Source organism: Anomaloglossus baeobatrachus, chromosome 3 (assembly GCF_048569485.1).
Source record: "Anomaloglossus baeobatrachus isolate aAnoBae1 chromosome 3, aAnoBae1.hap1, whole genome shotgun sequence".
In the NCBI taxonomy this organism is placed as follows: Eukaryota; Metazoa; Chordata; class Amphibia; order Anura; family Aromobatidae; genus Anomaloglossus; species Anomaloglossus baeobatrachus.
Genome location: NC_134355.1, coordinates 483,836,263 through 483,908,351, shown reverse-complemented (window position 1 = coordinate 483,908,351; position 72,089 = coordinate 483,836,263). Strand labels below are relative to the sequence as shown.

Below are 72,089 nucleotides of genomic sequence, written 5' to 3'. Positions count from 1 at the left end.
CATGCCAAACCTGGATCAGGTCCATCTACATCTATGAAGAAGGGCAATACGAATGAGTTGGAGGTGATTTATCTCTCAAAAGTAGAGTTAACTAATGATCAGGTTGAAGTATTGAAATTGGGCTTAAGTTTTGTACTTGACTCTAACCTCAATCTTTTTACAGTTTCAAAGGCTCTGAACCTCTACCTCAGGAAGCTTGTCCTTCATAAATTGCACTCCAAAAATTCAAAGCCAAGTCTTCTTCTCGACCTCATCCGGATGGAGGCCATACGCACTCTTGAGGAATTGGAGGGTCAGGCGCCGGGTGAGGTTTCTGTAATTATCCTTATACATTTGTATCCACGCTCCACCACGTTCCCCCCTTTTTCGCTGTGCCCACAGGTCCAGATCTTCCACGACTTAGTCATGGGAGATCTTAAGGCACTCTCTAAAAGACATCCGATTAACAATCTCTCTGTGAGACATCAAAAGGCCCTTGAAGAATTAAGAACCTTAGATGGGGTAGTGATCAAACCAGCGGATAAGCGGGGGTAACGTGGTGTTATGGCCTACCGCCATGTATGAGCGCGAAATTTATGAACAACTGAAGAATGCTGATTTCTAACAGGCACTTCCTTCCAATCCAACCAATACCTTCCTGACATAATTAACATCAATACTCGAGAATGCTCTTGCCTCCGGCACTATTAACAAGAAGGTCTATGACTGTCTCCTTCCAAGGATGCCGGTGACACCCACCTTATATCTATTACCAAAAATACACAAGAACCCTCGGGTTCCCCAGGGATGTCCGATTGTCTCTGGCATGGGAGGGCTGTGTGATGCGGCCTGCAAATGTATTGATTTTTACCTTCAACCATTGGTTGAGACGCTGCCCTCCCATGTTAGAAACACCTTGGACGTGCATAGGAGGCTAAATGGTATAACGGTAGATGGTGGAGTGTCACTGGTGACACTGGATGTTGAGACATTATATACCAACATCTGTCATGAACATGGCCTTCAGGCAGTAGAGTATTTCTTGAGCATGAGTAACTGGGAATCTATCTTGCAATCCCTCATTTTGGAATTATTGGAGTTCATACTGACGCACAATGTCTTCACCGTTCTTCCTCCAGCGGCGCGACACTGCAATGGGAGCGGCTTGCGTGCCATCGTACGCAAACCTCTTGCTGGGTTTCTGGGAGAGGGAGGTGTGTGGCGGCGGTGTGCCTGCTAGCTCCCATGTACAGTGTTTGCTCCGCTTTATTGATGACATTTTCGTCATTTGGGGGGAACCTCCCCAGTGCTTGAGGACTTTGTGCGTCACTTGAACTCCAACTCCCACAATATTTATCTTACTTACCGGGCTGATCCAGACAAAGTTGACTTTTTGGACCTCACAAAATCTATTGGTGACAAGGGGGTCTAAACCACTGATATCTATCGTAAACCCTCCTCAGTGAATGCACTGTTACACGCATCCTCTGGCCATCCCAAATCTACCATTAATGCCGTGCCAACAGGACAATTTGTTCGATTGAAGCAAATTTGTTCTGATGGGCTTCTGTTTGAGGATCGGGCCAGTGAGACGCGTGACAGATTCACTGAGAGAGTCTATAGTGGAAGATCCATTAAGAAGGCATATAGTATAGACGTGCTAAATTGGCACCACAATATCAACTTTTGCTGAAATTCAACCTGGTGAAGACACGATCTGTCGAACCTAAGGTCCATTTCATTTTGTCCTTTAACCATCAGTGGGACCATATCAGACGAATTCTTACTAAACACTGGTCGGTTTTACAAACCGAACCAGTGTTGAAAGAGATGTTGCCTGAGCGACCTCTCATGATGGCTCATCGTGGCCGGAGCTTGCATGACATACTGGTTCATAGCCACTATGTCACGCGAACCGAGCTACCATTTCCTACAGGATGCCCTAGATGGGGGTCTTACCCCTGCGGTTCATGCCTCGCATGCCGCCATGGCAATATCATCAGGGCTACATCCTTTGCCTCCTCTAACGGAACCAAGACCTTTGAAATCCGACATTATATTTCCTGCAGTAGCACGGGCGTAATCTATTATGCCACGTGTGGATGTACGGTAGTTTAATATATGTCGGGCTTACGAGTCGTTAATTGAGGGTCCGGACAAGGGAGCATATTAGGGATATAGCTGCTGCCAAACAAGTTAAGCTCGAGGATATCGGAACTCTTAAGACTATCCCACGTCATTTTAGGATGCATCACGGGTCGGATCCCTCTGGCCTAAAGGTCAGGGGGATCGATCGTGTGCACCTTGGATTAAGGGGTGGAGATATCCATAAGGCGCTGGCACATGTCGAGTGTCGTTGGATTTTTCTCCTCGGGACGGTGGCGCCTGATGGTTTAAATGAGACAGACTTTTGTAATTAGCATGTCTTTCTTGCTGTTAAATCCATCAATTATTTTTAGAGGGGTCTATTTGACTCTTAGTTTGCGGGGCTCCTGTGTGATTTTCTATTTGAGTCTTTTAAACTTATTTTTTAATGCTTTATTTGTAATGCGATACCCTTTTGTGTCTTTTTTTTACAGTTCACTTTGTCCTGTGTCTTTATATGCCCCTGCCGGATTTCCTCATGTTGAATCTGGAGTCGATGTCCCACTGCTCAGAAACACACTTGTCTGTGACCATTACATCATGCCTCTTATCTGATCACCATATAATGAATGCCGTTATTGTGTTGATAGCTTATAATTAGATATTCAAATGTATTATGCTCTACTTAATCTCTGATAATAGGCCCCTGCTGTGGTGATCTTTAGACTACATCCTGTTATTTACTTGTGTGTGTGTTAATATGTTGTTGTGGGACGTTTTTTACATCTTTGATTTGCCCTTACTACTGCCAGCACCTAATATGGCATTTGCTGTCGCACTTCCAGGGTTCGAGGACAGCGTGTGTGCGGCGGGCGCGGCTCTCCATCTAGCGTCCTCTGGGTAATTTGACGTCATGAGGGGGTTTCCCCAACCCAGTGGACGCCGGATTAGCCGCCCTCGCCAATGCAATGCATCTCTGAATCTCCTAATTGCGACAGGTGTTGCAGATTCCATCAGGTCACGGCATGCATATATACTCACCCATTTTGTCTGTTGTCCACGGTCCCCTGAGGAAGCCACACGAAACACGTGTTGGGACTTGTCCCCATGTGCATCCAAATGTGATTTTTACAATTCTGGAAAGCTCCCTTATACCAGTGCTATGGGCTGCTCTGACAACCCTTGTTTACTGGATGTTTAGCATCCAGGCTCCTGACTCTGTTCATATTAACCGGTACTGGGGTGTCTTGCTGCTAATCCCCCCCACCTATTTATGAGATTATTATACAGCATATTTTTTTTCTGGGAGCTGTTTGTATTTTTGCATGTGGCTCTACATGGGGATTTTTTCACCCTTGTTTGTCAATCTCCTGCCTTTAATGCTTTAATCTATTGTATCTATATCCCGTGCAATTTTTGTACAATAAATATTAATGTTTATTATAGTGCTTTTTAGTGTCAATTCTTGACCCTGGGATGTATGTATTTACTTAGGCAAATTTAAAGACTTCTGTCTTTCCTTGTCTGTGTCATATGCTATTTGAAGTTGTTGCCTCTTAATTTTTCAATGAGGTCCATTTTTACTGCTCTGGTTTATTTTTTTTTATGTTAGTAGCATTAAACTAGTATTAAAGGGGTAATGGAAGTTTGTGATGAAAGTCTGCAGTCACTCTACATGACTGCAGACTACTTCTGAATTCTCGCAGCATATGCACTGCATGCTGTCTGGATTCTCGTGAGCCAGCGGTGAGAATAATAGGTCATTAAACTGCAAGAATTTGATTTGCAAACATGCAGTCATGTGCCAACTAAACATGCACTGCCTCACTCAACAAGCGTGAAGTGATGCTGGAAATGTCTAGTTGTGATGTGACCAGAAGAATGCAAATCACATTCTTGCACTCACATGAAAGTTCACTATTGCCACTTGGAAGGTAAAATCCTGCAAAAATGTGCAAAACGCAAGCTAAGATTATTCAGAAGACTGAAGTCTGCAGACATTCATCACAAACCTGGACAAACCCTTTAAATAGAACATTAAGCACTGTAGCATGCCCAATAGTAAACTGTCATTCACAACTAGTCTCAACTTTCAATGAATTGGTGAGGGCCTCATTGGCTCAGGTGCATAGCTACAACTCCCCATTAGTGATGTGCGAACACGTGGATATTCAAGTTCGTTGAATCAGCACAAACTAAATGAAAATTCGAGATTGATGTCCAAACTTGATCCCCGAACAACAAACCCCATACAAGTCAATGGGGACGAGAAGTTCTGGGCTGTGAAATGGCTGTAGTAAGTGCTAGAGTGCTGCAAATAGAAGATAAATGGTAGTAAGAGCAGGGTAGTTATACATACCTTGTTTCCTGGAGAATCACGCTGCAGTCAGACTTTGTTATGCCTGCTTACTAAGGTTCATCAATATTCACTGCATTCCAGGCCCACTGTCTGTGCCAGTATCTGTGATTGGCTGCAGACTGCTATACATGCCTCCCACCCTGTGTCCACATCTGTGATTGGTTGCAGTCAGTTGGCTGTATAGTAGTGTAAAAACAAATAGTTTTAAAAAACTGACACAGGTTCCCACCCTATTTTGGTAGACAGTGTAGGTAAAACAACAGCTGCCAGCTTCAGCCCCCACCTATGAGCTTTTCTGTGGGTGGATATCAAAATAGAGGGGGAAAAAAGACAGAGGTCTCCCCAAAGACAGAAAAAAGAGGTCCCCTCATTTTTAATATCCAGCCATGGTAAAGCAGACTGATGGGAGCTGGTATTATCAGGTTGGGAGGAGCCATCAATATAGCTCCCCCCTGCCTAAAAATACCAGCCCACAGCTGCCCAGAATTGTCTCATTGATTAGATGTGACAATTCCAGCGCATTACCAGGCTCATTTCCCTGGTGCAGTGGCAATTACAGTAATATAAGGGGTTAATGACAGCTGTGATTTGGCAGCTGCCATAAAGCCCTGTATTAGTAATGGGGAGGGGTCTATTAGCCCCTGCCCATTACTAATCCTGTAACTGAAAAGAAATAAAACACAAACACAAAAAATCCTTTATTTGAAGTAAAATACAACCTATTTCACCCCTTTATTAACCCCAAGAACACCCTTGCAGATCCGATGTAATCCATATGAAGTCCCACGACAATCCCAACTCTGTTACATACTTTCACAGCGTGCGGATATATTTCAGAATATGATGCCAGCTGCGGCTTCAGGCAGACACTGAGTTTACCTATAGTGACAGCTGGAGGATCCCATGGTCCCCCACCGGTGACCACTGGTAAACTCACCTCAGGTGAACTAATTGAACTCTGTGACCTCACCTCTTGTGAACTCATTGAGTTCAATGAGACCTGCATCTCCTTTCACAAAACTACATTATCTTTTGCCATGACATGCAGATCTGGCGCAGGAATTTATACACCAAATTCCTGCACCAAATGTGCATCTTCTGGCAAAAAAACGCATCTTTTTTGCAAGGAGATGCAGATTTGGTGCAGAAATTTGGTATATAAATTACAGGGAGAATACGAAAAAAGTCCAGCTCACGCCACAATTAACATCTTTAGCTCTGATGTCTGGAAGCACAGGATCCTGCTGCTGTCTCAGCGTAATACCAAGGGAAAAAAAAATGAGTGAATAATTCAGCTTCCAGTGAACTTGATTAAATAAAATCCAAAATTTTAATGGGATTCTTTAAAAATACAATCACTTAAAAAGTACTCACAGAGTTTAAGATCAGTTCTGATCGAAACGCGTCTGGGATTCCAGTTCCATCAATGGGGATTTCTTCTAAATATATACAGTATATGAGAACTAGTGATTGTATTGTTAAAGAAATCCATTACATTTTTGGATTTTATTAGATCAAGTTTACTGGAAGCTGGACCATTCACTTTTTTTCTTCCTTGGTATAAATTACAGCACCAAAGCTGTATCTCCTGGCAGAAAATTGCACAAAAATTGCAATTTTGACACCTTTTCCATGCGATTTTCTGCCTGGATAAGCAAATTTGGTGCAGAAATCTGGTGCGGACATTTTTGCACCAACTCTGTATCTCCTGGCAGAATACCACACGTAAACCGCGTTTTTTGCCATGAGATGCAGATTTGGGGCTGATATTTATACACCAAATACACCAAATTCATGCACTAAATCTGTATCCTCTGGCAAAAAAAACCACATCTAAACTCGATGCGTTTTTGATGCATTTGTTTCCAGAAGATGCAGATTTGGTGTGGAAGTTTGGTGCATAAATTCCAGTACCGAATCTGCATTTGTTGGCAGAAAATTGCACAAAAACCCACATTTTTTACGCCATTTCGGTAAGGTATTTCTGCAAAAAGATGCAACTTTGCTGCAGACATACAGTCATATGAAAAAGTTTGGGCACCCCTATTAATGTTAACCTTTTTTCTTTATAACAATTTGGGTTTTTGCAACAGCTATTTCAGTTTCATATATCTAATAACTGATGGACTGAGTAATATTTCTGGATTGAAATTAGGTTTATTGTACTAACAGAAAATGTGCAATCCGCATTTAAACAAAATTTGACCGGTTCAAAAGTATGGGCACCCTTATCAATTTCTTGATTTGAACACTCCTAACTACTTGTTACTGACATACTAAAGCACTAAATTGGTTTTGTATCCTCATTGAGCTTGGAACTTCATAGGCAGGTGTATCCAATCATGAGAAAAGGTATTTAAGGTGGCCACTTGCAAGTTGTTCTCCTATTTGAATCTCCTATGAAGAGTGGCATCATGGGCTCCTCAAAACAACTCTCAAATGATCTGAAAACAAAGATTATTCAACATAGTTGTTCAGGGGAAGGATACAAAAAGTTGTCTCAGAGATTTAAACTGTCAGTTTCCACTGTGAGGAACATAGTAAGGGAATGGAAGAACACAGGTACAGTTCTTGTTAAGCCAAGAAGTGGCAGGCCAAGAAAAATATCAGAAAGGCAGAGAAGAAGAATGGTGAGAACAGTCAAGGACAATCCACAGACCACCTCCAAAGACCTGCAGCTTCATCTTGCTGCAGATGGTGTCAATGTGCATCGGTCAACAATACAGCGCACGTTGCACAAGGAGAAGCTGTATGGGAGAGTGATGCGAAAGAAGCCGTTTCTGCAAGCACTCCACAAACAGTGGCCTAAGGTATGCAAAAGCACATTTGGACAAGCCAGTTACATTTTGGAAGAAGATCCTGTGGACTGATGAAACAAAGATTGAGTTGTTTGGTCATATAAAAAGGCATTATGCATGGAGGCAAAAAAACACACCATTCCAAGAAAAGCACTTGATACCCACAGTAAAATTTGGTGGAGGTTCCATCATGCTTTGGGGCTGTGTGGCCAATGCCGGCACCGGGAATCTTATTAAAGTTGAGGGTCGCATGGATTCAACTCGGTATCAGCAGATTCTTGACAATAATGTGCAAGAATCAGTGACAAAGTTGAAGTTACGCAGGGGATGGATATTTCAGCAAGACAATGATCCAAAACACTGCTCCAAATCTACTCAGGCATTCATGCAGAGGAACAATTACAATGTTCTGGAATGGCTATCCCAGTCCCCAGACCTGAATATCATTGAAAATCTGGGGGAGGATTTGAAGCGTGATGTCCATGCTCGGAGACCATCAAACTTAACTGAACGCTTTAAATCATCCCACAGATGTTCAATGATATTCAGGTCTGGGGACTGGGATGACCATTCCAGAACATTGTAATTGTTCCTCTGCATGAATGCCTGAGTAGATTTGGAGAAGTGTTTTGGATCATTGTCTTGCTGAAATATCCATCCCCTGCGTAACTTCAACTTTGTCACTGATTCTTGCACATTATTGTCAAGAATCTGCTGATACCGAGTTGAATCCATGCGACCCTCAACTTTAATAAGATTCCCGGTGCCGGCATTGGCCACACAGCCCCAAAGCATGATGGAACCTCCACCAAATTTTACTGTGGGTAGCAAGTGCTTTGGAATGCCGTGTTTTTTTGCCTCCATGCATAACGCCTTTTTGTATGACCAAACAACTCAATCTTTGTTTCATCAGTCCACATAACCTTCTTCCAAAATGTAACTGGCTTGTCCAAATGTGCTTTTGCATACCTCAGGCGACTCTGTTTGTGGCGTGCTTGCAGAAACGGCTTCTTTCGCATCACTCTCCCATACAGCTTCTCCTTGTGCAACGTGCGCTGTATTGTTGACCGATGCACATTGACACCATCTGCAGAAAGATGAAGCTGCAGGTCTTTGGAGGTGGTCTGTGGATTGTCCTTGACTGTTCTCACCATTCTTCTTCTCTGCCTTTCTGATATTTTTCTTGGCCTGACACTTCTGGGCTTAACAAGAACTGTACCTGTGTTCTTCCATTTCCTTACTATGTTCCTCACAGTGGAAACTGACAGTTTAAATCTCTGAGACAACTTTTTGTATTCTTCCCCTGAACAACTATGTTGAATATTCTTTGTTTTCAGATCATTTGAGAGTTGTTTTGAGGAGCCAATGATGCCACTCTTCATAGGAGATTCAAATAGGAGAACAACTTGCAAGTGGCCACCTTAAATACCTTTTCTCATGATTGGATACACCTGCCTATGAAGTTCAAAGCTCAATGAGGTTACAAAACCAATTTAGTGCTTTAGTAAGTCAGTAAAAAGTAGTTAGGAGTGTTCAAATCAAGAAATTGATAAGGGTGCCCATACTTTTGCACCGGTCAAATTTTGTTTAAATGTGGATTTCACATTTTCTGTTAGTATAATAAACCTCATTTCAATCCAGAAATATTACTCAGTCCATCAGTTATTAGATATATGAAACTGAAATAGCTGTTGCAAAAACCCAATTTGTTATAAAGAAAAAAGGTTAACATTAATAGGGGTGCCCAAACATTTTCATATGACTGTATCTACACCAAGTATGAATCTCCTGGCAGAAAACCACACCTAAACTGTGTTTTTTTGCCTGCATATATAGATTTGGTGCTGACATTTATAAACCAAATTCCTACAACAAATCTGCATCTTCTGGCAAAAAAAGCATCTAAACATGATGCAGTTTTCACGCGATTTCATGCTTTTTTGCCAGAAGATACCGTTTTGGTGCAGGTATTTGGTGTATAAATTCCAGCACTAAATCTGCATGTCCTGGCCAAAGAAAACCACGGTTTCGATGCGGTTTTCTGCCATGAGATGCAGATTTATTGCAGAAATGTCTTCCAATTTGCATCTCCTGGCAGAAAACCACACCAAAATCACATTTTTTGTGCCAAATCTGCATCTCCTGGCAAAAAAACCACATCAAAACCGCATATCGTTTTGAAACTTCTTTTACCAGGAGATGCAGAATTGGTGCATAAATTTGGTATATAAATTCCAGCACCAAATCTGCAGCTATTGACAAAAAAGTATGGTTTTCTACCAGGAGATGCAGGACTCATTCAACTCAATGAGCTCACCTAAGGTAAGGAGGTCACTGAGTTCAATGAGTTCACGTGAGGTGAGTTTATCTGCGGTCATAATTGAGGTACCTTGGGAACCTCCAGCTGTGACCTTAGGTAAACTCAGTGACGTCACTGCTCACAGCTACAGCTCAGTCAGTGTCTGCCTGAAGCCGCAGTGGGCGGTCATGTTCTCTAATATGCCTGAACACTAAGACTTCAGGATGAAGCAGAGTCAGGATAGTTGTGGGACCTTGTGTGGATTACGTTGAAACTGAGTGTTTTGGGGGTTAATAAATTTGAAAAAGAGTGTGTTTTTTTGTATTTTATTTCAAATAAAGGATTTTTTCAGTGTGTTTGCAAAAATCCCTATTTTTTTCTTAAGCTCTAATTCTCATGATATGGTTTGTTATATATATACCTGAAATATATGTGTATATGTATATATGTATGAGTGTATTCTGATTCGTATATTTATGCGTATAATTATTGTACCTCACTCCAGATGAATAGACCTGAGAATTCAGAGCAGGGCAAAAAACAGCTGACTTTGCTGAAATCGTATTTGTCTTTTGCTATGTAATTTACCAGATATTCCAAACTGAACTATGGGTTTTTGTAAAACAAAGGAATTTAAGTGTATTTATCGGTAATGACACCATATCTTCCCATTATGTTTTGTTGCAGCTTTGTATAAGTGATTTGTCATATAGCAGTTTTCTGCTTTTTTAACCTCACTACGTCAGCATATGGAGAGATTGTTTTAGTCCACATAAGAAAAAAAATGTACATGGAATTAATAAATTAGAATTTTTTTTAAAGACATGGTGCTGCATATGTTTCCCTCCCCTCCTCCTTTCCAATGATTGTGACAGCTGTGGACGCCAACCACGGATACCGTGCACCGACCCAAGTGGAACCTAGACACAGACACTGGTGATCTGGATATATTGTATTTTTTAGTCCCTTCAGTGGACTTCAACCTGCTATCATTTCCTCATTTATAAAGTAGCAGTGGCGTAACTAGAGTGCGATGGGCCCTGATACAAAATTTGGACCTGGGCCCCATTTTGGACGTTGGTCAGATGTATGGGCACCTGTAGCATTCTAAATCCTATAAAGACATATTACTTGCCCCTCCCCCTTCATTATGCAGTAATGTCCCCAATCCTGGTACATATGTCCCCCATACTGGTATATATGTCCCCATCCTAGTATATATGTCCCCTATTCTGGTATACATGGCATATAATGTCGCCATCCTGGTATATATTTATCCAATCCTGGACCCATCCTAGTAAAAATGACGCTCATCCTGGGCCCATCATAGTATATATGTCTCCCATCCTCTTATATATGTTCCTCATCCTGGTATATACGTCCCTCATACTGGTATATATGTTCCCCATCCTGGTATATATGGTCCGGAACTGTCTCTAACGCATAACTGAAAAAATAACAATAATTTATTTAAAATTCTACTCATCTTCGCTCTGTTACCACATCTCCCAGTGTCCTCTGTAGCAAGCGTGGAGTGGCCTGCAGCTGGTATCAGAGTGCATGCCATAACGGACGACAACACTGTCATGCTTCCCCCAGTCACAGTATGTACGTCAGCTGCCAGCCACTGTTTGGCTGGCAGCGTGTAGCGCAGTACAGGGACCCGGCGTGTCTATGTGCTATGATGCATTTCAGCTGGATGTGCGCCCTCAGACACACCTCCAGCTGAAGTAGGAGCTGGGATTGGCATGTTACCTGTACCTTTGGGCCTGGAAACGATCTCTACGTTGGTGATAGTTACGCCCCTACCTGCTCTCCTCATCTCAAAAAATCTGCACATAAAAATGCATGTTTGGAGGAAAAGAGCAACTGAAAAAAAAGTGCATTTTTTTATTGTATTTGTGCGTTTTTTCACCTGCTTGTTTTTAAGCGTTTTTTTTAGTCATGGCGATCACGAGGGTTCAAGCGCTGTACCCCCGCTGGTGCCTGATCATACATCCAGGACCACGCCGCTCCTGGTAGTTTACCCATCTAAATGCTGCAGTCAGTGCGATCTCTGAATTCAGGAGGCAGGGAGAGACATCGCTTACCTCTCCTGGTGATTGGGTCCCTGTAATGCGATTACAGGGACCCGATCGCTGCCATGGTAATCCTGAGTCATCACCATGATGACTCCGGGTTACTGAGGTACGGATCACTTCACATACCAGGGCATCTACGTCACCAGAGTTCCCTGCAACAAGGTCCCGCGGTAAAGACCACGAGATGAGGAAATGGCTGCATTGAACTCCAGTGATGTAAAAATAAAAAAAAGCATATAACGCACAAAAAAATCAACGTGGGCATTACACATGCGTTTTTTCCTGCGTTTTTTACTGACTCCATTGAAGTCAATTGGTGAAAAAAATGCAGAAACAATTGACACGCTGCTTCATAGATTGTAAGCTTTCGAGCAGGGCCCTCATTCCTACTGTAGCTGTTGAATTATGTAATATTTTGTTTTGTTTTTGTCTATACAACCCCCCACCGGATTGTAAAGTGCTGCGGAATATGTTGGCGCTATATAAATAAACTTTATTATTATTATTATTATTATTTTTTCAGCAACAAAATCTACAAGCATAAAAGAAGCGTGTGCACAGCAAGTCGGGATTCTCATAGACTTTGCTGGTATGAAATTTCCTTGCTTTTATTAATTAAAAAAGTGAGGAAAAACAGATGAAAAAAGCCACGTGGGCACAAGATCTTCTGTGTATGTAGCTGAGCAGTGCACAGTAATTTACCTGTAGTTGGAGACAGGACCTGGCTGCCTTCACAAACTGCTGCAAATACTTCCCCCAGTGCTCACATTATGACTGATTCTGTGGGCTGGTGACCCCAATCACCTTATCAGCCTCATCTTCCTCATCCCCCCCTCCCCACCACCAAATCCCAAAGTGTCTAAAGGTGGTGTCACACACAGCGACGACGACAACGACGTTGCTGCTACGTCACCATTTTCTGTGACGTTGCAGCAACGTCCCGTCGCTGTCGCTGTGTGTGACATCCAGCAACGAGCTGGCCCCTGCTCTGAGGTCGTTGCTGAATGTCCTGCTTCATTTTTTCGTCGTCTCTCTCCCGCTGTGAAGCATACATCGCTGTGTGTGACAGCGAGAGAGCGACGAAATGAAGCGAGCAGGGAGCAGGAGCCGGCATCTGGCAGCTGCGGAAAGCTGTAACCACTGTAAACATCGAGTAACCAAGGGAAGACCTTTCCCTGGTTACCCGATATTTACCTTCGTTACCAGCCTCCGCCGCTCTTGCTGCCAGTGCCGGCTCCTTCTCTGTGCACATGTAGCTGCAGTACGCATCGGTTAATTAACCCTATGTGTACTGTAGCTAGGAGAGCAAGGAGCCAGCGCTAAGCAGTTTGCGCGGCTCCCTGCTCTCTGCACTGTGACATGTAGCTGCAGTACACATCGGGTTAATTAACCCGATGTGTACTGTAGCTAGGAGAGCAAGGAGCCAGCGCTAAGCAGTGTGCGCGGCTCCCTGCTCTCTGCACATGTAGCGACGTTATGATCGCTGCTGCGTCGCTATGTTTGACAGCTAAGCAGCGATCATAACAGCGACTTACAAGGTCGCTGTTACGTCACAGAAAATGGTGATGTAACAGCGATGTCGTTGTCACTGTCGCTGTGTGAACCCAGCTTTAGGTAGCACCCTGAACGGTTTACATTAAGATAACATAGAACGTAAAAAAGGTCAGGTACACTTTCCTGCTGTACAGCCTTACCCTCCACATGGTCGCACATAAATAAAGTAACAGACGCTGTCGGTGACTGCACAGAGCGAGGGGGAGGGAGGCAGAGTTAGGCTGGAAACACATTTGTGCGTGTAAAATCGGTCCGAATCTCATGCTAGAAAGTAGCATGAGCTCTGTTCACATTATGATCAGTGTGCAATGCAACTGCAATGCAATCCTGGGATTTTTCTCATGATTGCAGTCCGTGTGCAATGCGTGTTTGATGCGTATGGGATCCATTTTTACTATGTCATCTGCCATTCAACTCTTCAACAGACAGAGCCGCGGGATCAGAATGAAGTCGGATGAACTTCACCCGACTTCATTGTCATCCCGCGGCTCTGTCTATGTGTCATTGCTTGATTTTCGGTCACCGGGGAAGGTCTCACCGGTGACTGCAAATCCCCTGAGTTACTTAAGTGATCTGCGCTATCAGCACTGCCGTCACTGAGGTTACCCGCAACCACAGCTGCAGTCCTCCCGCTGAGATCTGTGGCCGCGTGTAACCTGAGTGACGTCATCGCTGATAGCGTGACTGACTTCAGTTGCTGCGGGGAGCTCACAGAGAGTGGTCATGGTCTGTGACTGCTCTCTGTCAGCTTCCAATGTAGCAGAGCTGAAAGCGTCGTGGGACCTCTGCGGATTACGTCAGATATGGAAGGGTATTTGGGGACTTGAATAAAGTGGTGAAAGAGGGTGGGGTTTTTTTGTTATTCATTTCAAATAAAGAATTTTTGGGTATATGTCTCCTTAAGGAGACTTTGCAAGCCAGTCTGGCTGCCAGTAAGGGGTCTTATAGCTGCAATGCCCCTCTGAGAAATATTCAAATTGTCTCTCCAGGAAAGGAGAGACAATTTGAATATTTCTCAGAGGTGCATTGCAGCTATAAGTCCCCTTACTGGTAGCCAGACTGGCTTGCAAAGTCTCCTTAATGAGAATAGTGTTCCCCCGTTGTCCCCACATAGCTTCTCATGAGCCAGATCAGACACCCCATACTTTGCACTGACGAGGGGCAAGCACCCCGAAACACCGTGTATGCAAATTGGGATTCTGATCTGGCATAAATCCTAAGTCATATGCAAAGGATTGTTAAAAATCCACTTTTGACTTTTAGGATCGCTACTTCCAATAGGTGGCGCTGCGCTAGACTTTGTCTCCTTTCCTGGAGAGACAATTTGGGTATATGTCTTCATTTTCTTTATCTTACAGGTTAATCATGGAAGGTATCTCGGGGAGACGCCTGTCATGATTAATCTAGGACTTAGTGGCAGCTATGGGCTGCTGCCATTAACTCTTTATTACCTCGATTGCCACCGCACCAGGGCAAATCGGGATGGCCGGGTACAGTCCCGGGACTGTCGCATCTAATGGATGCGGCAATTCCGGGCGGCTGCTGGCTGATATTGTTAGGGTGGGGGCCTCCCCATAACGTGGGGCTCCACATCCTGACAATACCAGCCTCCTGCCATATGGCTTTACCCTGGCTGGTATCAAAATTGGGGGGAACCGCACGCCATTTTTTTTTAATTATTTATTTAATTTACTGCATGATATAGACACGCTCACCGGCGGCTGAGATTGGTTGCAGTGAGACAGATGTCACTCAACGTGGGGGCATGTCTGGCTGCAACAAATCATAGGCGCCAGTGGACGGGGAAAGCAGTGAATACTAGACAAAATAATGAGCGGCCAGCTTTTTCAAAAGAGGTAAAGCCGCCGGAGCAGTGTGAATGCCGTGCAGCGCCGCGCCGGTGATCGAGGATCGGTGAGTATGAGAGAGGGGGGGAGAGGGATAGACCGACAGAGAGAGAGAGACCGACAGACAGGGAGACAGAGAGACCGACAGAGAGAGAGACCAACTGACAGAGAGACTGACATCGACAGACCTCACTCATTTGCAGTGTTTTCTGCAACATGCGATAAATATATTTTTAAAAACGCATGTCACTAGGATGGTGTGTGTGCCGTCCGTGTGACATCCGTTTATTTACCCGCTCCCATTGACTTTCATTGGAGAGACTCGCGCGAGAAACTCACCAAAACGCAGCATGCTGCGATTTTATTCTCAGTCCTCATTGGTTAACATTGGTCCGAGTGCAATGCGAGAATTTCTCACATTGCACTCGTGTGAGTTAATCGCAACTGAGAAGACGGTCTAACTATGCAGCCATGCCTGTGCTGCTGGGACGGAGAGGCACGGTGCCGCTTCACAAACATGTGCCGGTCAGACTGCACTACTGCCCCTCACCTGATCTATCTCCTGCAGACCCCGGCAGCACACTGTACAGTAATCAAAGGCAGAGGCTGGAGGGAGGCGGCGCTCACCCTGCCCGGCCGCTTCTACTGAAAGTGCAGGAACAGCGCAGCTCCTCACTCACTGACAGGAGGCGGCTGCTGATCTGCAGAGTGGGCCCCTAACCCTGCGGGTCCGGTGGCAATGGCGACCCCTGCGACCATGGTAGTTACGCCCCTGTATAGTAGTATATACTGCAATAGTGAGTTTCACTGCAGAACCGGAATAACTGCGTCAAAAGTTTTCAGCAGGCTCCTTACTGTCAGTAACGCATCAGTCCCTGTGATCACTTCACGGGGGTCCATGGGAGGCAGTGCACAATTTCCATTTAAATGCCGCAGTTAGATTATTGACAGTGCAATTTAAATGGTTATGAACCGAGACCGGAGCTTGGCTGTTAGGATAGATTGGTGCCGGCTATATAATATAGCCGGTATTTGCCACTTCATTGAGCCCCCTGCACAATTGATGACGCTTTTCCTAGATGTGAATGCAATATACAACATCCTTTCTCAAGATAGGGTTAACCTTATTTGTACATATTGTTGGATTGAGAATTACTACTTTTAGTAAAGCATTTTTTGCATTTGGCTTTGTAAGCCAAAACCTAGACTACGTCCAAAAAACATAGAAGATAAAATCTTTTCATAATACTGTTTGATTGCTCTACTCCCGGTTTTGGCATTGTAATACTCCTGCAAAATACCGACCAGAATATTGCTGTGTGAAAGAGGCACCAAATACATTATTGATATCTTCATAAGAGAAATTTAATTACCCCGACCTGTAATTTCTCTGCTTTTCTATACTAGTATATAAATAGACTGCAGCCCACCGCAGCAATGGAATAGTATATGCTGACATGTCATTGTAAAGAGCATCCAGTTCAATTAGTCATATTGGTCATGCTAACAAAGTAGGTTGCAGAAATGTAAAATTATCATAAATGTGTGACCTGAAGTCTTCATACAGGTTTGGCAACATGATTACATTACCAGAAACTCAAGGCTACATAAAAATGCTTAAACAACGCGAGTACTTCTGGTATTATTAGTAAACCGATTCACCTCATTCATTGCCTGCACAGATTAATATCAAAGATGAAATGACAAATAAAAGATTGAAGGGTGTTGTACATAAATGCCATTTTAAAGAAACTCATGTACAGTCTCTGAAATGCTGGATTTCTATCTCTGAACTCTTATCTGAGCTCCAAAACTAAAGACAAATCAACCATAAAACTTTTATTTACGTTTTTGGTTAACGCTGCATTGATGTCTTCACTCTAGAATATACTGTACATGCCATGCCTAGACACAAACATGCTAGAACATACCATTACTTTATGATCAGTAGAGGTCTGATCTCTAGGACCCTCACCAATCCTAAATATGAAGATACTCAGGACTGTCATAGTGTTCTATTCACAGTTTTTCAATGGACTGCACCACACTATCAGATGCAGTGCATGGAAGTGCAGTATTTAAAGGGTTATTACCAAAAAATAAGTTATCTCCTAAGCAGAAGGTTGTGGATAAGTCGCTCATTACTATGGGTATGGCACCTCCCAAATATAGACTTGTAGCCTTGAGATTGTTGATATTTATCAACAATTTTGGTTCTCAAGTCCTGAGACAGTTCTTCTCCTCTTTCTGTTCTCCATAGTTTGGTTTCATTCACATTTCCTGTAATAATCCATTAGAACAGATGCTGCAAGGATCCATGGGCAGAATGATGTTTGCCGGATCAGTTTCTAACATTGGAGTCTATGGAGAACAGATCCGTAAACGGATTGCCATTGATCTTCCATTTGAAACGGAGCCTTTAAGAAAAAAAACGTATCTGTTACAAGTGTAAGAAAAACGGATGGCTTAATAGCAATTTGTTAACGGATCTGTTTTCCATAGACTCTAATGTTAAAAAAACAACATATCACTCCGACATCAGTTATTTAACAAATGATAAAAAGTTGTGTTTGCTCAACTTTTTTCCCAACGGATCTCTGCAGGATGATTACTGGACATTTGAACTCAGCCTTAGTATGGCCCACACAGACTCACAATGCAAAGATTGAGTCAACTTCTCCCCTTTTTATCTGGTTTCAGGCATGATTTTCATATTGCCCACACTTGTTACTTGCTACAGGTAAGTTTGAAGAAGAATCACATGCTTGAAACAAAGTTGTTTACCCACAATTTTGGAAATATGATAATGCAAAAAACTTGTTTTCGCTCACCGGTCTCAAAGATTGTTGCCCGGAGCCATGGACGTGCTGACCACTTTAATATGTAGAAAAAAATAGTCCTCCAGTACTAACCTTCTAAAAGCTTGTATTTATTTGAAAAAAAAATGTAAAAATAAAATCACAGCATTCAATGCGCAGAAAAAGCCCCGATGGCCACCTGGTCAGTAGACATGTCATGTCAGTTGGTGCTGGAGGATCGTTTTTTTTTGTACACACAATTTTGGAAAGGTGCCAACAATTTTGACTGGACCATTTTTGGGGTTTTGCATGAAATGATGTCCACTTTCCCTTTTTTTCCTCTGTTTTTCTGTGTGTTGTTCCACTACACACAAAGGAAATAAATGTGTATAACAAAATATGTACAATAGTAATAATTTTCTACGAGAAATACCTTTTTTTGTGGAACAATTTAAAGGGTGCTAACACTTCGGACGTTACTGTACATGCCATGCTTACATACAAACATGCCAGAACATACCATCACTTTATGATCAGTGGAGGTTTGATCTCTAGGACCCTCAGCAATCCTAAAATTGAAGATACTCAGCACTGTCATGGTGTTCTTTTTCCATGTACTGGTACCACCCTAGCCGCATACAGAAGTGAAGTTGATCCTATTTAAAGGTTTATGAGAATGGGTCTCTACAGCTCTATCTTGCATGAAACAGAAGTACACATGCTCTGCCTCCGCTCCACTGATTATCAATGGGACTGCTACAAACAATAAATGGGACTACCAGAGACAATAAATGAAGCCAAGACAGATAATGTGCACCTCCGCTCCATTCAAGATGGGGCTACAGAATCCTGTTCTCTGGGTTTCAGGGCCCTGATCACAGAATCACTTGGAGATCAAATTGACAGACTTTACAGCAATCAGCAAGTTACCCTAAGACAGGGGTGGGAACCAATTTTCTGCCAAGGGCCCTTTGGAAATTTCTACCAAACTTTGGGTCAACAAAAAATTATCAACTTGAAAATGACCCTGCTATATTTGGTCAAACAATTAACTCACCCCTACTGTGGTGGCTGGAGCTACTTCTCTTTGGTACGGCTGTGATGTTAGGCGATACATCTCATGAGAAATGGGGGCTGCAGTATATACATCACATAGGAAACACTGGGTGCACATACATCACAGGAGGTGCTGGGGGCATATATAAATCACAGGAGAGGCTGGGGCATATATAAATCACATGAAAGTCTGCTAGGGGCATATAAACCTCACGAGATGCTGGGGCATATACATCACAGGAGGAGCTGGGGGCATATAAAAATCACAGGAGATGCTTGGGGCATATATACATCAAAGAAAATGATGGAGGCATACACATAACAGGAGGGGCTGGTGCACATACATCACTGGGAGGCATAGACTTAAATGGAGGGTATAGACGTTACTGGGAGGCATAGACATGGCTGTGGGGCACAGACATCATTAGGTGGGCACAGACAGCACTGGAGGGCACAGACAGCACCGTGGGTCACTGTTAGCTCTGAGGGACATGGACATCACTGAGGGAACACAGACCTTACAAGGGGGACATGGCACTGGGGTGGTACACAACACTGAGGGTGTACAGACAGCACTCGGGGCACAGAGCACAGGAGCCACACAGCAGTGGGGGGCATGTACAACACTGAAGATGGTGGGGCTGCCGCTCCTCTTCTGTGGGATGGGGGTGCATAGCTCCCTTCCCACCCATAAAGTACATCCTCAGCATACTTGCACTGACCAACATGCTAAGGACCTACTCTTTCACTGTTTGCACATGCAGTGTTCAGCAGGGAATGCTGCATGCACGTGTTAGCAGGGCACATTTGCATTTAAAGAGCCAGCAGAAGGTAAAACGTGGATGCAACTCGAGTACTGAGGTCCTTGGGAATTTACCTGTGGGCCGCAGAAAAGGTTCCCCACCCGTGCCCTAGGATAGCTTATTTTTTTGGGAGGGGATCACCTCTTTATATGATATATGCCATCTCTTTGAGGTAGGAAAACCCCTTTAATTTTCAATAAGGACTGTACCCTGTGTAACTCTACATTTATTTGTACATCATGGGCCAAAGTGCTTGCAAAAACTTCAGCTTTTAGATTGTTTTAATCTTTCTTTTGTTTGCTTCTAAGTAAAATTTCTCTTAGGCCTCTGCCACACTCACGTGAAAATCACGCACGTGCCGAGAGACACGTATTTCCCCTGCATGTTGCGTGCAGGTAAGTACGTGTCTCTGGTACGTGCGGGCCACGTGTGTTCTACGTGTGCTATCCGCGATCGCACACGTAGAACCGGTAATTTACATACTCACGTGGTCCTTCCTGCTATCCGCGCTGCTGTCCGTGGTGCTGATCTTCGGACTCCAGCACTGCCGTCTCCCCGCTGATGCTGCTGCCAGGCAGTGAAGTGAATATTAAATGAGAATAATGAGCGGCGGTCGGCAGCAAGTGGCAGCAGCGGCAGAGACAGGAGGGCTGGAGAAGGTGAGTAAATGTTTTGGGTTTTTTTCACTGACACGTGTGTTTTCTCCGGCGCGTGTCACACAGGACCGCATCCACACTACACCCGTGTGGTACGGGTACGGGCCGTGTGACATCCGTGCTGCCAGAGAAAAAACTGACATGTCAGCGTTTAGAAAAACGCACATACGTACCAACGCACACGGACACACGTTCCGTGTGGTTTTACGTGTGTGTGCCTGCTACAAGAGGGTAGCATTGCTGAACGTGTCTCCGTGCCGCCGGTACGTGCAAAAATGGCAAACACGTACCGGCGGCACGGATGTGTGTCGCAGGCCTTAAACATACTCTCAAATTTTGGAATTTGAATTCTTTAATATGATCATACCACCTGAATCACTCCTTTGGCAAGCAATAGCAATCTGCAGGTAAAAATGGGGAAAATCAGATTCACTCACTGATTTGGTCAGGTTAAAGGGAATTTGACGCCAGATTTTTGGTATGTAATCTGAAGACAGCATGCTGTAGGGGTTAAAATAGGGGTTAAAACACAGATTTCAGGGATACCTCTCTTATCAAGCTGCTTGTAGTTATTTACTTGCAATGATTGATTTAGCCCTAGGACCAGAGTGTGGAGTAATATTTGTGTTGTGCAAAACGCTGGCAGTTTTAATAAATTGAATGAACGATGCCACATCCCTATCCCTCTGCTCTTCCCCAGCTGTGCCCATTTCAGTGGAGATGATTCAAATGGCAAAAGTGGCAACAAATTTGTGTAACTTCGCTTTGCACAAATATTTAATGTTTTTTAAACCTTTTCACTACTTTTCTTTTAAATGTTTTTATTAATTTAACACAAAGTAATATGAATATCACCAGACATGTTATGAAAATATACATTGCTGATTTTAGTAAACAACACACATCAATATTCTAGGTTATAGAATGTTATGCCTGCTTTACATGAGACGATCTATCGTGCGATAGATCGTCGGGGTCACGGTTTTTGTGACACATATCCGGCATTGCCTGCGACGTCGGCCTGTGTGACACCTCCTAGCGATGCAGAATCACTTACAAATCGTGAGTTGTGTACTCGTCGCTAGGTTTCATAAGATCGTTTATAAAACATGGCGCCGGTTGTTCATCGTTTCCGTGGCATCACACGTTGCTCCGTGTGACACCACGGGAACGATGAACATCGCTTACCTGCATCCCGCGGCTCCCGCCGGCTATGTGGAAGGAAGGAGGTGGGCGGGATGTTTGCATCCCGCTCATCTTCGCCCCTCCGCCTCTATTGTCCGGCCGCCGTGTGACGTCGCTGTGATGCCGAACATCCCTCCTACTCCAGGAAGTGGATGTTCGAACGGGAGGTAAGTGCATGGGACGGGGGTTTACGACTTTGTGCGCCACGGGCAATCAATTGCCCGTGACGCACAAACGACGTGGGCGGGTACGATCGATCATGAAATCGCACGATCGATCGTACCATGTAAAGCAGGCTTTACTTTTAAATGTAACCACTACATACTACTATAACAATAAAATACATCAACTTTTAATCTGTCCTGTTCCCTTTTCACTACTTTTGTGACATAAAGCTTTGATGAATCAGCTCTCTTCAATTTGTTTTTGTGGCCTGTGAATTTCTCTGCTTTCTATTTTTTGGTTGCACATTATGAAGATCTTTGATAAATAGGTCAACTATCATCGAAAAGTCGGATTAGTTTCTAATAGTTGTGTGCCGCATGACTACGAAGACTCACACAGATCTGATTTTGGAGACAGAATCATTTGACAACCACAATCGCAATTTTACTTAAGATTTTATTGGCCTCACTATTATCACATGACATAAAACTTCATACTGTACTGAGGACCATTATTCTTTGGACACCAAGCATTGGGAGTGCATGAAACAGTACAATGTATTACAGAAAACTGACAGTTCATGGCAGCACTTTGGACACAAAGGTTATAGCTTAATAAATGCAGTATGAACGTATGAAAGCCCCACATGAGAACCTTTTTGCCTTGAGCACCCTTCCAAGAAACCAATATAAAAGATATCGCTTTTCACTGAGGAAAATATAACTCTGAAAATAGGAATGGATATTATAGTTTTGACTGGTGCAAAGCTCTGGCTGGGCTTTCCATCACACATAGACAGCGCTTTAATCCTGAGATACTATTGTGTTTTACAATTAAACACAGCACAATTATGGATCCTACAAGGTGTTCCTGGAATAGTATGGCTTCAGTGTTGTTAGGCAGAAGGCAGAACCTTGTACAGATGTCTCCTGTCACGAGCTCACGTAGGACTCTGTCCAGGCAGGTGAACTTTCATCATTCATTGCGTAAGGTGCTTTTCTGCAGACTTTCTTTAGCCGGAATAGTCTGCAGGCAGCTGCACGGTATTTTTTCGACATGATATTGTACAAAATAGGGTTAATGGCAGCGCTCAGGTAAAAAAGCACAAAAGATACCAAGTTACAATACTGGCTGATAAGAGCAATTTCCCAGGATCCTGCTTCAAAGGATTTAGAGAACAGGTAGCGGGCCACATGGAATGGTAGCCAGCATAGGATGAAGGCAAACACCACCACAGCTGAAAAAAAGACACAGAAAGGTATTAAACACAAGGTCAAATAGTCATTTCTAATCCCACCCCATAGTGTTCACTGTGACAGTCAATTTGTGGCAGGGAATTCCCACCTTCATCTACCTCTGCTTTTTATTTTTTTTGAAAGGCTCCTTCTATAACGGTGAATGGCCCATGCCCATGGTTCTATAACTGTGTTGTACAGCACCCATAGACGGCCATTGACCCCTACTGTACACCTCTATACTTCTGCTTTTATATGGAGGCTAGAGTTGAGCGAGTATCTAACTATTCGTACTCGCTATACTCATAACGAGTACTGTCTAATACTCGCGTATTCGTTCCGAATAGCATGTGCAATGCAAGTCAATGGGGAAAAATTTGCAAGTAACCCGAATGCCGTACTATTCGTGCGAGTAGCAAATAGTGCATTACTTAGTGAGTTTTCCCAATTGACTTGCATTGAACACACTATTCCGAACGAATACGCGAGTATTAGACAATATTCGTTATGAGTATAGCGAGTACTAATAGTTAGGTACTCGCTCAACTCTAATAGAGGCGCATTGTATGCCATATTATAGAAGAATTCTCCCCGCAACCAAACAGAAGCATAAGACCAACCTACATTTCTTAGAAGACCCAAGGCCTTTGCATGGACTTTAAGACCTTGTTCACATGTCTATGACACGGATAGTAAGTGAATGTAACACAAGTGGCAGCCATGTGCTGTCATTTTTTTTTGTAAACCAGTTCATTAGAAGGGGTGAGTTTTGTTAGCAAATCAGAGCAAAGTAAGACATATGGGTTTGGTGGGTAGTGCATTGTTAGTGTCAATTTGTACATATTTTAATAGGTGATTAATTGTTATGTTATTGTTGAACTGAGGTTATTACTCATCCACCATTGTGTTTTAAATATTTATTTTTTACATACTTGCATTATATCTTGAATGATAGTTAGTGCATATTACCTTGTCCTGGGTGTTTGAAAGCAGGGTTCCCCAACTCCGGTCCTCATGGCTCACCAACAGTGCATGTTTTCAGGATTTATTTACTATAGCACAGGTGATAATCACCTGCACAGGTCATGATTCCAACACCCGAGCAATGCTAAGGAACATCTGAAAACCTGCACTGATAGTGAGCCGTGAGGACTGGAGTTGGGGAACCCGGTTTTAAAGGGACCTGTCACCATGAAAATACATTCAAGTCTCCAGGCACTATGCTATAGAGCAGGGGGAGCTGAGCAATCTCATATATTAGTTTTGTGAGAGAAGATTCAGTATAACCTGTGAGTTAACCATTAAATCCTCTGCTCTTTCTAGGATTTTCATCCAGTGAACGGTCCTATCAGTGACTGACAGCTTTCTTTGTATAAGCGTGAATGCTGTTATCTGTCAATCACTGATAGGACTGCCCATTTGTCCCAAAACCCCACAACACATTAAATGATGAAAAAACAGGTTATACTGCATGTTTTCTCACAAAACTATATATCACTCTGCTCTGTTTTCCATGCACTGTTACATGATACAAGCAGATTTGACTGCTTTTTCATGGTGACAAGTTCCTTTTTTGTCTCCAGTAGATCAGATACATTTATTAAATAAAATTGTATTCTAGGTGATTATTCCATTGCATTGGTATTTGTTTTTGGTGCACAGTGTAAAATAGCTTGACGATAAATGAAGGGTACATAGAGTTGTTTGGGATACTCGGCCAAATATTAATATTGGACTAAACAAGTTATGTGCTTCAGTTCCAGTATATGTAAAGCATTTCTCTGATTCTTTTCTGTGGGCCACAAGCCATAAAAAAAACATGAAAATACCAGTGGATTATATATGTGTTCTCATGTTTAAAAATAAAACTCAAACTTACTATACAAATGGTCATGGGAATAATTTACTAACCATATGTTTATTCATAAACTAATTATATAGTTATATCCAAAATTTTTGAGAGCCTGCATGCAGAAATATGGAAACTGTTTTCTAAGTTAGAATAATTGTAAGATGTAATAATTTTTCTCTGCCTTCCCCTGATCCTACCAAAAAGGCAACATATTGGAACTGTAACTCTCTAACGGTAAGGACACACGGTGAGTAAAACAGAGTGAATAGAATGCGATAAAAAAAAATTGCATTCCACTTGGAGCAATGCTACTCTATGGGGCAGCACCCATGTGCAATTCTTATCTCAGCCATAATCTGACCAAGAAAACAATTGCAGCATGTTGCGGGTGGAATCCGATTCATTTTCACTCACACCCATACACGTCTATGGGTGCGAGAGAAACATCGCACTGCACTCACATTACATGGGAGTGCAGTGCGATAATCGCATAAGCTGATAATGGAGGAGATAAGGAGATTAGTCGCTCCCTCTTCTCTACAGCTGTGATCTGATAGCAGATCACATCACAGTATATTGTCACTTGGCTTACACTCTCAGCAGAGTAGGAGTCCGGGGGTCATTAGCATATCGCGTCTGATGCTCTCGGATGGGATACTATATACCCATGTGGCCTAATGGCTGTATGGGCTATATAAAAGATGATAGATAGATCCTATATAAAGGGATAGAAGGATAGAGAGATACAATATAAAAGGATAGATAGGATAGCTAGATACTATATAAAGGGATAGATAGAAGGATAGATAGATACTATATAAAGGGACAGATAGAAGGATAGATACTATATGAAGGGATGGATAGAAACTTTATAAAGGGATAGATAGATAGAAGGATAGCTATACACTTAATAAACAGAAACAGAAGTTCCAGGCGGCACACAATCCTTCAAGGTGCACGTGTCCAAGGAAGGCATCCACAGTATAATTAATACAAAGGACCGGCACTCCAAATCTTCTGAAATATTTTTGTAGTTTATTCCATCATAATCATAATATACAGGCGTAAATACGCGTTTCGGCTAATAGTGAGCCTTTTTCACATCTATAGATTAAATGAATGCACACACATATATATACACACAATGAGTGGATTACTTCCTTTGTGACTGACCCACCTATCTCATCTGCATACTAAATTAATTAGTTAATTTATTAATCAAATTTCCATATATGTTTCTCATTAGAATTCAAACTGAAACAAGCAGATTCACTGAGATGATGGTTCAACCACAATTACAAATGGATTTAGACATATAAAGAACCAATAGTTGAACAACAGCCTAATAAATCAAAGGGTTAATTTTTTCCCTTTGCTCAAAATTACATAAATTTGACATTTTCCATGTAAATTAGTACATCTTTAATATTGCAAATACACTGTCATTACATGTCAAGTATATTTTTCCTTGATTTTAATAAGTCGCATTTTTCCTTTTGAAGAAAAATGAAAAAATAAAAATAAACTGTGTTGCATCAATTCAATATTTCATTATATGTATGGCTGTGTTACAAAAAACAAGTTACATCATAGTCCCTATTCAGTCCCAGTGGATGGAGAGACTGCAGTCGGTGTATCCAGTATAGCTCACGCTGCTTCAATGCCCTGACAGGATCTCCTCCTCGCCTGGGCTGCGGGACTTGCTCCAGGATCTGATAACGCAATTGTGACACATTGTGTTTGTGTTCAGCAAAGTGCTGCGGTACCGGTAATAAAACATTCTTTTGTCTAATGGTGTATTTATGGTTGGAAAGCCTCTCTTTTAGTTTCACAGTTGTTTCCCCGACGTAGATAAGACCGCAGGGACACTTCAGAATGTAAACTATGTAGCTACTGTCACAAGTGTAATACCCTCTTATCTTAAATGATTCTCCCGTGCGGGGGTGATGAAAGGAGTCTCCCTTAATGATCCCTGAACAATGTACACAATTAAGACAAGGGAAGGTGCCCATCACAGGAGTAGATAAGAAGGTTTGTGCTAATTTACTTTTACCACTAAAGCTGGTGTCACACATAACGACGACGACAACGACGTCGCTGCTACGTCACCATTTTCTGTGACGTTGCAGCGACGTCCCGTCGCTGTCGCTGTGTGTGACATCCAGCAACGACCTGGCCCCTGCTGTGAGGTCGCCGGTCGTTGCTGAATGTCCAGCTTCATTTTTTGGTCGTCACTCTCCCGCTGTGACACACACATCGCTGTGTGTGACAGCGAGAGAGCGACGAAATGAAGCGATCAGGAGCCGGCACTGGCAGCTGCGGTAAGCTGTAACCAGCGTAAACATCGGGTAACCAAGGGAAGACCTTTCCCTGGTTACCCGATGTTTACGCTGGTTACCAGCCTCCGCTCTTGCTGCCAGCGCCGGCTCCTGCACTGTGACATGTGGCTGCAGTACGCATCGGGTAATTAACCCGATGTATACTGTAGCAAGGAGAGCAAGGAGCCAGCGCTAAGCAGTGCGCGCGGCTCCCTGCTCTCTGCACTGTGACATGTAGCTGCAGCACACATCGGGTTAATTAACCCGATGTGTGCTGCAGGAGAGCAAGGAGCCAGCGCTAAGCGCGGCTCCCTGCTCTCTGAACTGTGACATGTAGCTGCAGCACACATCGGGTTAATTAACCCGATGTGTGCTGCAGGAGAGCAAGGAGCCAGCGCTAAGCGCGGCTCCCTGCTCTCTGAACATGTAGCACAGCGACCTTATGATCGCTGCTTCTGCTGTGTTTGACAGCTAAGCAGCGATCATAACAGCGACTTACAAGGTCGCTGTTACGTCACCGAAAATGGTGACGTAACAGCGACGTCGTTGTCGCTGTCGTTTAGTGTGACACCAGCTTTAGATCTGCTCTTACAATTTTATCTCTCAGATTCTGCGATCTGCGGTGACAGATTAAAGGGGGCAAGTTGAATTCTTTAATTTTTGGATAGGAATTAGATATTACATTCCAATGTTTGCGCAGAATGCGATGTATAAACACTGACCACGGGTGATATGTGTTAATAAACGCCATGCATTTCTCCTTTTTCTTTACAACAGGTTGTTTAGATCTTTGATCTTTTAATAGGGCTTTGGGATACCCTCGCTGAGAAAATTTTTTAGACATTTCCTCAAGTCTTATTTCACATAACTGAGGGTCAGCAACGATTCTGCGTACCCTCTGGTATTGTGAATAGGGCAATGAATTCTTTAAATGTGGAGGGTGGTTACTAGAAAATAATAACAAATTGTTCCTATCTGTTGTTTTTTTATATAAATCTGTAGTCAGGGTGTTGTCAATATCCTTGGTAACCAACACATCCAAAAAACTAATTTTTTCACAAGAAACCTCCATAGTAAAATTTAATTCTACCCAAACTGTACTAAGTTCTTGAACAAAAACCTTTAGAGCTCGAATGTCGCACCTCCACACGCAAAAAATATCATCTATAAATCTTCGCCAAAATAAACAGTGTTTTTTAAAAAAATTATTTGAATAGATGAAATTATCTTCAAACCAAGCCATATAGGCATTTGCATACGGAGGTGCGACATTCGAGCCCATCGCGGTCCCGCACCGCTGTTTGTAAAACGTGTCTTGAAACAAAAAATAATTTTCTTCCAAAATAAGAGATAATAGATCCAGAAACAAATCTTTCTGTGTGTCAGTGTGATTGGACGATTGTAACAACCACTTCACAGCCCTTATTCCTTTGCTATGTACAATGGACGTATATAAATTGCAAACATCTAAGGTGACTAATAAATCATCATCACTGATTTTAAGATTTTTAATGTCATTCAGAAACTGCGAGGTATCTAATAAAAATGACGGTGTAGACTTTATAAGAGGGGTAAGAATCTTTTCTAGGAAGATAGCTGGTGCTGACAAGATGGAATCCGTCAGTGCCACTATCGGCCTCCCGGGCGGTTTTTCCAGCGATTTATGCACTTTTGGCAGTGTATAAAGAATTGGGGTAATAGGATGTTTATTAATTAAAAAGGAAACTGTTTTGTCATCAATTGTTTTTAGGGCTGAATATTTACCCACAATCTGCTCTAATTTTTTGGTGATATCAAACACTGGATTATTTTTCAAAATTTCATAAACATTTCTATCTGATAATTGTGACATAATTTCTTCTATGTACGCTATTCTATCCATTACCACCAAACTACCCCCCTTATCTGCTGGTTTAATTATTAGGGACATATCCTCCTTGAGAGATTTTAAAGCTTTTCTTTCTTCCTTATTAAGGTTATTATAATGACACAAAGCCCCACTTTTGAATTTTTTAACCATTACATCTACATCCCTCTGAACTAAATTCACATAGGTTTCAATTGGGTTAAACGACTTTAAAGGGTTCATACTACTCTTAACCCTCAAACCTAAATTGTGAAGAAAAATAGTGTCAGATGTATTACCTTCAGATGTAGTAGTATCTCTGTCTGAAAATTGGGCGCATAACCTCAAGGAACGAAAAAATTTTTGAAGATCAATGTCCAATGCAAAAAAATCAAAATTAGTAGATGGACAAAAGGATAATCCCTTAGATAAAACTCGTAGTTGATTTGAATCTAAGGATTTAGATGATAAGTTCAGGACTAGGGATTCTCCCTGACATGTGCTCGAGTCCGTATTGGATCCGCGACGTCTCCTATGATGGCGTCCGGCTCTCCTAAGAGGTCTCGTCGGGTCCTTCGTTTTCGCCCTAAAAAAGGAGCCCTGGATATAGTGGTGGACTCGCTGCCAGATCCTGAGGATTGAGATCCCGTACGTCTGTTTCCCCTGAATGAAAAGGGTTTTGCAGTGCCTGATGAGTCCTGCCATCTGTATACCCGTTTATAGATATAATCCTCTGAGTCTCTGATATACTTGTTCCTCTTCTTCTGTTCAATCTCTTTCTTTAAATCCTGCTGGATCTTATTAATTTTATTCTTTAATGAATCAAGTTCATCAGATTTCAAAGAGTCTTTTAGCTGGACTTCAATTGCTGCAATTTTGTCTTTAGATTCCAAAATTGCTGCTTGTAAGTGTTTTATAGTTAATATCATCAAGTCCATTGAACATTTATTTAAGATGTTGGCAAATTGAGTACAATATTCAATATTATCACAAAAGAAAGTTGGTCTAAGGTTAACCCTTAGTCCTCGTGGAATTTTCTCAGTCCTGTGATATTGAGCGAGTGTGGCTGCATGCAGTTCATATGAGGTCAAATGTCTCACCTCTTTTTCCCAGTCTCGTCCTCTCCACTCAGATGCTGGGATATTCAGAAAATCCGTGGAAGTAGCCACAGTGGCAAGTATATCACTAGCCTGTTCAGTAGTAAATGAAAGCGTTGTAGGATTCATGGATTCAATCTGGTGCTCGTCTCACTGGAAGAAGGCCAGGGAATATACAGAAACAGAAGTTCCAGGCGGCACACAATCCTTCAAGGTGCACGTGTCCAAGGAAGGCATCCACAGTATAATTAATACAAAGGACCGGCACTCCAAATCTTCTGAAATATTTTTGTAGTTTATTCCATCATAATCATAATATACAGGCGTAAATACGCGTTTCGGCTCATTGTGTGTATATATATGTGTGTGCATTCATTTAATCTATAGATGTGAAAAAGGCTCACTATTAGCCGAAACGCGTATTTACGCCTGTATATTATGATTATGATGGAATAAACTACAAAAATATTTCAGAAGATTTGGAGTGCCGGTCCTTTGTATTAATTATACTGTGGATGCCTTCCTTGGACACGTGCACCTTGAAGGATTGTGTGCCGCCTGGAACTTCTGTTTCTGTATATTCCCTGGCCTTCTTCCAGTGAGACGAGCACCAGATTGAATCCATGAATCCTACAACGCTTTCATTTACTACTGAACAGGCTAGTGATATACTTGCCACTGTGGCTACTTCCACGGATTTTCTGAATATCCCAGCATCTGAGTGGAGAGGACGAGACTGGGAAAAAGAGGTGAGACATTTGACCTCATATGAACTGCATGCAGCCACACTCGCTCAATATCACAGGACTGAGAAAATTCCACGAGGACTAAGGGTTAACCTTAGACCAACTTTCTTTTGTGATAATATTGAATATTGTACTCAATTTGCCAACATCTTAAATAAATGTTCAATGGACTTGATGATATTAACTATAAAACACTTACAAGCAGCAATTTTGGAATCTAAAGACAAAATTGCAGCAATTGAAGTCCAGCTAAAAGACTCTTTGAAATCTGATGAACTTGATTCATTAAAGAATAAAATTAATAAGATCCAGCAGGATTTAAAGAAAGAGATTGAACAGAAGAAGAGGAACAAGTATATCAGAGACTCAGAGGATTATATCTATAAACGGGTATACAGATGGCAGGACTCATCAGGCACTGCAAAACCCTTTTCATTCAGGGGAAACAGACGTACGGGATCTCAATCCTCAGGATCTGGCAGCGAGTCCACCACTATATCCAGGGCTCCTTTTTTAGGGCGAAAACGAAGGACCCGACGAGACCTCTTAGGAGAGCCGGACGCCATCATAGGAGACGTCGCGGATCCAATACGGACTCGAGCACATGTCAGGGAGAATCCCTAGTCCTGAACTTATCATCTAAATCCTTAGATTCAAATCAACTACGAGTTTTATCTAAGGGATTATCCTTTTGTCCATCTACTAATTTTGATTTTTTTGCATTGGACATTGATCTTCAAAAATTTTTTCGTTCCTTGAGGTTATGCGCCCAATTTTCAGACAGAGATACTACTACATCTGAAGGTAATACATCTGACACTATTTTTCTTCACAATTTAGGTTTGAGGGTTAAGAGTAGTATGAACCCTTTAAAGTCGTTTAACCCAATTGAAACCTATGTGAATTTAGTTCAGAGGGATGTAGATGTAATGGTTAAAAAATTCAAAAGTGGGGCTTTGTGTCATTATAATAACCTTAATAAGGAAGAAAGAAAAGCTTTAAAATCTCTCAAGGAGGATATGTCCCTAATAATTAAACCAGCAGATAAGGGGGGTAGTTTGGTGGTAATGGATAGAATAGCGTACATAGAAGAAATTATGTCACAATTATCAGATAGAAATGTTTATGAAATTTTGAAAAATAATCCAGTGTTTGATATCACCAAAAAATTAGAGCAGATTGTGGGTAAATATTCAGCCCTAAAAACAATTGATGACAAAACAGTTTCCTTTTTAATTAATAAACATCCTATTACCCCAATTCTTTATACACTGCCAAAAGTGCATAAATCGCTGGAAAAACCGCCCGGGAGGCCGATAGTGGCACTGACGGATTCCATCTTGTCAGCACCAGCTATCTTCCTAGAAAAGATTCTTACCCCTCTTATAAAGTCTACACCGTCATTTTTATTAGATACCTCGCAGTTTCTGAATGACATTAAAAATCTTAAAATCAGTGATGATGATTTATTAGTCACCTTAGATGTTTGCAATTTATATACGTCCATTGTACATAGCAAAGGAATAAGGGCTGTGAAGTGGTTGTTACAATCGTCCAATCACACTGACACACAGAAAGATTTGTTTCTGGATCTATTATCTCTTATTTTGGAAGAAAATTATTTTTTGTTTCAAGACACGTTTTACAAACAGCGGTGCGGGACCGCGATGGGCTCGAATGTCGCACCTCCGTATGCAAATGCCTATATGGCTTGGTTTGAAGATAATTTCATCTATTCAAATAATTTTTTTAAAAAACACTGTTTATTTTGGCGAAGATTTATAGATGATATTTTTTGCGTGTGGAGGTGCGACATTCGAGCTCTAAAGGTTTTTGTTCAAGAACTTAGTACAGTTTGGGTAGAATTAAATTTTACTATGGAGGTTTCTTGTGAAAAAATTAGTTTTTTGGATGTGTTGGTTACCAAGGATATTGACAACACCCTGACTACAGATTTATATAAAAAAACAACAGATAGGAACAATTTGTTATTATTTTCTAGTAACCACCCTCCACATTTAAAGAATTCATTGCCCTATTCACAATACCAGAGGGTACGCAGAATCGTTGCTGACCCTCAGTTATGTGAAATAAGACTTGAGGAAATGTCTAAAAAATTTTCTCAGCGAGGGTATCCCAAAGCCCTATTAAAAGATCAAATATCTAAACAACCTGTTGTAAAGAAAAAGGAGAAACGCATGGCGTTTATTAACACATATCACCCGTGGTCAGTGTTTATACATCGCATTCTGCGCAAACATTGGAATGTAATATCTAATTCCTATCCAAAAATTAAAGAATTCAATTTGCCCCCTTTAATCTGTCACCGCAGGTCGCAGAATCTGAGAGATAAAATTGTAAGAGCAGATCTAAGTGGTAAAAGTAAATTAGCACAAACCTTCTTATCTACTCCTGTGATGGGCACCTTCCCTTGTCTTAATTGTGTACATTGTTCAGGGATCATTAAGGGAGACTCCTTTCATCACCCCCGCACGGGAGAATCATTTAAGATAAGAGGGTAATACACTTGTGACAGTAGCTACATAGTTTACATTCTGAAGTGTCCCTGCGGTCTTATCTACGTCGGGGAAACAACTGTGAAACTAAAAGAGAGGCTTTCCAACCATAAATACACCATTAGACAAAAGAATGTTTTATTACCGGTACTGCAGCACTTTGCTGAACACAAACACAATGTGTCACAATTGCGTTATCAGATCCTGGAGCAAGTCCCGCAGCCCAGGCGAGGAGGAGATCATGTCAGGGCATTGAAGCAGCGTGAGCTATACTGGATACACCGACTGCAGTCTCTCCATCCACTGGGACTGAATAGGGACTATGATGTAACTTGTTTTTTGTAACACAGCCATACATATAATGAAATATTGAATTGATGCAACACAGTTTATTTTTATTTTTATTTTTTAATTTTTCTTCAAAAGGAAAAATGCGACTTATTAAAATCAAGGAAAAATATACTTGACATGTAATGACAGTGTATTTGCAATATTAAAGATGTACTAATTTACATGGAAAATGTCAAATTTATGTAATTTTGAGCAAAGGGAAAAAATTAACCCTTTGATTTATTAGGCTGTTGTTCAACTATTGGTTCTTTATATGTCTAAATCCATTTGTAATTGTGGTTGAACCATCATCTCAGTGAATCTTCTTGTTTCAGTTTGAATTCTAATGAGAAACATATATGGAAATTTGATTAATAAATTAACTAATTAATTTAGTATGCAGATGAGATAGGTGGGTCAGTCACAAAGGAAGTAATCCACTCATTGTGTGTATATATATGTGTGTGCATTCATTTAATCTATAGATGTGAAAAAGGCTCACTATTAACCGAAACGCGTATTTACGCCTGTATATTATGATTATGATGGAATAAACTACAAAAATATTTCAGAAGATTTGGAGTGCCGGTCCTTTGTATTAATTATACACTTAATAAAGGGATAGATCTTGTATAAAAGGATAGATAGATACAATATAAAGGGATAGATAATTATTAATGTTTTAATTAATTTAATTTTAGATACTAAATTAAGGGATACTAAATAGATACTAAATAAAGGGATAGCTTGATAAAAGGATAGATAGATAATATATAAAGGGATCGATAGAAGGATATATACTATATAAAGGGATAGATAGAAACTATATAAAGTGATAGATAGAAGGATAGATAGATACTATATAAAGGGATAGATAGGATAGATAGATACATAGATAGATAGATAGATAGATAGATAGATAGATAGGATAGATAGATACTATATAAAGGGAAGGATAGATACTATATAAAGGGATAGATAGAATAGATAGATAGATACAATATAAAGGGATAGATATATAGAATCGATAAATACTATATAAAGGGATAGATAGCTAGATAGGATAGATAGATAAATATATAAAGGGAAGGATAGGTAGATACTATATAAAGGGATAGATAGGCAGCTGCTTTTATTCTTTCATTAAATAAACACAACCCATATGAACCTGTCCATGTTTCCCGTGCAGCTATAAATGGACACAATTATGTTTTCATTCAGGTTGTATTTTGTATTGATACTGGTAGCAGAATAATACTTCCTTCTTTACTAGAGTCCTCTAAATTGAATAAAGTACATTAGAATACAGTGTGTAGAATACAGTAGAAAATGCACTTAATAAAAACATTTATATTTGTACTGGATATAGCCATATCAACGAGAAACACAACATCCATACTTTATATGACCAACAGACAAATAGAAATAAATACATATAAGCTAAGTGTTTTTATTACGTACATTTTGGTCACCATGTAACTCTGTGTATTTTTATGTAGAGGCGTTTGAGACAATTTTTTATTGTAAAAAGTTTTTTGGGAAAAATGTGTGATTTTTTTTCTATTTTGCTGCTTTTTAAAAGTGCATGTATTCAGAGTGTGCAGATAAGGCCTTGTTCAACAGCCATCTGTGCAATGAGCAGCACACTGAACGGTAATCTGTGTCAGTGCTCACCGCAAATTTTAACATAGAAATCGAGGCATGCACTAGTCCGGTCTGGGTTATCAACTAGTGTCTGGAAACAGCAAGCATGTCTTCCACCCTCCGCTATAAGGACATGCACACAGAACTGCACATGTTGCCAGTTGTGTCCTCATTTTTCTAACGTAACTGTTCCCTTTTTCTTACATAGCTGTCTGAACTCAGCCTAAGGGTGGCTTTACATGCTGCGATATCCGGCCCGATATCGCTAGCATGCGACCCACCCCCATCGTTTGTGTGAAACGGGCATATCGCTGCCCGTTGCGCACAAAATCTGGCACCCCCGTCACACATACTTACCTGCATATCGACGTCGCTTAGACCGGCGTACCGCCTCCTTTCTAAAGGGGCGGTCCGTTCGGCGTCACAGCGACGTCACACAGCGGCCACCCAATGAAAGTGGAGGGGCGGAGATGAGCGGAACGTAACATCTCGACCACCTCCTTCCTTCCGCATTGTGGCCGGAGGCAAGTAAGGAGATGTTCCTCGTTCCTGCGGCGTCACATGTAGCGATGTGCACTGCTGCAGGAACGAGGAACAACTTCTCCCCTGCGACAGCAGCGATAACTGGCAGCGGACCCCCATGTCAACGAGGAGCGATTTTGGACGTTTTTGCAACGATCCAAAATCGCTCCTAGGAGTCACACGCTACGACATCGCTACAGCGGCTGGATGTGCGTCACAAAATCCGTGACCCCAACGAGATCGCTGTAGTGAAATCGTAGCGTGTAAAGCCCGCTTTAGGCTATGTGCGCATGTTGCGTACTGCCGTGACAAATATTCTGCAGCGGTTTGACAGTGCATGTGCGCTTCTAATCACTGCAGAAACACTGTGTAATGGATGCAGTGTGTCTACAGAATAGATGCCGATTTCATGCGCTATGGCTGCCTCTTCCATAGACAGAGTGGGAGCAGCATGCAAAGCGCACAAAATAAGTGACATGTTACTTTTTTGAGCGCAGCGATTTGATCCAAATTTCCACATGCAAATCCCTGCGCTCACAAACGGAATGTGCAGATGGATTATGCATAATCTTCATAGATTGTGCTGGGGACGCAGGACGCATAAGTTTACACTGCAGTGCAATATGCAGCGTAAACGCATGAAATTACGCAACATGCGCACATAGCCTTAGGATTAAGACAGGCTTATGAATTGTGACTATATATAAAGCTGCATAAAAAAATAGCAAACTTCAGTAAAATGGTGGTGTAAAAAGTGAGAAACCAGTTGTAGACAGAAGTGTCGTACTCAAAAATGCAACAAATGTGTCAAACATTGTGGAACAGTTAAATATATTTGGTGTAATGTAGCGCAGCAACAGCAAAACTGACTTAAAAAAATCCTGATAGATTTTTTGGACTGTATCTTGCTATGGTGGTGGGCATGTACTGTATCATTTGAAATGTATTAAAGTGTTCAAAATCTGTTTGTTACCAATCCAAACGTTACTTGTGTGCAGGAGACCTAAGGCCTAAGACACACGGCATGAAAATCGGAGCGAGTGGAACGCGATGTTTTATCGCATTCCACTCAGACCAATATTAGCCTATGTCCCAGCACCCATGAGCGCTTATTTTCTCAGCCCTAATCGGACCGAGAGTACAATCACAGCATGCTGCAATTGTAATGTGAGTCTTGTTTCTCTCGCACCCATTCAAGTCTATGGGGCGAGAGAAAAATCGCACTGCACTCGCAGTACACCGGTGTACCGTGAGTGCAGGGCGAGAATGGCAATATCCAGCAACGGAGGAGAGAGGGAGATAAATCACTCCCTCCCATCCGCAGTGCCAACCCGCCCCTCCTCAGAGTTGGCCCGCCCCCTGCAGCTGTGGTCTGATCGCATGATCAGACCTCAGTCGCAGCGACACTCGCATGACACTCGGCTCCCTCTGTGCTGCCAGCGTGAGCCGAGTGTCATGCGAGGATCGCAGTAGATCCCCATGTGGCCTTACTCATACACTTTCAGAGTCCATTTAACACAAACCTGACAGCTGATACATGCTGCCCAATGCGTGGGTTGCATGTATTAAGTACTGGTGTACGATTTCAGCCACATATGTTTGATGCTGAAATTTTTTCAGAGAAAAACATACTTTAAGGAGAATCTGTCAACAGAGTTTTACAATGTAATCTGAGGGCAGCATGACGTTGTGGGTGAGACACAGATTTATGCAGTATCACTTATTAGGTCATGTGCTGTTTATTCCACATAATGACAGTTTTATTACCAAGATATTATTACTGCCTGGACTACATGGTGCGTAAGCAGTTGTCCAACCACACCCCCTACTCTGATAAGCAGCTCACTGTCAATAGACAATGTATACAGAAAGCTGGGGGTGGGGTTATCTTTGTGAGCTCTGCTCTGCTCTCTCTTCCTACATTATGCTGCTGTCAGATGAGGTAGAAAACACCTGGTGACAGATTCCCTTTAAAAGCTCCCATGAACCGAATCCATGTTGTAGTTGGTCGGTCCTACATGCGCATATAGGTAGAGACCTGTCAATGCAGGGCAGTGAATGGAAAAAAGCTGCCAGAGGCCCACCGGTCCGACTCATCTACAGTGAAGTCCTGATCCCCGGCGGCTTTTCAAGTACGTTTTTTTCTCTGAAACGCCACAGCGTTTCAGGGTCAAACATATATGGCTGACATTGTACAGGCAATGCCCAATACATGCTGCCCAGATCGGGCAGCATGAATCACCTAACAGATTACTTACCCTATTTCATGGCTGGCCATTCAGCATCATGAGGGGCCTGTCAGGATATATTCGCATACAACAGTAATGGTGCCACAGGAATCATGCAGTAGAGAAATGCACTTTCTATCATGCACATTTGTCTGTAATTGCAATTCTAGTTTGGTTTAAAAAAACAAAACAACAAAACAACTAAGTTAGGCTATGTGCGCACAGTGCGTTTTTCGCGGCGTTTTTGCGCGTTTTTCGGGTGCGTTTTTGGCCTCAAAACTGCAGGACTTTGCTTCCCCAGCAAAGTCTATGAGTTTTCATTTTTGCTGTCCGCACACATCTGTTTTTTTTACCTGCGTTTTTGAGTTAAAAAAAGAAATGGACATGTCAGTTCTTTCCTGCGTTTTTCTGCGTTTTCCCCCCATGCAATGCATTGGAAAAACGCAGAAAAATGCAGAGATCAAAAACGCAGCCAAAAACGCACCAAATCGCGGCAAAAACGCATGTGTTTGATGCGTTTTTTCGACGCAGGTGCGTTTTTGTGCGTTTTTAGCGGCCAAAAACGCACAAAAAGGCTATGTGCACACGCTGCGTTTTTTTGACGCTGCGTTTTTGTGCGTTTTTGGCCGCTAAAAACGCACAAAAACGCAACTGCGTCGAAAAAACGCGGCAAAAAACGCACACGTTTTGCCGCGATTTGGTGCGTTTTTTTGCTGCGTTTTGCTGCGTTTTTGCTCACTGCATCCTTTTGCGTTTTTTATCAGTGAACAAAAAAAAAAAGGTCTGATGTCATTTCCTTCTTCAATGTGTTCATTCTCCACTAGTGTATGCAGAAGAGCAGACAGCTGCAGAACTACAAGGCTCAGCATCCTCGATCCAATAGTGTATGCAGGAGAGCAGACAGCAGCTGTCGAACTACAAGGCTCAGCATCCTCCTTCCAGGACTGTATGCAGGATTTCTTTGCCCCCCCCCAAAAAAAAAAATGACGTGGGCTTCGCCATATTTTTGTATGCTAGCCGTGTACAGCAGGCAGGTACGGGCTGCCCCCAACCCCCAGCTGCCTATTTGTACCCGGCTGGGAACCAAAAATATAGGGAAGCCCTTTTTTTTTAAATTATTTCATGAATTTCATGAAATAATTTAAAAAAAAAAATGATGTGGGCTTCGCCCAATTTTTGAGTCCAGCCGGGTACAACTAGGCAGCTGGGGATTGGAATCCACAGTGCAGGGTGCCCATGCTTTCTGGGCACCCCCGCTGTGAATTGCAGTCCCGCAGCCACCCCAGAAAATGGCGCTTTCATAGAAGCGCCATCTTCTGGCGCTGTATCCAACTCTTCCGGCTGCCCTGGTGACGGGTGGCTCGCCGGGTAATAATGGGGTTAGGGCTAGCTGTATATTATCAGCTGGCCCTAAGCCCGAAATTCATGGTGTCACGCCAATATTAGACATGGCCACCATGAATTTCTAGTAAAGATAAAAAAAAAACACAACACAGAAAAATATTTTTATTAGAAATAAAACTCAACACAATTAGTGACTCCATCTTTATTGAAATAAACCCCCCTCCTCAGTAATCCTGGGTTAGGGTCCCGCGCCGTCCTATCCGGATCCAATATCATCTGATCGGTTTGCTGGAAGGCAAAGCGATCAGATGTCAGGTTCCAGGATGTGAATCCCATCACACATCAGCTGATTGTATAAAAGCCGATTATACAATCAGCTGATGCATCGGTGCAAAAAAAAAAAAAAAATAATACTCACTTATGTGCTGATTACCGGCATCTCCTGGAGCGATGGGGCGGGAGTCTGATCCTGTCCGATCGCTGCAGCAGCTGCCGGTAATCAGGGATGAAGTCTCCTGACGCATCCGCTGATACCGGCCGGGCGCCCGCGTCACCGCGATACTTACGATCACCTGATGTGTCAGGTGACAGCATCATGTGATCCATCGCCAGGTCCTGCATCCATCGGAGGTTTCCCGGCCGTCTGCACACAGCCGGAGCGGCGATACCGTGAGAGGAGATGGGAGCGGGCATGGCACCGGGAGGCTGCAGACAGGTGAGTATAACTTTTTTTTTTTTTTCTACTGTTAACTTTTGTTTTCGCAGCCGCTTCCACCTCCCGCCCAGACATGGCGCCGCACGGCAGCATACATGCACAGGACGGGAGGTGGAAGCGGCGGTGACGGTACCGGGAGGATTCACGCTTCTGTATATACTGACAGAAGGAATCCTCTTCCTGTACACGTCACTTTACTACCCACCTCCTGCGTTTATAGCTGCGTTTTTGGTCTTAGAAACGCACCAAAACGCACCAACACGCAGCTATTTGCGTTTCTCATTGCGTCTTTCAACATCCCATTGAACTCAATGGATGAAAAGCGCAGTGAAAAACGCGGGAATAATTGACATGCTGCGTTTTTGTGGTCACCACAAAAACGCAGCTGAAAAAAAACGCTGTGTGGGGACAGCAAAAATGAAAACTCATAGACTTTGCTGGGGAAGCAAAGTCATGCAGTTTTGAGGCCAAAAACGCACCCGAAAAACGCGCAAAAACGCCGAGAAAAACGCACCGTGTGCACATAGCCAAAAACGCAGCGTCAAAAAGACGCAGTGTGCGAACCTAGCCTTATATGAACATATTGAAACTATAGAAAACTGCAGGGTACAACATGTAACACATGGTTTTAGGTGCTATAGTTTTCCTCATTGAAATGATTGGGAATGTTGCAATGCTATAAAGCAGCGTGTTCTAGACACCATATTATAAATCCAATTAACTACATTCAGCATTAGGCCCCTGCGGTCACTTACAGCAGTATATGAGCATGACCTTAGAGTAATGACATTCATGGTACTATAAAGGAAAAATCACACATGATAACAGTTCATCGAATGCGGCTGCTATTTCAACAGAACAGGAAATAAGTGGCCACCAGACACTATGTGCTGCTTATCTCCAGGGGACGCTATGGGATCAGAAAGGAATAATGAATCCTGTTTATTACGTTTTCACTGAAGTCAGCGAAGATCTCAGGGGTCAGGACAGGGCAGGTTGTCTGCAAAGTGGGACCCTGGACAAAAGATTAAGGTGGGGCCTAAATGCTCCCATGTTGCACCATCACACTCAGACATTAGGTGACATTTACATGGGCTGAGTGTAGACTGGTAATGAGCGATCACCAATATTCATGTCCTTCAGCGCTTGTTCCCCGCCTCTTTACACTGGATGACGAAGAATGATGGGCACAGAACGATCACGAATAGATCAATCTGCCGCCATACAGGATCATGTTATCAGCAGCACGTCTGAGATTGCCGTCGGCCGATGTGCTGCTGAGAACAAGGATTTGTGTTCCCCATAAACAATCCAATCACCGATGAATGAGCAGCATTTTATTCGTTCGTTAGGTGATTGCCGACATATTTACACTTATGAACTATTATCTCTGCATCCGGGATTTATACATGGATACTACATACAATATGTGACACAAACACTGTGTGTTATGCACACATATGTATACACACACGGTATACAACATAATATACATCAAGCATATATACACACATGTATTCACCAAGCACATACACACACAATATATGTATACACACATAGCATACACACAGCACACAGGCATGTATACACCAAACACATACACACACTTATGTATACACTGAGCATATACATGCACACAAATACACATATATGTATACACACATAGCACATACTAATGTATGCACCAAGCACATACACACTTATGTATACACATACATACCTGCTATTTGTGTATACATGTATGTATACACCGAGAAGACATATAAATACACACATACCATACATGCATATATACACCAAGCACACACATACAAACACACACACATAGCAAAGACTCATGTATACACCAAGCACATATACAGTACAGACCAAACGTTTGGACACACCTTCTCATCTCTAGAACAACTGTTCAGAGGGGACTTTGTGCAGCAGGTCTTCATGGTAAAATAGCTGCTAGGAAACCACTGCTAAGGACAGGCAACAAGCAGAAGAGACTTGTTTGGGCTAAAGAACACAAGGAATGGACATTAGACCAGTGGAAATCTGTGCTTGGGTCTGATGAGTCCAAATTTGAGATCTTTGGATCCAACCACCATGTCTTTGTAGAAAAGGTGAATGGATGGACTCTACATGGCTGGTTCCCACCGTGAAGCATGGAGGAGGAGGTGTGGGGGTGTGGGGGTGCATTGCTGGTGACACTGTTGGGGATTTATTCAAAATTGAAGGCTTACAGAACCAGCATGCCTACCACAGCATCTTGCAGCGGCATGCTATTCCATCCGGTTTGCGTTTAGTTGGACCATCATTTATTTTTCAACAGGACATTGACCCCAAACACACCTCCAGGCTGTGTAAGGTCTATTTGACTAAGAAGGAGAGTGATGGGGTGCTATGCCTGATAACCTGGTCTCCACAGTCACCAGACCTGAACCAAATCGAGATGCTTTGGGGTGAGCTGGACCACAGAGTGAAGGCAAAAGGGCCAACAAGTGCTAAGCATCTCTGGGAACTCCTTCAAGACTGTTGGAAAACCATTTCCGGTAACTACTTCTTGAAGCTCATCAAGAGAATGCCAAGAGTGTGCAAAGTAGTAATCAAAGCAAAAGGTGGCTACTTTGAAGAACCTAGAATATAAGACATATTTTCAGTTGTTTCACACTTTTTTAAGTATTTCATTCCACATGTTTTAATTCATAGTTTTAATGCCTTCAATGTGAATCTACAATTTTCTGAGTGATGAAAATAAAGAAAACTCTTTGAATGAGAAGGTGTGTCCAAACGTTTGGTCTGTACTGTATGTATACACACAGCTCACACGCATGTATACACTGAGCACATACACATATGTATAAACACATAGCACAGATACATATATACACCGAGAACATATACTAAAAAATCCACACATATGTATACACACACACAGAATACAGGTATGTCTACACCAACTACATACACACATATATATATACACACACCGCACACATCCAAGTATACACCAAGCACATACACAAACACACACACATATGTATACACACATAGCACACATACATGTATACACCAAGAATATACATACACATATATATATACACACACAGCACAAACAGATGTATTCAGAGCGCATATATGTCTTCACATATATACCCCAAGAGCTCATACATTCTAGGCTCCACCACACACAGAGACACACAGACAAAAAAGTTGCATTTGAATTATTAAGCACCATTGTGATGTTCCAAAATCCCTATGACAAGACTTCCTGTCTTGTGTTGTTATGGGGTCACTAGTGGAAATGTTGGCCTTAATGCCTTGTAAGTTCTGCCTGCCTGATAATTGTCTACAAATTTAGGAACTATGGAGCTATCCGAACCCCAATTACACTTCATAGATATAATTATTTTTTATTTTTGTTAGTAAACCCATCATGAATAACCGAAGAATGAAGCCTGCAGGGAGCTCTAATGCTGCTATTATCAGGCAATTACAACAATTTTAACCCTTTCATCCCCAGGTGATTTTCCGTGTTTTTTTTTTTTGTTTTCCTTGCCTTCTTTCAAGAGCCATAACTTTTTTTTTTCATTTTTGCTTCCATAAAGCCATATGAGGACTTATTTTTTGCAGGATGAGTTGTACTTTTGAATGAAGTCATTCATTCTACCACATCGTGGGATAAAAATTCCAAGTGTGTTGAAATTGCATAAAAATTGAGTTCTTTTTATTTAGCTTGTTAACTATATGGTAAAACTGACCTCACTCACAAGATTATTATCCAGGTCAGTACGAATACGCAGATACAAAACACATATAGTTTTGTTTTTTTTATTTAAGTGGTGGAAAAAAAATCTGAAATTTGTAAAAAAAAAAAAAAAAAAAAAAAATATTTTCTTTGCTTTTGTCACCACATTCGGAGTCCCGTAACATTTTAATTTTTTGGGATCTAGGGTTAAGTTTCTTCTTTTTGAGTTCTGAGCTGACATTTTTACTGATACCATTTTGGGGTAGATATGATAATTTGATCACCTCTTATTGTATTTTATCGCAATGTTGCGGCAGCCAAAAAAACCCAAAATACTGGTAGTTTGATTTTTTTTCTCTTTACAGCGTGTTACTGATCGGATTAATTTACTTTATATTTTGACAGATCGGACTTTTACAAATGCAGCAATACCAAATATATATATATATATATATATATATATATATTGCAGTATATATTTTATATTTTTTTTTTATTTTATTAATGGTTGTAATGATATTATCAGTGTAGGTTCTCTGTCGACTTTGGGGTCCCCGAAAGGAGTGGGGGCCATTCGCAATCGACCAGTTTGTCCTTTTCCACCCCCCCAACGCCAGCCATGAGTCAGTGCCATAGGAATAGCTAATTTATATACAAGTGCACAGGTTTATCGTGGTGTGTAAATTACTATTTTAAAATCAATATTTAATATGAAACATGAAAAAAAAGGGAATATGTAGCTATTCTGATATTGATAAATAATGTAAGTACACAAGGTACATCAGGTCTAATAAATCTGTTCAATAATGTGTATAGATTATATTGTGAAATCTGGTCACTGACTCATTTTAATACAAAAGAAAGTCCTAAAAAAAAAGAAAATGTGAATGTTTCGGACATACTGAGAACTGAAGTTACTAATGAGGGTGTTGTTCAGATACCCGCCTTTAGAAGTATAATCCCTATTATTTATTATGCCGTAACTTAAATATACTCAGAGGTGATGCGTCTTTGTGTTACCCATATTTCTAGCAGATGTTGGTGCCATGTAACATATACAGCTCTCCCAGACCACTACTAGAGTAAATAAAAGAACTGTCCTCTTAAAGACTAACCATAGTTTTATTTTTTTTTTAATCAGTCATTAGTACAAGTGAAAATAAGAAACTTTGTAATATATCTGAGCAGAGAAATGTCCTTCCTTCTCTTACTGGACTGATCTCTCACTCGCAATTCATGGGTAAAGCCTACAAAATCTATATTAAATAAAGACTGATTTCCCCGGTGCTGACATAGGAGATGACAGTTGGTGCTTTTGGGGAGGGGGTGAAGGAGAAGCTGTAGGCAGATACAGAACAAATTCTCCTGAAATTTCTCCATAGAACTTTATGTGCACCAACAGTCATCTCCTATCTCAGGACTGTAATGGGAAAGTCTGATTCACTGAAGACAGATTTTACCCATGAGCTTATAATTTAGAGTCTGAATAATCAGTCAAGGAGGAGAATCAAGCAGATTTCTTTGATAAGATATATTACAAACTTTCTTAATTCCGTGTGCACTTATTGATATATGTAAAAAAAAATAATCAAACGATGGTTACTCTTTAATACAGCAATAATAACATAGTAAGTTTGTTCATACTTTTGTATTTGCAAAGGGTCAAAGAGGATCCGCATGGAATTTGCTCTGGGAAATATTGTAGGAGGAACATCTGATCAAAGTTGCAATAGTCCATGTGATATGAAGGTAAGGGAAGCAAATTGTTAAAGTGACATTAATATTGTGATCTTTTAATCATAATAATGATAAATAAGATACAATAATAGGATTGATATCCTAAATATCTCTAGTCGTATTAAGTGTCCATGACATGTTTAATGATGGAGTCCTACCCACTAGGTGCACTAAGTCAGCGTCCACTGCAGTTTTGGCATTGTATTCCTGATGAATGGGACTACAAATGACACCCATGAGGATAAACCCAGAATTAAAATCTTAAGATATTACATTGAATGAAACTGGTAATTCTCAATATGCCTTACTCTATCTGGAGGGTCATAAGCGAGCAATGTGAACTGTCTCTAACGATTTACTGTACTGCGTCACCACCAGGCATGACTCTCCTGTGCTTGCTCTGTTTAGAGTAGCCATGAATTGTATATTCTCATTAGCATTCAGTTTTATACTGGATTTACGCCATCTCCATAAACACACAAAATAAGTTTACACAGTTGTAAACACTTGTAGCACAGTTTAAGCTATTTCTCCTATAGGAGCGCCAATGTTTTCCAATATTTATAAGCAGAATACAATTTTTATATTTTTGGTATAATCATAATAACTAAAGCGTAAGGGAAGATTATTTTCTTTGAGGAGTCACAGACTCCTAATAAGATGAAAGCTCACTGAATGGTGGGGGGACCAATTACTGCTCACCATGGAAACCACAACTAAACATTTTTATTTGAAAAACAACTATTTGATACTTTATGATTAGCGTTATTGTCATTTTGACCATAGAATGAAGCTGATGGCTACTTTTGCTGGGTTTTACACCTTGAATTTAGCTGATTTTACATAGTGGCCAGGTAAAGTCGATAATTTGCATCCTTAGTGTTTGCTTTATGATTTTATGGTCTTTATTGCAAAACGCAGCATGCCCTAGGATAAGGGTTTTTAAGACATTTTTCTTTATCAAACTTTATAAACACTTCGAAAAAGATTTGCAGCTATGTTTCAAAAAACATTATTAAAATGCATGAAAAAAGATCATACCAGGTCATTGAAACTGCAGATAGTATTTACATGCTTTTTCAAATGGCATAAAAAAAATCTGTAAAGACGTTCTGTCATTGTGCCAATAAGTAGCCAAATACAATACAAAAACTTTATACACTGAACATAGAAAAAAAGAGATAAAGGTTGGCTCGGTGGTTTGCATTGTCGCTTTGCTGCGTTGGGGTCCTTAGGTAATCCCGTGAAGGACATCTGCAAGGAGTTTATATGTTCTCACTGTGTGTGGGATCCTCCGGTTTTCTCCCAGACTTCAAAGACATACTGACAGGGAATTTAGATTGTGAGCCCCAATGTGAAAATCCCACCAAAGACATCTGCAAGGAGTTTGTATGTTCTCCCCGAGTTTGGTGGGTTTCCTCCGGGGTTCTCCGGTTTCCTCCCACACTCTAAGGACATACTGATAGTGAATTTAGATTGTGAGCCCCAATGGGGATAATGATGATGTCTGTAAAGTGATGTGGAAATTAATGGTGCTATATAAGTGAGTAAAATAAATAAATAGCTTATAGAGAGAGCACTAGATGATAGTGGCAGATTAGTCTCTGGTAATAAATATAAAAAAGTGAGATAAAGATTATTTCATGTTCTGTTTTTGCAGATTACATCAACAAACCATAAAATCCTCATATGACCCATGAAAGCCATATAATCTGTTGTGATTGTCCTCACAATGAACACCGGGTACATCTTTACCATTTGTACATGTGATGTTCAGGTGAGCATGAGATTTCTCTTACAGTGACAGTAAATTGTAATATATGAAATGTTATAAAGCACAACACATAAATATCACAAATGGCATTCCTACCTAGCATTTTGACAGTCTGTTTGTTATTCTTGTCCCTGTGAGAGACACTTGGTCCTAGAGAGTCCATCTTCCTTCTCCACAATTTCCTACCAATAAGGCTGTACAGAACAGTGAGGCAGAAGACAGGCAAGAAGAAGAAGACACTTGATGTCCACACCATGATTGTGAGGAGCCCAGACTTGACTGCATACTCTGTAGCTTTACATTCATTTGTTTCTAATGGATTGGTTCCATTCTCATGTTCAACACCGACCAAGACAAAGATAGGTCCTGCACTGACAAAGGATACTGCCCAAAGAACAAATATCACCAGTTTCACTCTGCCCTTAGTGATGACCACCTTAGCCTTCAGAGGAAAACAGATGGCAAAATATCTCTCCACACTTAGGGCTGTGATATTCAGGATTGTAGAGTAAGTGCAACTTTCACTGATGAATTGGAACAGCTTACAGAGGAGGCTTCCAAAATTCCAGGGTCTGTATTGCCAGAGCTTGTATAAGTCAAGGGGCATACAGAGAAAGATGAGGAGGTCTGAGAATGCCATGCTAGAGAGATACAGGTTAGTTGTAGTCCTCATATCCTTGTACTTAGACACTACTAGCATAGTCATGATATTACCAAATATCCCAATAATAAACAAGAGAACACAAACCACAGTTATTCCAGTAAGGACTGGAACTGGGAAAAGATAAATGGGGTCTTCTGGCCAGGTAGAATTATAGTAGTAGTAACCCTTAGTTATATTATCTGAATATCTTTCACTGGACATGGTTCTCACCTGGCCATAAATAAAGTCGGGGGATATTCTCACCATGAAGCTTCCAAACGAGCATATGACATTTCTTCATTTCCACTGGAGAAATATGTGATGACCTTTACAGAAATTCAGATAGCGACCATATCATGTACAGGTGCAATCTTGAAGAAGCTGGTGCACAACCTATCACCTTTTATAAAGTGATCTTATGTTCCCCAAATAATAGGCACTGAGGTCCGCACTTTACGCTTCATCCAAGGAAAAATTAAGATTCGAATTCCATTTATGGTAGATTTTCTGAACAAAATAATGACTTAAGGAAAGAGATATTTTCTTGAATTTCTGCTGCAAAAAACATAATTCCTTGGGAATTCTTCATTAAGGGTCTTGTCCTATAAATACTCCACAGAAAGGTTGCAGAAACTTGGAGAGCAATAGGAGCAGAGTTCTCTGTGGTCAGGTCTCATCTCTCCTATGCTGTATCCCAGCAGCTCGACTTGTATGAAGAAGCTGGAGAGCAGACCCCAGACAGGATCCTCATCACGCCCCTTCTCCCTCCCATATACTAATGCTGTGTGCTTCTTACAGGTTACAGAGCTCTAGGAACTCGCAGCCTGTGCAGAAGCCTGGCCACAAAATACACCAGACACATCTGCTCCTATTAGCTTTAGCTTGGCTTTTCTTTTCTTCAGAGAGATCTATTGTATACTCTGGCATTTATTATATTTATTTCATATATTGAATGTGTAGTGATAAAAGACATGCACTACAGTGGATGTTAGAACCACAATGTTCTATTGTGAAGATAACTATGTGGGCTGCATATTGATGGATTTATATATTGTAGCTAGAAACAGTGTTTTTTTTCTAGACAGGGACATACAAAAAAGTGCAGAATCTCTGCCTAAAGTATTAATAAAGCCAAATTAGAAGTTTATTAGGTGCACCCTGCCTTCACACAGGCACTTATTCTAATTTGAAGGGGTATTAATATATACAGGTCCATATCCCCTGAAGTTAAGAATTCTTCAGTATGATACGCTCTACGACTGCTTTACTTTAAACTTAGAAATAGGATGTCTTGTGTTAAAAACTGTTTAAACTGATAAATTTGATAATAATAGACAGTACTACCATGTTGGGTGAAAGTGGTTACAGCTTTATTAACCACTTCTTTGAAGTTTCTTATTTTCCATATCCATTTATATCCTTATAAACCTTGTTTCCAGCAAACTTCCAACCATGCATGGTCACTGCGTAAGACAGTGAGCATGTATTTTCTGGGTCAACATTCCACCGCAGGAGGGTGTCGAAACACCTCTTTGACATCCCGACCACCGCCAACCAACATCACCAAAGTGCTTTCAATACCATCATGCAAACTGGATAACGAGATATCATTTGCTACCTCATTCAAGTAGACCCCATCGGCCAACATTAAGTTAGCATTGTCTCCTTCCAGCATACGGCGCCGAACCGCAATATCTCCTGTACACTATATGAAATGTGACACTGACATGTTAAGTAAACGTCGAGCTCTTTCCAAATCTGCCTTCTAGCTCCTCTCCAAAATTGCCGTGGAACTATTTCTGACCAAACCAAAGCACATCGATGTACGATTAGCTTTGTAAACCTGCTCATGTCAGATTTAATGAGCCCAATAAGTTCTGCAAAATTTCTTACCTAAATAGTTCCCCCCCCATGCACCAGTAAATCGTGGGTTGTTTACAGACATTACTTTATCGCCTCGACCTTGGACAGTAGCTGTACCCAACGGAAATGTTGATAACCTTGCCAGCGCCCTCAGTTGTTCAAATCTTTTACCAGATGGCAGATATCTTTCCTTTCTTCTGCCCAGTATATATATCAGAGCCCGACAATCCATACATGCCGCTTAACTGGACCTGTGGGGAAGAATTAACAAAAAGGGTTTTTTTTATTCAAGCATAAACAAATCCAGTCTAACAATAGTTAGAAAATGTGATGACGTCTAACTGCAGGGGTGGCGCTGCTCTCTGCACACTGCTGGGGTACACTGACACCGTGATTAAAAGTGCATGCTCCCCTCTATTTCTGTCTCTACTGATCTGAGCTGGCAACACAGACCTTGCTGTCAGTGTGCAAATAGCCAAGACAGCAAGTTTGGGCACATATCTCGTAACACTATATTTTTTACAGTGCATGTGTGGACTCATGGATTGATGCTGCTGTATTGATTTTATACAGCGCATGCGCTGGCTGTGCCATTTTTCAAGCGCCTATAGGGTACATTTGCGTAAGTGCAGACTTTGCCATTAAACTGTAGTCCTTCATCAAGAGCCAGTGCCGCAAGTATATTGAACAGGAAGAGTTTCAGTCAACACTTGCTGTTTGTCATTTCTCCAGTTTTCACCGCCATTATATGATGTGTACATATGCACTGAGTGGCCGACCACACAGCTGTACCTGTTTTAGGTAATTATCTTTTATATATATATGGTTTGTAAGCCAGGGGGTTTATGCATTATTTGCCCCTAATGAAGCCGCAACTGTAGAGGCGATACACATGGGGTTACACCCCATTCAGCGGCATGTATATCTTTTCTTGATCACCTCAGTATAGTATTTTTCTCATACTTATGAATTGGTTGTATTAAGGAAATTATACTGCCTTTATTTTTGCACTTCTCATATCAATATTTTTCTCTCTATATATGCAATTGTGTATTTGTATCCATGTTTACCTGCCATTTTTAAAGGTTTATTATAGCCTGATTTACAATTGTTTTGCAGAGAGTACTTTTTTATTAGTAATAGATTCTTAACCTATCTATAGAAAAATAACCTTATGACAGAGTATCAACATGGGTTTATGAGGGATCGATCCTGTCAAACTAATTTGATCAGCTTCTATGAAGAGGTAAGTTCAAGCCTGGACCAGGGAAATGCAGTGGATGTTGTGTATATGGACTTTTCAAAAGCTTTTGATACGGTGCCACACAAAAGGTTGGTACATAAAATGAGAATAATGGGGATAGGGGAAAATATGTGTAACTGGGTTAAAAACTGGCTCGGTGATAGGAAACAAAGGGTGGTTATTAATGGTACGTACTCAGACTGGGTCTCAGTTCATAGTGGGGTACCACAGGGGTCAATATTGGGCCCGCTTCTTTTCAACATATTTATTAATGACCTTGTTGGGGGAGTAGAATTTCAATATTTGCAGATGATACTAAACTCTGCAGGGTACTCAATACAGAGGAGGATAATTTTATATTACAGGGAGATTTATGTAAATTGGAGGATTGGGCTGAGAAGTGGCAATTGAAGTTTAATGTAGATAAATGTAAAGTCATGCACTTGGGTAGAGGAAATAAAATTTATAATTATGTACTTAATTGTAGAACACTGGGTAAAACAGACACAGAAAAAGACTTGGGTGTATGGGTGGATGGTAAACTTCACTTTAGTGGACAGTGTGAGGCAACTGTTGCCAGGGCTAATAAAATAATGGGATGTATTAAAAGAGGTATAAGTGTTCATGAAAAAAATATAGTTCTACCTCTGTACAAGTCACTAGTGCGACTGCACTTAGAATACTGCGTACAATTCTGGTCACCGATATATAAGAAGGACATAGCTGAACTGGAGAGGGTGCAGAGAAGAGCCACCAAGATTATTAGAGGAATGGGTGGGCTGCAATACCAAGACAGGTTATTAAACTTGGGGTTATTTAGTTTGGAAAAACGAAGGCTTAGGGGGGATCTAATCACAATGTATAAATATATGAGGGGACAGTACAGAGACCTTTCCAAAGATCTTTTTACACCTAGGCCTGCGACTGGAACACGGGGGCATCCGCTACGTCTTGAGGAAAGAAGGTTTAATCATAATCACAGACGAGGATTCTTTACTGTACGAGCAGTGAGACTATGGAACTCTCTGCCGCATGATGTTGTAATGAGTGATTCACTACTAACATTTAAGCAGAGCCTGGATGCCTTTCTTGAAAAATTTAATATTACCAGTTATGTATATTAGATTTTATGACAGGGTGTTGATCCATGGAACTAGTCTGATTGCCGTATGTGGAGTCAGGAAGGAATTTTTTTTCCCTATTGGAGCTTGTTTGCCACATTGGGTTTTTTTTTTGCCTACCTCTGGATCAACATGTTAGGCTATGGGTTGAACTAGATGGACTCTGAGTCTCCCTTCAACCTTAAAAACTATGATGATACTATATTGTTAATCATAGCAGCTTTAATATAGTGACTGCTGCACAGTATCTGAGATTTTCTGGGATCAGCAGTTTTGGGGTAGCCTTGTCTCATCAGGACTTGACATTATCTAATTACGGCTTTTTTAAAATGTTTTTTAACCGTTTGCTTTTACGTTTACTTTTATTTGTAATAAAAATAATTGTTGTGTGACGCATTCAATATGCATACATTCTTTTTCTTCCTTATAATTAGTATGTTTTTTATTCTGTGAAGGAGATTCCCTCATTTATTGGTAGTGTCCACCATCACAAATATCATGTTCTGTCTTATGTCACTTCTTTAACTGCTTTAGGGGTCAGAAACTCTGAAGCAGCTAAAAGAAGTGAGATGCTCATTCTCATGGCTCCCTACACTTAACAGTATAGAGAAGGCGACACTGACAAAGCTGCCTCAGTTAATCATCTGCTGGCGATTCCTGAAGCTGCGCTGCCTGTTAAAGAAGCTGGGAAATCTCTCCTATTCCGATTTTCACAATATTACAATTCTTTGTAATACAGTAGAGTGAAATCCAGGGCCAAATCTCTGAAAAATCTGCGCTACTGCCAAATTCATGAAGGAAATTTCAGCCCTGTGTAAACATAGCCATTGGAACTAATTCATCACAGCTTTTATGACAGAATTCTATTGTAAAAAAAAGCTTTGAAAAGTCCCATGTTCTATATGCCTAAATTATGTGCCTCAATCTCCCTCAATCACATGTGCGCTCACTTCACTGTTTTAATGTTTGTATGCCGTGGTGTAACTAGAGTCCGATCGTCCCCAGGTGTAAAATTTCGACCTGCTCCCCCTACATATTGATGTCAAGTGTATGGGCCTTATAGCATTGTAAATCCTATAAAGTCTTACAAGTTTCCCCTTCATTATGTAGTAATGTCCTCCATCTTGGACAGCGTCCTGGTAAATATGTCCCCCATCCTGAGGTAGAGGGACGGCAGAAGGTGCAAGCATACCTTGGTTGTAGTTGTGGGCGAGTGGTTTCGCCTGCATCGACTCAGCAGTCTTTTCTCTTTAGGCCTAAGACACACGGCGTGAAAATCGGAACGAGTGGAATGCGATAAAACATCGCATTCCACTCGGACCAATATTACCAATATGGGTGCCAGCACCCATGAGCGATTATTTTCTCAGCCCTAACTGGACCGAGAAAATAGTCACAGCATGCTACGGGTGCAATGCAATCCTTTTTCTCTCACACCCATTCAAGTCTTTGGGGCGAGAAAAAAAAATCGCACTGCACTCGCATTACACCGGTGTAAATGCGAGTGCAAAGCGAGATTGGCAATAGCCAGCAACGGAGGAGAAAGGGAGATAAATCCCTCCCCTTCTCCGCAGCGCCGGCCCTCTCCTCTGCAGCACTGGCCCACCCCCCTGCAGCTGTGGTCTGATCGCATGATTGGACCTCAGTCGCAATGACACTCGCGTGACACTCGGTTCCCGCTGTGCTGCCAGCGTGAGCCGAGTGTCATGCGAGGATCGCAGTAGTCCCTGTGTGGCCCCGGCCTTAGTCTGCGCCGCATCCCTGTCCACAGAACAAGCAGGAAGGGGTTGGTATCGGTGTTCCTGGTGTGTGTTGTGTGGACTTTGTGTGTCTAAGGCATTCCTGTGCTTAGGAACTCGTTCACATCAGTAGTTTCCCGATGGGGATTCACGGACACAAATTCATGTTTCTTATTCAGAAGTCTTTTACGCACAGTATTTGTCACATCATTACAGAGGGCACAACACTTGAACTTTGTAGGTATCATACACTTTACTTCAAAGCACACTTTAAATGCAGACTGTTCCATAGTTCCTGGTACTACTGCCGCTGTACGAACATCCCCCTCCTCACTATCTGGCACTATATTTCCACTCAATAAAGTCAGAGTCCCGCACGTCCATGGTCCTGCCCCACCCACAGGGACCCAATACTAATAACAGTTTCGACCACTGTTGGACAAGGCTCATCTACTGGAGGGATCCGTGTCAACCTGTTCACCAGTGCTGGTGATAAGGGAGAAGCCAGTTCCAGTGGCTCTGGTGCGCGGAGTGTCACGTCTCCTCAAGGGCCTGCTCCGGTGACGTCTGCTCACACTGCAGGCAGTGCTGGTGATAGGGAAAAATCAGTTCCAGTGGCTCTGGTGGGCGGAGTCGCTGCACATTCACCAGGCTTGGACGGGCTGGAACTTGCAGTACTGCTGGCTGACTGTAGGGGTATGTGCCTTCCACCTAGTATCAGTTCCTAATCCAGCCTGTAGGAAGGCACCATACTCTTTTTATATCCTTCAGTGTTCTTGGATCTTTGCCAGATATAGTCTTGTGTTGCTGGGAGATACATCCTTCCTGGTACTGTGCATCTTGCTTTATATCTCACTTGAACTCTGCTTTGTTTACTGATGTCCCTCCTACCTTCCTATTTTGTACCTCGCTGAAGGTCTGGTTTTGACCCTGCCTGGCGACAATCCCCATCTCTGGACTGCAGCCTACCTTAGGCAGTGAACCCCGGACTCTGCAGTAATTCCAGGAACCCTTTATAGAGGTTAAAGGGTTTTGGGGTACCTCGGGGTCCTGCTTAGTGGGTGGCTTTCCATTACAGTGTTTTGGCCACAGACAAACACTTTTCTTAGCCTAAGGTAACTAGCTGGCTTGCACATTCCTAGATTGCGCCATTTCTCTTCGTGTACGCTTCACTTCCCTACACTCTTAAATGACTAAAACTTAAATTAGGCCAGGCTGCACCCTGCAGCTGGCTCCTCCCACTGTGGGCTTCCCACAGCACTTAACTGTTTGCTGTCTCACTGTCCATGTCGCTAGGGAACACCTGAACACCTATCAGGGAGCAGTACCTAAAACCCAGCCACTAGATTTCCACATTCACAGATTAAACATAACTACATTATATGCATACAGTGCCTACAAGTAGTCTTCAACCCTCTGCAGATTTAGCAGGTTTGATAAGATGCAAATAAGTTAGAGCCTGCAAACTTCAAACAAGAGCAGGATTTATTAACAGATGCATAAATCTTACAAACCAACACGTTATGTTGCTCAGTTAAATTTTAATAAATTTTCAACATAAAAGTGTGGGTCAATTATTCAACCCCTAGGTTTAATATTTTGTGGAATAACCCTTGTTTGCAATTACAGCTAATAATCGTCTTTTATAAGACCTGATCAGGCCGGCACAGGTCTCTGGAGTTATCTTGGCCCACTCCTCCATGCAGATATTCTCCAAGTTATCTAGGTTCTTTGGGTGTCTCATGTGGACTTTAATCTTGAGCTCCTTCCACAAGTTTTCAATTGGGTTAAGGTCAGGAGACTGACTAGGCCACTGCAACACCTTGATTTTTTCCCTCTTGAACCAGGCCTTAGTTTTCTTGGCTGTGTGCTTTGGGTCGTTGTCTTGGAAGATGAAATGACGACCCATCTTAAGATCCTTGATGGAGGAGCGGAGGTTCTTGGCCAAAATCTCCAGGTAGGCCGTGCTATCCATCTTCCCATGGATGCGGACCAGATGGCCAGGCCCCTTGGCTGAGAAACAGCCCCACAGCATGATGCTGCCACCACCATGCTTGACTGTAGGGATGGTATTCTTGGGGTCGTATGCAGTGCCATCCAGTCTCCAAACGTCACGTGTGTGGTTGGCACCAAAGATCTCGATCTTGGTCTCATCAGACCAGAGAACCTTGAACCAGTCTGTCTCAGAGTCCTCCAAATGATCATGAGCAAACTGTAGACGAGCCTTGACATGATGCTTTGAAAGTAAAGATACCTTACGGGCTCGTCTGGAACGGAGACCATTGCGGTGGAGTACGTTACTTATGGTATTGACTGAAACCAATGTCCCCACTGCCATGAGATCTTCCCGGAGCTCCTTCCTTGTTGTCCTTGGGTTAGCCTTGACTCTTCGGACAAGCCTGGCCTCGGCACGGGTGGAAACTTTCAAAGGCTGTCCAGGCCGTGGAAGGCTAACAGTAGTTCCTTAAGCCTTCCACTTCCGGATGATGCTCCCAACAGTGGAGACAGGTAGGCCCAACTCCTTGGAAAGGGTTTTGTACCCCTTGCCAGCCTTGTGACCCTCCACAATCTTGTCTCTGATGGCCTTGGAATGCTCCTTTGTCTTTCCCATGTTGACCAAGTATGAGTGCTGTTCACAAGTTTGTGGAAGGTCTTAATTAGTCAGAAAAGGCTGGAAAAAGAGATAATTAATCCAAACATGTGAAGCTCATTGTTCTTTGTGCCTGAAATACTTCTTAATACTTTAGGGGAACCAAACAGAATTCTGGTGGTTTGAGGGGTTGAATAATAAATGACCCTCTGAATAAACTTTTCACAATTTAAAAAAAAAAAAAAAGAAATAACATTCTTTTTTGCTGCAGAGCATTTCACACTTCCAGGCTGATCTACAGTCCAAATGTCACAATGCCAAGTTAATTCCGAATGTGTAAACCTGCTAAATCTGCAGGGGGTTGAATACTACTTGTAGGCACTATATCACTCATCTTTGTATATGTGTCGCCAATCCTATGTCTTATCCCATTAAATATGTCCCCCATCCCAGTATATACAGTCATATGAAAAAGTTTGGGCACCCCTATTAATGTTAACCTTTTTTCTTTATAACAATTTGGGGTTTTGCAACAGCTATTTCAGTTTCATATATCTAATAACTGATGGACTGAGTAATATTTCTGAATTGAAATAATGAGGTTATTGTACTAACAGAAAATGTGCAATCCGCATTTAAACAAAATTTGACCAGTGCAAAAGTATGGGCACCTCAACATAAAGGTTACATTAATATTTTGTAGTTCCTCCTTTTGCAAAAATAACAGCCTCTAGTCGCTTCCTGTAGCTTTTAATGAGTTCCTGGATCCTGGATAAAGGTATATTTGACCATTCCTGTTTACAAAATTCCAGTTCAGTTAAGTTTGATGGTCGCCGAGCATGGACAGCACGCTTCAAATCATCCCACAGATTTTCAATGATATTCAGGTCTGGGGACTGGGATGGCCATTCCAGAACATTGTAATTGTTCCTCTGCATGAATGCCTGAGTAGATTTGGAGCGGTGTTTTGGATCAATGACTTGCTGAAATATTCATCCCCTGCGTAACTTCAACTTCGTCACTGATTCTTGCACATTATTGTCAAGAATCTGCTGATACTGAGTTGAATCCATGTGACCCTCAACTTTAACAAGATTCCCGATACCAGCATTGGCCACACAGCCCCAAAGCATGATGGAACCTCCACCAAATTTTACTGTGGGTAGCAAGTGCTTTTCTTGGAATGCCGTGTTTTTTTGCCTCCATGCATAACGCCTTTTTGTATGACCAAACAACTCAATCTTTGTTTCATCAGTCCACAGGACCTTCTTCCAAAATGTAACTGGCTTGTCCAAATGTGCTTTTGCATACCTCAGGCGACTCTGTTTGTGGTGTGCTTTCAGAAACGGCTTCTTTCGCAACACTCTCCCATACAGCTTCTCCTTGTGCAACGTGCGCTGTATTGTTGATCGATGCACATTGACACCATCTGCAGCAAGATTATGCTGCAGGTCTTTGGAGGTGGTCTGTGGATTGTCCTTGACTGTTCTCAACATTCTTCTTCTCTGCCTTTCTGATATTTTTCTTGGCCTGCCACTTCTGGGCTTAACAAGAACTGTACCTGTGTTCTTCCATTTCCTTACTATGTTCCTCACAGTGGAAACTGACAGTTTAAATCTCTGAGACAATTTTTTGTATCCTTCCCCTGAACAACTATGTTGAATAATCTTTGTTTTCAGATCATTTAAGAGTTGTTTTGAGGAGCCCATGATGCCACTCTTCATAGGAGATTCAAATAGGAGAACAACTTGCAAGTGGCCATGTTAAATACATTTTCTCATGATTGGATACACCTGCCTATGAAGTTGAAAGCTCAATGAGGTTACAAAACCAATTTAGTGTTGTAGTAAGTCAGTAAAAAGTAGTTAGGAGTGTTCAAATCAAGAAATTGATAAGGGTGCCCATACTTTTGCACCGGTCAAATTTTGTTTAAATGCGGATTGCACATTTTCTGTTAGTACAATAAACCTCATTTCAATCCAGAAATATTACTCAGTCCATCAGTTATTAGATATATGAAACTGAAATAGCTGTTGCAAAAACCCAAATTGTTATAAAGAAAAAAAGTTAACATTAATAGGGGTGCCCAAACTTTTTCATATGACTGTATGTCCCTATATTGGTATATATGTTTCTCATCCTGGTATATATGTCTCCCATCCTGGTATATATGTCATCATCCTGGACCTATCCTGGTATATATGTTCCCCATCATGGTATATACAATACAGACCAAAAGTTTAGACACACCTCATTCAAAGAGTTATCTTTATTTTCATGACTCTGATAATTGTAGATTCACATTGAAGGCATCAGAACTATGAATTAACATATGTGGAATGAAATACTTAAAAAAGTGTGAAACAACTGAAAATATGTCTTATATTCTAGGTTCTTCAAAGTAGCCACCTTTTGCTTTGATTACTGCTTTGCACACTTTTGGCATTCTCTTGATGAGCTTCAAGAGGTAGTCACCGTAAATGGTCTTCCAACAGTCTTGAAGGAGTTCCCAGAGATGCTTAGCACTTGTTGGTTCTTTTGCCTTCACTCTGCGGTCCAGCTCACCCCAAACCATCTCGATTGGGTTCAGGTCTGGTGACTGTGGAGGCCAGGTCATCTGGCGTAGCACCCCATCACTATCCTTCTTAGTCAAATAGCCTTTACACAGCCTGGAGGTGTGTTTGGGGTCATTGTCCTGTTGAAAAATAAATGATGGTCCAACTAAACGCAAACCGGATGGAATAGCATGCCGCTGAAAGATGCTGTGTTTATGCCTTCAATTTTGAATAAATCCCCAACAGTGTCACCAGCAAAGCACCCCGACACCATCCCACCTCCTCCTCCATGCTTCACGGAGGGAACCAGGCATATAGAGTCCATCCGTTCACCTTTTCTGCGTCGCACAAAGACACTGTGGTTGAATCCAAAGATCTCAAATTTGGACTCATCAGACCAAAGCACAGATTTCCACTGGTCTAATGTCCATTCCTTGTGTTCTTTAGCCCAAACAAGTCTGTTGCCTGTCCTTAGCAGTGGTTTCCTGGCAGCTATTTTACCATGGAGGCCTGCTGCACAAAGTCTCCTCTTAACAGTTGTTCTAGAGATGTGTCTGCTTCTAGAACTCTGTGTGGCATTGACCTGGTCTTTAATCTGAGCTGCTATTAACCTGCGATTTCTCAGGCTGGTGACTCGGATAAACTTATCCTCCGCATTAGAGGATAAGACGTTTGGTCTTCCTTTCCTGGGGCGATTCTCATGTGAGCCAGTTTCTTTGTAGTGTTTGATGGTTTTTGCCACTGCACTTGGGACACTTTCAAAGTTTTCCCAATTTTTCGGACTGGCTGACCTTCATTTCTTAAAGTAATGATGGCCACTCGTTTTTCTTTACTTAGCTGCTTTTTCCTTGCCATAATACAAATTCTACCAGTCTGTTCAGTAGGACTATCAGCTGTGTATCCACCAGACTTCTGCACAACACAACTGATGGTCCCAACCCCATTTATAAGGCAAGAAATCCCACTTATTAAACCTGACAGGGCACATCTATGAAAACCATTTCCGGTTGAAGCTCATCAAGAGAATGACAAGAGTGTGCAAAGCAGTAATGAAATCAAAAGGTGGCTACATTGAAGAACCTAGAATATAAGACATTTTCAGTTGTTTCACGCTTTTTTGTTAAGTATTTCATTCCACATGTGTTATTTCATAGTTTTGATGCCTTCAATGTGAATCTACAATTTTCAGAGTCATGAAAATAAAGAAAACTCTTTGAATGAGAAGGTGTGTCCAAACGTTTGGTCTGTACTGTATGTCCCCATCCTGGGCCCTATCCAGATATATATGTCCCTAATCCTGTCCCTATCCTGGTATATATGGCCTCATCCTGGACCCATCCATATGTCCCACATCCTGGTATATATGCCCTCATTCTGGTATACTGTATATGTCCTCATCCTGGTATATAAGTCCCCCATCCAGGTATATATGTCTCCATCCTGGGCCCATCCTGGTATATATGTCCCCATCCTAGTATATATGTTTTCAACCTTGTAAATATTTCACCATCCTATTATATATGGCCCTCATCCTGGGCCAATCCTGGTATATATGTTCTTATCCTGGTATATATGTCCTCATCCTGGTAAATAGGCCTCATCCTGGAATATATGCCCCATCCTGGGCACCATGCTTTTCTATATGTCCCTATCCTGGTATATGTGTCCCATCTGGACCTATCCTGGTATATATGTCCCTATCCTGGGTTTCTTCCTGTTATATATGTTCCTATCCTAGTATATTTGACCCCATCCTGGTATATATGTTCTTATCCTGGCCCCCTTCTTGGTATATACAGTTCCTGTTCTGTCTCTTACGCATAAAAAAACTCATTATACTCACCTTGCCTGCCTCCCACATTGTGCTGTGTCCCCCTCTGTAGCCCGCGTGCAGTGCCTGGCATCTGATTTGTGCCCCCAGTCACGGAACCACCGACATCAACTGTTTGGCTGGCAGTGTTTATTGCACCGCAGGGATGTAGCGAGTCTCTGTGCTGCAATATATTTCAGCTTGATGTGCACCCTCAGATTTACATTTAGCTGAAGTAGGTTCAAGCCCCCTGCACACCAGGACCCAGTCGTGACCAATGAAACCGTGATAGTTATATCCCTATTTGTATGTATTTATAATGTCATTGATATTTAACATATTTCTGTCTACATATTTCCGGTATCTTAAGCGGGCTTTACACGCTGCGATATCGGTACCGATATCGCTAGCGTGGGTACCCGCCCCCATCTGTTGTGCGACACAGGCAAATCGCTGCCCATGCCACACAACATCGCCCAGACCCGTCACACTACTTACCTGCCCGGCGACGTCGCTGTGACCGGCGAACTGCCTCCTTTCTAAGGGGGCGGTTCGTTCAGCGTCACAGCGACGTCACAGCTGCGTCACTGAACCGCTGCCCAATAGCAGCGGAGGGGCGGAGATGAGCGGGACGTAACATCCCGCCCACCTCCTTCCTTCCGCATAGTGGCCGGGAGGCAGATAAGGAGAGCTTCCTCGTTCCTGCGGTGTCACACGGAGTGATAACTTCGTTAGTGCTGCAGTAACGATGTTTGAGAATGGACACTCATGTCACCGATGAGCGATTTTGCACGTTTTTGCGACGATGCAAAATCGCTCATAGGAGTCACACGCAACGGCATCGCTAATGCGGCCGGATGTGCGTCACCAATTCTGTGACCCCAACGAATTCGCATTAGCGATGTCGTAGCGTGTAAAGCCCCCTTAAGTCTACACATATCTGTTACATATATTTTTTTAGAATTTTGTTAAGTCAATTACTTAGCTTGGTTTTTTTAATTGCTTATTTTTTCTTTTCATTTTACACTATATTAATCATTAATATCCATTATTTTATGAAGTAATGTTTTGTAAAAATGTTCCACGCTTTTCTTGCCCTCTTTTCTATGTTAAAATGCTGAGGACAAATGCTTATATACAGTGCCTACAAGTAGTATTCAACCCCCTGCAGATGTAGCAGGTTTGATAAGATGCAAATAAGTTAGAGCCTGCAAACTTCAAACAAGAGCAGGATTTATTAACAGATGCATAAATCTTACAAACCAACAAGTTATGTTGCTTAGTTAAATTTTAATAAATTTTCAACATAAAAGTGTGGGTCAATTATTATTCAACCCCTAGGTTTAATATTTTGTGGAATAACCCTTGTTTGCAATTACAGCTAATAATCGTCTTTTATAAGACCTGATCAGGCCGGCACAGGTCTCTGGAGTTATCTTGGCCCACTCCTCCATGCAGATCTTCTCCAAGTTATCTAGGTTCTTTGGGTGTCTCATGTGGACTTTAATCTTGAGCTCCTTCCACAAGTTTTCAATTGGGTTAAGGTCAGGAGGCTGACTAGGCCACTGCAACACCTTGATTTTTTCCCTCTTGAACCAGGCCTTAGTTTTCTTGGCTGTGTGCTTTGGGTCGTTGTCTTGTTGGAAGATGAAATGACGACCCATTTTAAGATCCTTGATGGAGGAGCGGAGGTTCTTGGCCAAAATCTCCAGGTAGGCCGTGCTATCCATCTTCCCATGGATGCGGACCAGATGACCAGGCCCCTTGGTTGAGAAACAGCCCCACAGCATGATGCTGCCACCACCATGCTTGACTGTAGGGATGGTATTCTTGGGGTCGTATGCAGTGCCATCCAGTCTCCAAACGTCACGTGTGTGGTTGGCACCAAAGATCTCGATCTTGGTCTCATCAGACCAGAGAACCTTGAACCAGTCTGTCTCAGAGTCCTCCAAGTGATCATGAGCAAACTGTAGACGAGCCTTGACATGACGCTTTGAAAGTAAAGGTACCTTACGGGCTCGTCTGGAACGGAGACCAATGCGGTGGAGTACGTTACTTATGGTATTGACTGAAACCAATGTCCCCACTGCCATGAGATCTTCCCGGAGCTCCTTCCTTGTTGTCCTTGGGTTAGCCTTGACTCTTCGGACAAGCCTGGCCTCGGCACGGGTGGAAACTTTCAAAGGCTGTCCAGGCCGTGGAAGGCTAACAGTAGTTCCATAAGCCTTCCACTTCCGGATGATGCTCCCAACAGTGGAGACAGGTAGGCCCAACTCCTTGGAAAGAGTTTTGTACCCCTTGCCAGCCTTGTGACCCTCCACGATCTTGTCTCTGATGGCCTTGGAATGCTCCTTTGTCTTTCCCATGTTGACCAAGTATGAGTGCTGTTCACAAGTTTGGGGAGGGTCTTAATTAGTCAGAAAAGGCTGGAAAAAGAGATAATTAATCCAAACATGTGAAGCTCATTGTTCTTTGTGCCTGAAATACTTCTTAATACTTTAGGGGAACCAAACAGAATTCTTGTGGTTTGAGGGGTTGAATAATAAACGACCCTCTGAATAAACTTTTGACAATTTAAAAAAAAAAATAAAAAAAGAAATAACATTCTTTTTTGCTGCAGTGCATTTCACACTTCCAGGCTGATCTACAGTCCAAATGTCACAATACCAAGTTAATTCCGAATGTGTAAACCTGCTAAATCTGCAGGGGGTTGAATACTACTTGTAGGCACTGTACCTCCCTCCAATTAGGTTTGTTCAATTACTCTAATGTTAGACTCCATCAACAATATTAACCTTGCGCCAGAAAAACCCTTTAAGGCCATGTGCACACGTTTTGTATTTGGTGAGTTTTTTGCCTCAGTATTTGTAGCCAAAACCAGAAGTAGATTAATCAGAGGAAAAGTATAATAGAAATACGTCACCACTTCTGTATTTTTTAGCCACTCCTGGTTTTGGCTTACAAATACTGAGGTAAAAAACTCAATACTCAATGTGTGCTTATGGCCTAAGTGTTGGCTCTTTTAGGCTACGTTCCCATGAGCTTTTGGTAAGTTTTTTATGTTGCAGATATTTTGCAGCGTTTTTCCACCTTTTAGGTAACTTAGGTTATTTGTGGTTTTTTTTATTTCCGTTTTATGTCTTTTTAGCACGTTTTTGACTTGCGCTTGTTGTCCCTTTTTGATATGTTTTGATTTAAATGAAACTGCTTTTCTCTAAGGCCATGTGCACACGTTGAGGATTTGGTGAGTTTTTTAACTCAGTATTTGTAGCCAAAACCAGGAGTGGAACAATCACAGGAAAAGTATAATAGTAACACGGGCACCACTTCTACATCTGTTACTCAGTCCTGGTTTTGGTCTACAAATACTGAGGTAAAAAACTCACCAAATACTCAACATGTGCACATGGCCTTACTGGTATTTAGCTTTAGCAAAACTGAATTCATACAGTCATGTGTAACTTACATGCTTTTTTTTTATTTGAGGATTTTTTGAACTAATGCAATTCTATGGGGAAAATCCACACAAATAACTCCACGTACACGCAAGAGAAATTCACATGTTGCGGATTTTATACACGCAGCACACGTCAGTTTCTGCAGCTTAAAAAAACAGTGGGCATAAGATTTCTATAAATCCCCAAAAAAAGATATATAGACATACTCCAAACACTTTTAATCATCAAGTTAATGAAGGGTATTTCTTTGGAATAGCATTTTTCACCTATCTCCAAGAATGGAGTGGACATACTATTGGTGCTACCAAAGATCTAAGGCCCGTTTCACACGTCAGTGAAAAACACAGACGTTCTTCACTGACGTGTAAAACATGCACATGTCCCTCCGTGTTCCGTGATTCACGGCACACGTGGGTTGTCCATGTGCAATCCGTGATCCCGTGATTGCATATGGACATTACTCACCTGCCTTCACTGCTGCTGTCCATGGTGCTTAACTCCTCGGCTCTGAAGCGTCCGCCCACCGCTCTCAGCACCTACTTCCTGGTCGGCAGTTCCTGCTTTCATGAATGTTCATGAGCCAGGCAGGAGCTACCGAAAGCAGAGGCTGCAGAGCGAATCGCAGGCAAGGTAAGCTGAAAATTTTTAATATTTAATATGTCCGTGATTTTCTTGTACGTGTTTCACTGATCACACATGGATCACACCATAGTGTGGTCCGTGGGTCATCAGTGATGCCAGACAAAAACTGACATGTCTCTGTGCAGAATCACGGCCAAGGGTGCACGCTGCACGGAGACACGTTCAGTGAAAAATCACTGATGTGTGAGCAGACCCATTGATTAGAATGGGTCTGTGTATGTCAGTGATTCTGGTACATATAAACAAAAAGCACAAACGTACCAGAATCACTGACGTGTGAAAGGGGCCTAAAGAAGGCCATTTTCACTTCCAAACAAGGAGGAGTTATGCAGTATGATGAGACATTGGACTTGTATATGGGTCCTTGGATTGTTCCTACACAGGAGCCCTCTTCTTTCTGAGTCGGTCCTGCACCAGGAATAACTAAAATTTAGATCACTGTTGGCGTCACCAAATTGACCCCCCGAACTAGAACAGTTCACAATTCTATGATGGGAAGTTAATCCAGAAACTAGTCTAATTGCCAAATATGAGAAAGACTTCTTCCTCTAAACTGGACAATTTGCATCTGTCTAAGGCAGGAGGCTAACCTTTAAGTCAAGCTGCGGCCGTCGGTGATTTAACTAGAACTGCATGTACAGCCGTCCCTGGCCGGTCATTTTAGAACAGTTTAGCCGCACATGCAGTTCTAGTTAAATCACTGGCGGCCGCGGCTTGTCTTATAGACTGGGATGCGGCCACCTGCCCCTGCTGCGCGTGTCAGCAAAAATGGCTCGACGTGTCACCACTGACACGTGTCATAAGTTAACCATCACTGGTTCAAGGCCACATGTTGAATATTTGGTGAGTTTTACCTCAATATTTGTAGCAAAAATCAGGAGTGGAACAATCAGAGGAAAAGTATAATAGAAACACGGGCACCACTGCTGTACAGTATATTTCACCCTCTCCTGCTTTTGGCTTACAAATACCAAGGTAAAAACCTCACCAAATCCTCAACGTGTGCATGTGACCTAAAGGATACAGGGAAACCGCGATGTGCACGCCTATCAGATAAGTGATAAGGGTTATTAGAGGATAAACCCCTTCAGTTATAAAAGTACTGGACTTTGGGTTATGAAGGCCTAGCAATTATTTTATTCATATCAATATGCTGATAGTTTACCTATCACACAAATGTGTCCCAATATTTTATATTTCATGGCCAGAAAATGTAGTGAATGTTATCACAATGCAGATAGAGGACCAATCTGTCTGTCGCCTCCATTCATAGACAGTGGCAGCTGTACAATTTGGTTAGAGTCTTAGAACTGGAAGTAAATGTTTGCTTACAATGCTTAAGAGGACAAGTGAATAGTATTTTATGCACCCAGGACCAGCTGCCACATGTAATATTCATGATAAAAACCAAGTAGCAATTTAGTGAAAGCAAATTGCATAACAAAAATGTCAACAGATCCAGGATGCATTGCAGCAACAAACGAGATATTTTTTTTTACCTAATTAAGAATTTTATTGCCCATAGTAAGTATTAGTAAAATTATCTGCGCTGACACATTATTTTAGGCATCGATATACAGTATATAGCATGCCCGTTAATGGCATCATATTCCTTAGCTTGTAATTAACCCCTTCAAGAACTATTTTTTTTGTTTTTTCTACCCTTCTTTTAGGAGCCATAACTTTTTATTTTTCCATCAACATAACCATATGAGGTCTTGGTTTTTGGGGAACAAGTTGAAGTTTTTAATGACGCCATTTACTTTACCTTATAATATACTGGAAAATGATAAAAATCCGAGTGGGGTGAAATTGTTTTTGAATTTCCTTTTTACGATGTTCATCGTGTAGTAAAAATCATCCGGTAACAAGAATCTACAGGTTATTATGATTAGGCGATACCAAATTTGTATATATTATTTTGTTATTATTCTTTTGCACTTAAAAAAGTGATCAATAATTTTTTTTATTTTACCCCCAATGGACCTGTATGAGGGCTTGTATTTTTGCATTGCAAGATGACGCATTTATTGATACCCTTTTGGGGAGCAAAATATATTTGAATAGCTTTTTTATTTCAGTTTTTAGGAAAGGTGCGGTAATCAAAAAAGGCAGAAATTCTGGAGCTTTAATTTAATTTCTCTTTATGGTCATTTAATATATACATTTTTTATATTCATACTTTAGACTTTTTTTGGATGTGGTAATGCCAAATATACTTATTTAATTTTTGATCAAATATATTTTATTAGTAATGATTACAAAGAAGTGAACACTGCAATACTCCCTAAATGATACAATACTCATTGGCAAAAGTGGTCCCAATGGATATCCACGACTTTGATAAGTCAAAATAATAGGGCAATTCGATAAAAGGTAGTGGTCAAAAGACAGGGAGATACAAGAGAACTACCCCCTATCTACATCTCCATAATGACACACCCTATTAATGATCCTAGCTAGCCGCAGGATTTGGCATCCTACATAAGCACGCAAGATTGGCACCTGTCATCTAGCCCTAGGAAATCATTAGGAGCCCTAGTAGAAACTAACCCTAATATGAACAAACTCCCTTGATATCAGAAAGACAGAAACAATATCCATACAATAATGACAAGTGATAGTACCAGTGTTGCAAATCCAACTACAATATAATAAAATGCCATTAGTGCAAAAAATGAACAAGGCTTCCATAAAGTGCTATTAATACCTATTAATTACCTTGTTACACAAAGATCCATAATAATCAAAAAGACACTGAAATATCACTAATCAAAATAAAAAAAATCGCATATTACTACCAGTCCACCGCAAACTCAACACGTTTTCCCATTATCGGTACTGGTTCGTCAGGACTCAGGAGGCTCAAAACTGTGTCCTTCAAATAAAGCTTGTTGGAGTCATGATGCATGTATATCAGCGGATCTGTCTATGCTATATACGCCTATAAATAGACATGGCTGTTTTTACGAGCAATCAATAGGGAGAAACACAGGCGATTCCTCAATGAGGTATGTTTCCACTAACACATCTCTCTCCATATGTTGCAGCTACTAGATCATGGAGAGCCAATAATGTCCCGGTGTTGCGTTTCTGCACCGTGTGCTATTGAAGCCGGGAAAGTGGCCGCCGCTGCCAATCAGAAATTTGCCCCAGAGCATACACCATGTCAGTACTCAGGGTCACTGCTTGCCTGCATCGTGCACTGTTGGAGCCAGAAAGTGACCACCAACAGGCAAAAATGGACCAGGGCATATGTGCCGATAATACTACTCTGGCTCATCATGTGTCATGAAAGGTACATTATGGGGGATGTCTCCAAAATCATGAAGCACGCTTGCAAGGAAGAAAAAACTTCAGTCAAGGACACTTGTGTGAAAACATATGGTAATTTTTACAGTAAGGGAGTATTTGTGTTATACAATTGCCATTCTTTATCGGACCAAAAATTTGGGCCCTTTGTGTTTTCTTCAGCATACTCAACATATTGGTTGTTTTCTCTCTATATGTTGTTGTAGCGCCCCTGAAAGCCTCAGGGCACTACAAGGAACTGCATCCTCTAGGGGAGGAGTACCAGTGCCGATTCCACTAACACACATTTAAATCCTAGTTCTCTTCTCCACACTAGGCATAAAGGGTTAACCATGTAAGGGGTTGGTCGCCATGGGAACGAGTCCCTGGGTATATCCAGCCTGGTGGCAAGGATCAGTCAGTCAGAGAAGTTGGGAGCACACAGGAGAGGTGTGCGAACGTGCCTGAGCTGGGTCCGTGTAATGGTGACCCCGGGGGCACAGGAGAGAGGTCGCCAGGACGGGTACCAAGATATCGCTGGGACCAGAACACGAACTGGGCACAGGGCCCTAGGTCAAATGTCAAGTTTCAAACGGTTTGATAAATACCTGCACGGTAAGGACACCTTCACGGACTTCATCAAACCAAATAATCCGAGGGCATCAGCAGTAAACTAGGATCGGGGTTCAGACACTTACCACCCCGCAGGGTCTGCACTGCACTGCCCACCGTACAGAGAAGGAGACTGTACCCCAAAAGGGACAGTCGGGGTTCTCAAACGCTCCACGCTACGGGGACTTAATCTACAGAGAGTGCCAGGGACAGAGCAACCTGGGTCACTACATTGGCACTGATACTCCTGGGACGGAAATCAGCAAGCCGAGGGTCCATATGAGTAGAGACTGTTAAAGTTAACCTGGTGTGGTCTCCATCATTATACACCATACATTTCCCAGGCCCAGCCCTACCTGCAGAGGGCCTACCACCATAGCTGCCACTTCCACCATCCCTGGGAGTATCCTCATTGAGCAGCGGCGGTTCCCCATTCTTAACCGCAACCCGCAGGTTGCGTCACAAACATTAACTCTTTATCCCCTGTAAATACCCCCTTTTATTAAGCGTCCCCAGGGCACGGGACCGGGCAACGGCCACCTGAAGTGACATTCCTGTTTGCAACCGCCCGGGACCAAGTACTCTCTTCCCTGGGCGACACATTGTCTATATGGCTGTCTCCTGTGGGGCTGGTTTTGATTCTTTTTGGCTAATACTACAATCTTATGCAATTCATTGGGGAAGATAAAAAGTGGAGGTGTTTGCATTTATGATTTTTCCTGATGGATGCCCTTGTGCATGTGTACCTTCACAGCTTGTAAACTCCTCTGTTCTCGATACATGTGAAAGGAGTCATAGGAGGCTCTTTTTCTCCCCTCAGGCAGGTCGAGATGAGAGAAGCATTGAAGCTGTGAAGACTGCTAAATAAAAGCACCTCCTCCCACATTCCAGCAGGTTGTGCAAAAGGAGCAGAGAGGGAATCAACACTGTCATGCTCATTATGAACAGGTCTCTCCCTGCGATTCTGTATTACCTGCAACATAAATCCAGCAGCAGCATCAAGAACTAGGAGAAGAATATGAATGCCCCTTCCAGTGACTTGTGTAGAGTGCAGCAGAGCGGCCGCCCCCTCTGAATCCAAATTACTCAGGTATGGCCCCTCCCTCTCCTCTAAGGGGCACTTTGCACACTACGACATCGCAGGTGCGATGTCGGTGGGGTCAAATTGAAACTGACGCATATCCGGCGTCGCTGTCGATATTGTAGTGTGTAAAGCATTTTTGATACGATTAACAAGCGCAAAAGCGTCGTAATCGTATCATCAGTGTAGCGTCGGTCATTTCCATGATTTGGAAATGACCGATGTTACGATGTTGTTCCTCGTTCCTGCGGCAGCACACATCGCTGTGTGTGAAGCCGCAGGAGCGAGGATCATCTCCTACCGGCGTCAGGGCTGTATTTTGCCTTCGTGCTGCCCTAGGCACTTTAAGTGGTCGCGCCCCTTATTGACAACGTAAAACTGAGTTTTCGCACACGACATCTGTTTAAGGCAGATCTACTTTGTAAAACACTTGAAAAAGTATCAACGAGAAACGAAGGGCACTAACCCCCCCCCAATGGGGATCACCACAGGCACATCAAAACATAGCATGAGTATAAAATATTCCCACCGTCCCCACTTATATACTGTGACTGTCACACTGCCCCTAATAAACTACACACTGCCCTCCCTTATAAATGATATCCACCACACCTTCCTCAATTATGAAATATGATCTGCACACTGTCCTCACATCATGCTGCCCCCTCCTCACAGTGTCCCATGCATGCTGCCCCCTCCTCACAGTGTCCCATGCATGCTGCCCCCTCCTCACAGTGTCCCATGCATGCTGCCCCCTCCTCACAGTGTCCCATGCATGCTGCCCCCTCCTCACAGTGTCCCATGCATGCTGCCCCCTCCTGACAGTGTCCCATGCATGCTGCCCCCTCCTGACAGTGTCCCATGCATGCTGTCCCCTCCTCACAATGTCCCATGCATGCTGCCCCCTCCTCAGTGTCCCGTGCATGCTGCCCCTCTCCATGAGCTCCTAATGCTGCCTTCCTCTTTTCCATAATGTCACCTCCATGCTGCCCCATTCATCCTAAGACCACCACACTAACGCTTATGCTGAGACCCCCCCACACACACTACCTCACTCTTGATATTGACTCCCCTACATTGTTCCACTCCATACTGAGCCCAGACATGCTGCCCCTTCTCCATAATGAGCTCCCAATGCTGGCCCCCTCTTATTCTGAGCCCTTACACTCCCCCCCATCGATATTGTCATTGCTCTATCCCTCAACCCTTGTCCTCTGTCTCTAGCATTGGCCCCTCTCTCCCATTCCCCCAGCAGCAGCCGCTCTCTCCCGCCTTCACCAGCAGCCTCTCCCCCAGCATCAGCCTCTCTCTCCCCAGCCTCCCCCAGCATCAGCCTCTCTCCCCCCAGCCTCCCCCAGCTTCAGCCTCTCTCCCCCAGCTTCCCCCAGCATCAGCCTCTCTCCTCCCAGCCTCCCCCAGCATGAGCCTCCTCCAGCATCAGCCTCTCTCCTCCCAGTCTCCCCCAGCATGAGCCTCCTCCAGCATCAGCCTCTCTCCTCCCAGCCTCCCCCAGCATGAGCCTCCTCCAGCATCAGCCTCTCTCCTCCCAGCCTCCCCCAGCATCAGCCTCCTCCAGCATCAGCCTCTCTCCTCCCAGCCTCCCCCAGCATCAGCCTCCTCCAGCATCAGCCTCTCTCCTCCCAGCCTCCCCCAGCATCAGCCTCCTCCAGCATCAGCCTCTCTCCTCCCAGCCTCCCCAAGCATCAGCCTCCCTCCTCCCAGCCTCACCTTCCCCCTCCCAGCCTCAGCCTCCCTCCTCCCAGCCTCAGCCTCCCTCCTCCCAGCCTCCCCCAGCCTCAGCCTCCCTCCTCCCAGCCTCCCCCAGCCTCAGCCTCCCCCAGCCTCAGCCTCCCTCCTCCCAGCCTTCCCCAGCTTCAGCCTCCCTCCTCCCAGCCTCCCTTAGCCTCAGCCTCCCTCCTCCCAACCTCCCCAAGCATCAGCCTCCCTCCTCCCAGCCTCCCCCAGCATCAGCCTCCCTCCTCCCAGCCTCCCCCAGCATCAGCCTCCCTCCTCCCAGCCTCCCCTAGCCTCAGCCTCCCTCCTCCCAACCTCCCCCAGCATCAGCCTCCCTCCTCCCAGCCTCCCCCAGCATCAGCCTCCCTCCTCCCAGCCTCCCCCAGCATCAGCCTCCCTCCT

At 42.4% G+C, this 72,089-nt stretch overlaps 1 protein-coding gene across 1 annotated transcript; it reads right to left on the bottom strand.

The window, feature by feature from the left end:
• Nucleotides 1-22,130: 22,130 nt before the first annotated feature.
• On the bottom strand, nt 22,131-48,639 carry GHSR (growth hormone secretagogue receptor). Its single transcript, XM_075338552.1, has 2 exons — nt 47,402-48,639; nt 22,131-22,902 (listed from the first exon to the last, which is right to left on the bottom strand). The coding sequence occupies exons 1-2, from the start codon at nt 48,213-48,215 to the stop codon at nt 22,598-22,600; spliced, it is 1,119 nt and encodes a 372-aa protein (XP_075194667.1). The 5' UTR covers nt 48,216-48,639; the 3' UTR covers nt 22,131-22,597.
• Between the last annotated feature and the right edge of the window lie 23,450 nt (nt 48,640-72,089).

Excerpts from the sequence above, each read along its gene's own strand:
- GHSR (XM_075338552.1), bottom strand. The coding sequence starts at position 48,215 with ATGGTGAGAATATCCCCCGACTTTATTTATGGCCAGGTGAGAACCATG. Across the intron at positions 22,903-47,401 it reads ACAGACTGTCAAAATGCTAG|CTGTGGTGGTGTTTGCCTTC; the intron begins GTAGGAATGCCA and ends TCTTTTTTTCAG.